This window comes from Cornus florida, unplaced genomic scaffold, assembly GCF_030987335.1.
Source record: "Cornus florida cultivar Cherokee Brave unplaced genomic scaffold, ASM3098733v1 CherokeeBrave_3.0.0_Hap2_Chr06, whole genome shotgun sequence".
Classification (NCBI taxonomy): Eukaryota; Viridiplantae; Streptophyta; class Magnoliopsida; order Cornales; family Cornaceae; genus Cornus; species Cornus florida.
In genome coordinates this window covers 1,903,995-1,976,083 of record NW_026775576.1, presented here as the reverse complement: position 1 = coordinate 1,976,083, position 72,089 = coordinate 1,903,995, and the positions used below count along the sequence as shown (strand labels likewise).

Here is a 72,089-nt window from a genome sequence, read left to right as displayed (position 1 = left end):
TTTGTAGTTTATTGATAAGGACTAGCAATATTCAAGTTTGGGGGTGTGATGAGCACTGAAAAGTGCGCATTTAAACCCCTTAAGCTTGAGTATTCTAGGACCTTTATCTATCTTATTTTCCCATTTTAGACTAATTTCATGTTATTGCCCTTTTCAGGCGCTTATCCCCAAAATAAGTCAATTTAGCCAAATAAGAGCATCAAAGAAGCAATCTCAAGCTAAATGGTAAAAAGGAGCAAAGTGGTGGAAATCAGCAAGTTTCGATCAATCAGACATATTTTTGATCGATCTCACAGTGATCAATCCAGCCTCTACAAGATGGATCAAAACCCTTTTCCTTATCCTCAAGAATTTTCATCTTTAATCGATCCAATTTTCCTTCAAATCGATCGAACTTCTTTGATTTTATCCCCACCTACCACTTTTATCTTTTTCCAAAAATATCTCAGAGTTGTCTTATTCCAAAAAGGCGCCGCCAAGGTTTGATCGATCTGGCCATACTTCGATTGATCTGGCTATAGTTCGATCGTTCTCATCAGAATTCAATCGTTCTCATCAGAATTTGATCGATCAAACCTCCTCAAGTTCGAAATAAAATAGAGTCCAGCTCATTAAAAGATGGCTCGTGGTGCAATCATTGAATGGGCCCAAGTGCACGAGACCTGACCATTGGGTGTGACACTTGAGCTACCTATATAAGGATTTTGAGCCATTTTTACATCACATATCATATACAATCTTAGACATCATACAACAAGAGAAGAGAGGAGAGAGCCTAGAGATTAGAGAGACAGACACCATTTGAGAGTTCTTCCATTCATCTAGATTTTCCATCAAGGAGAAGAAGATAATTCCTACCATGGAGATAGCCCTTGAGGGTTGGATAACTACATCAAAGAGTGGCTAAACATACTCTTGGGGCCAGAGTTTGCCAGAAGCATGCCTTCTAGACCTTGATGTTTTGTATTTTGAGGGGATTTATGTTTTAATCTTGTCTTGACATTTGATTTATATATGAATCTTGTTTCTATAATTATTTGTGTTGTTTAATACTTCCAATTGATCATTTCATTCTATTCATATGTCTATGTATGCTAGAATAGATGTTCATGTGTTTATATCTTGGTTTTGTGATATTGAAGCATGTCTATATGTGTTGATGCTATGAATCTAGATTGTCAAGGCATAGTACTTTAATGGAATACTCTTGTGACTTGTTTAATGGTTCATACTCATTTCTTGATGGATTGTGCCTCTTCCTTAGCTTAATTAGTTTAATTTTCATGTCCTTAGCTCAGTTGTAGTGTAGTTGCCTTATTTTCCTAGATGGGAGGACAATCTATGCTTGTTGTTTGATGTTCTATACTTATGAATGCAAGTAGTATAATTCTCTATCTTGTTAAAGCGTTTTAATTGTGAGCTTAAAGGAAGAAACAATGGCTTAGTTTGATATATTGTGCTTTCATTAGGTTATCTAGACAATATATGCTTAATTAGTCATCCATGCTTGTTGATTCAATCAATCACACCTCTTAGTATTGCAACACATATTTCCCCTCATTCATTACACATTGAGTGTTTAGAAAGGAGATGTTTAGTGGTGACCTCTAAATCCCAAGACCTCTCACTCTTGTTCTCTATCCTTTATTTACTTTAATTGCTTTGTATTGAATTTATTTACATTGTAGTTTAATTAACCAATCAAAACACCTTTTGATCACTCAACCAACTAATCCGACCTTGTTTATATTTCAATCATGCATCCGATCCCTTGGGATAATCCCTACTCACCCTAGCTATATTAATAGTTAGAGGTAGTAGTGCCACTTTATAAATTCAAACTTGGCCACACTTTTTATGCAATTTGGGTCCATTTATTGCTTTCTAGTTCATAGTTGTATAGTTATTTATTTCAATCCTTTACTTTGTAGTTTATTGCTAGGGACTAGCAATATTTAAGTTTGGGGGTGTGATGAGCGCTGAAAAGTGCGCATTTAAACCCCTTAAGCTTGAGTATTCTAGGACCTTTATCTATCTTATTTTTCTATTTTAGACTAATTTTATGTTATTGCCCTTTTTAGGTGCTTATCCCCAAAATAAGTTAATTCATCCAAATTAGAGCATAAAAAGAAGCAATCTCAAGCTAAATGGAAAAAAAGAGCAAAGTGGAAGCAAAGTGGTGGAAATCAGCAAGCTTCAATCAATCAGACATATTTTTGATCGATCTCACAGTGATCGATCCAACCTCAGCAAGATGGATCAAACCCCTTGTCCTTATCCTCAAGAATTTCCATCTTCGATCGATCCAACTTTCCTTCAGATCGATCGAACTTCTTTGATCTTATCCCCACCTACCACTTTTGTCTTTTTCCCTAAATATCCAAAAAATATCTCAGAGTTGTCTTATTCCAAAAAGGCACCGCCAAGGTTTGATCGATTTGGCCATACTTCGATTGATCTGGCTATAGTTTGATCGATCTCATCAGAATTCGATCGATCGAACCTCCTCAAGTTTGAAATAAAATAGAGTCCAACTCATTAAAAGATGGCTCATGGTGCAATCATTAAAAGGGCCCTAGTACACGAGACCTGACCATTGGCTGTGACACTTGAGCTACCTATATAAGGATTTTGAGCCATTTTTACATCATATATCATATACAATCTTAGACATCATACAACAAGAGAAAAGAGGAGAGAGCCTAGCTATTAGAGAACCATTTGAGAGTTCTTCCATTCATCTAGGGTTTCTATCAAGGAGAAGAAGATAATTCCTACCATGGAGATGGCCCTTGAAGGTTGGATGACTACATCAATGAGTGGCTAAACATACTCTTGAGGCTAGAGTTAGCCCTAAACATGCCTTCTAGACCTTGATGTTTTTGTATCTTGTCTTGACATTTGATTTATATATGAATCTTGTTTCTACAATGATTTGTGTTATTTAATACTTCCAATTGATCATTTCATTCTATTCATATGTCTATGTATGCTAGAATAGATGTTCATGTGTTTATCTCTTAGTTTTGTGATATTGATACATGTCTGTATGTGTTGATTCTATGAATCTAGAGATTGTCAAGGCATAATACTTTAATGGAATACTCTTGTGGCTTGTTTGATGGTTCTGTCGTGACCCGAGTTTTATTCAACCCGGCGTGTCAGTGATGTCCCGAAAGTCGACCGAGAAACGGATCCTAAATGCGGAAACGAATGATAAACTAAAGTCTCTAGAGATAGAAGTCATCCCTAAGGCACTAATGTGACCTTCCATGAAGTCACGGAAGTTAAAGTGAGCAAAAGAGGAAATGAGAGTCAAAACGGGCTAAATCCGTCAATTAAGGGTAAAATGGTCAATTCACAATTAAATGGAGAAAATTGAGTCTAAACAAGTCAAACAAGGTTAATAAAACCTAATCTAATCATTTTACAACATTCCAAGAGGTTGTAAGAACTTTGGCCAAGAATTCCCCAAAAATGCCCTTTCCCGATTTAAGCAAAAACTGACCCTATCTCACTAAAACATGAATATCTCCCATTTTTATTGGAATCTAAGAATGGTATTGGTACCATTGTAAATTTAACTCAAAATCCTTGAGTTCAGGCTCAAGAATCACCCCATTTGGGTTAGAAATGAAGGAGATATGACCCTTTGAAGTTGGAACTTTAGTGCTGAAACCTAATCTGGAAGGCAGGTGTATGAGGGGAGTTTCGGTCGACCGAACTGGAGTTTCAGTTAACCAAACTATACATAAACTTGCTAAAAACATGTATTTTTGAGAGGAGGGAGTTTCAGTAGACCGAAATTGAGTTTCGGTCGACCGAAATGACTTTGAACAGTGAAAAAGGCTACTAGATTGGATGATTTACTGTACAAAAGAATTCCCAAAAGCCATCGGTCGACCGATTTGGTGTTTCGGTCGACCGAAACACCTCAAAAAGCTGCTAAAGGACCTTCTATATGCCAAATAAGTGAAGGTTCAACCCATTTTTCAATTTCCCTCATGGATTGGTTCAAAAATGAGAGTTTAAAACTGATTTTCAAGGATTTTGAGTGTGTGAACATGTCAACAACTTTAATATGCATAATTGAATGTAAAACAATGGCTTATGGTCTCATACACATCATTTACAAGAATCTCACATGCTAAACCTCCAAAGTTTGTTAAAATACATTCTTAAAGCAAAAGATGGTACCAAATGACTATAAGTACTAAATTATACATGTTTGGCCCTTGGCCTTGTTACACACACATCAAAAGAGTATCAAAAGGTGCACTTAAGTACACGTTACATTGTTTGAACAATGAATACATATTTTGTCATAATAAGCAAAGACGAAACAAGATATGCTAACAAGTGCATATTTTAATATAACAAATATATTCCAAATAGTCTAGCAAGTCTAAGATTGTTATGCATCCCACAATATTGCTTCTTTACTTGAAAAACACCCGGTAACTTCGGGGTGAGTAAACAAGTTTACTCGTAGGGAATAAGCATGCATAAGTTTAACTTATTACAAAGTTTGCAATTTAATATAATTCAATCCATGCTATTAAAGTTACATTAAAACTTTCAACATAGCATAATGAGATACAAATTCACCAAGTTAACAACTTGGAATTTAAATTTGAAATGAAACCAAAAAGTGGGTACTTGGTTATTGCCCGGAATAAAATTATACTCTTAGGATCACTTTAGGGCTATTAACCCATGGGTACCTTCCCCTAGTGCGCACTATAGTGTAAGGAGCTCTCTATCTCCCGTACTAGAACCAAGTCCTAGCCAAGTCATGTTCTTGATAATATCCCAAGTTTCCAAAATCAACACATTGAGCAACAAGTCATGACATATGATAAAACATAATAGGTTCCATGAATTAAATGACTAAATCATTAGAATAATGAGATAGAAATTAATTAAACTAATTAAGCAATTTCTCTAGATTTCAAGAGTTGTCCAAATGATTCCAATTAAATATATGACAAAGAGTAACTCATGGACATGCCATATATCAAGTCAAAAATGGAATTTAAGCATGGTACAATTAAGTAGAATTTAAATCAATTTAAATTAAATTAATTTTCTAGATTTAAAAGCTCTTTTAAATCATACCAATTTAATATACAATAAAGATCAAGTCATGGTCATGCCATATATCAAGTCTAAAGTGAATTATATACAAGTTACCATTAGTCATTTATTTCTTAAATTAACATAGGACATGCATACAACTTGTATATCACTATACGAACAATTAAATCACTTGGAAAAATAAATTATAACACTCCCTGCCTCACAAGAGGATTGTCCCTCTTGAATCCAAGGGAAGAAAATGAATTTCAAGTTTTCCTTCTAGGGTTATGAAGAGGAGAGTGAGGCAAGGCTTTTGTATTCCAAGCTTAATGGTCTAAGGTGAGTGGAGGGGTATCAAAAATGAAGTCAAAGCTCTAAGTCAAGCTTTGCTCCAATGGTGGCTAAGTTAGGGTTCTTGAGAGGAAAGAGATAAATGAATTAAAAGTGAAAATCCTAAGTTAAAATGGTGGGATTCTCCACTCACTAGGTGCTCTTGCACTACCTCTCACACACACACTAATACAAGACCAATTGTGAAGCCTACACTTGTCGTGAATCTAAGTAAGCTTCCAAGATTAAATATCAAACCTACACTTGTCAACCATCCATGCCAACAAGTTCTCCTATCTAGGCCAACAAATGGGTAAATCTCCACCCTCCATGTGTCATGAGATTAAGCCTCCAAATGGTTCCTCCACAATGTCAACAAATGGCAACTTAGGTGACACTTGTCACATTTTTTGAAAATTGTAAAAAGGTCCTTTTTTAAAATATCTTCCAAATTAAATTACAAAAATGGTCCCTAAGAGGAAAAATAATTACTTTATTTAATTACGCAAAAACCCCTCAAGTTTAGAATAATTACCAAAAGTTATGCATTAATGCCCTTTACAAGAAAAGTAAACATTTAACATGCTTTTCTACAAAAGTGAAAATGTAGATATCATGGAAATTAAATATTATGGATGTATGCAAATCCGAGTGCAAAAAGTGAGGTTATGCAAAGAAAAATGAAAAATGACTAAAGGACGAAATAGGGAAAAAGATGAAAAAAGAAATTTCTGAAAAATGAAAAGAAGGAAAATGACCGAGTCATTACAGGTTCATACTCATTTCTTGATGGATTGTGCCTCTTCCTTAGCTTAGTTGTAATGTAGTTGCCTTATTTTCCTAGATGGGAGGACAATCCATGCTTGTTATTTGATGTTCCATACTTATGAATGCAAGTAGTATAATTCCCTAGCTTGTTAAAGTGTTTTGATTGTGAGCTTAAAGGAAGGAATAATGGCTTAGTTTGATATATTGTGCTATTCATTAGGTTGTCTAGACAATATATGCTTAATTAGTCATCCATGCTTGTTGATTCAATCAATCACACCTCTTAGTATTGCAACACATATTTCCCCTCATTCATTACACATTGAGGGTTTAGAAAGGTGATGTTTAGTGGTGACCTCTAAATCTCAAGACCTCTCACTCTTGTTCTCTACCCTTTATTTACTTTAATTGTTTTGTATTGAATTTGTTTACATTGTAGTTTAATTAACCAATCAAAACACCTTTTGATCACTCAACCAACTAATCCGACCTTGTTTATATTTCAATCATGCATCCGATCCCTTGGGACGATCCCTACTCACCCTAGCTATATTAGTAGTTAGAGGTAGTAGTGGCACTTTATAAATTCAAACTTGGCCACACTTTTTATGCAATTTGGGTGCATCGCAACGGAGGCACACCAATATGGTTAATGCATCTATGGGTGGTTCATATCTTGATAAGCATGAAAATGATGGTTGGTGTCTTTATGAAAATATGAGTGAGAATTCAATGCATCGATCCTTGTCTTCCAAAAATGGTAAAAATCTAAGTGGAAGGAAGAATGTTGGTTTATATCAAATCGATAATTCCAATGACATGGCTGCCGAAGTCAAGTCTTTATCTCAAAGGTTTGATCAAACAAAATTCAATGAATCAAGTGTCTTCCTCCCCTAATCATGTTCATCATCCATCTAATGAATCATGCATGACTTGTTCTAGTGTCCTACATTCTACTTCCAATTGTCCCCATGGACATTTGCAAAGTGAGCACCATGAACAAGTCAATGCTACATTTGTTAACCAAGGGAATAATCCCTATGGCACACATTACAATCCCGGGTGGAGGAACCATCCAAACTTCTCTTGGAAAAGCCAATGGGAAGGTTCAAATCTTCCCCAAAGTGGTTTTCAAGGAAAGTATGTTCCACCCCCAATGCAAAGCCAAGGTTCCCAAGGTTATAGATCATCTTTTCAATCACATGGAAACCAATTCTCAAACTCTTATTTTCTTAATCAATCATCTTACTCTCAAGGAATTTCTAGGAGTCCCGCTTTTGAAGAAAAAGTGTTGACCGCTTTGGGTACTTTAGAGGCAAACACTCAATTGTTTCATTCCCATTCCCAATCCATTGCTAAGCTAGAAACCCAAGTTGGGCAAATAGCTAGTACTTTGAATGCTAGAGAACAAGGGAAGATGCCTTTAAATACCCCACCAAAGCAACAATTTGTTGTGGAGACCAATTCCTCATCGGAAAGTCCCACAATTGAACATGTCAATGTGGTAACAACCTTGAGAAGTGGAAAAATTGTTGACAATGAAGTTGGTGTCCAAAATAAAGTGGGTGAACTGGTGCAACCAAAAGTTGACACTCGTCCCATTTCACATTTTATTCCTCATTCATTGCATGTACATGATCATCTTGTTAAGAAAATTGTAAAACATGATTTAAAAAATGATATGAAAAATTCTTATATTGAAAGTGATTCAAAGAAAGATTTTGAAAAAGCTTTTGAGCCTAAAGCTCCATTTCCAGATGCCTTAAAAGGATCCAATTCTCTTGAAAAGCAAAAGACTAAAGTGAATGAAATAATTAAAGTGTTTAAAGAAGTGAAGATTAATCTTCCTCTCTTGGATGCAATTAAACAAATTCTGGCTTATGCAAACTTCTTGAAAGATCTTTGCACCCAAAAGAGGAAGGACAAAAGCCAATCACCAAAGAAAGTAGTCTTGACCGAGCAATTAAGATTCATTTTGCAACATAGCACTCTCCCAAAATTTAAGGACCCCGGTTCACTTACTACTTCTTGCATCATTGGTGATTATGTCATTAATCAGGCTCTTCTAGATTGAGGAGCAAGTGTTAACCTTCTTCCATATTCGGCGTATGTTCAATTGGGCTTAAGAGACTTGAAACCAACGTCGGTAGTTTTGCAACTTGCCGACCGATCCATCAAAAAGCCCTAAGGTATTATTGAGGATGTCTTGATTAAAATTGATAAGTTCTTTTTCCCGATTGATTTCGTTGTCATTGACACGAAACCGATCCCAAATCGCAAGAATCAATTCCCATTATCCTTGGCCGTCCACTCTTGGCAACCGCTAATGCCAACATCAATTATAGGATCGGGATAATGAAAATTTCATTTGGGCATATGAAGGTGAAGTTGAACATATTTAATCCAACCCCGAGTTCAATGGATAAGCATGAAGAAGTGTGTGTTATGGAAAAGTGTCTTGACAATGAATTTGAAAAAGTTGAGTCTTTGCTTGAAAATGAAATTTCCAAAAGTTTACCTTCCAAAATGATTTCAAAGAATGTTATTTTGAAAACAAGTATTGAAAGGGCATGGAAGCCTAAGAGTTGCATTGACAAAGGACAATCATTCTCTTTTTATTTAAATCCAACAAGTTCTTTAGAGAACCATTTGTTAGGTGGGATTCAAAATGTCATTCACCCCGTCAAGGAAGGGATGCACAACAAGATTTTTTATCTAGGCTAAAAGAGCCCAACGTCTTGCTAGAGACGTTAAAGACTAGTGCATTTCGTAGGGTTTGCCAACCCTATTCCTCCTCTATTTCTGTTTTATATGTTTCTGCGTCGTCTAGATATGAATTGCATTGAAAAATCCGGCTTAAGAGCCATTTTCTACATTTTGAGTACTGCCAGGGACATTTCGATTGATCAAACTCAAGTTCGATTGATCGAAGTCCCACTTTGATTGATCGAATCACCTGTTATAAGGACTATTCAGTTTCCATTTTGATCGATCAAGGGCAAGTTCAATCGATCGAAATCCATTTTGGATCAATCGAAGTTAAGGGTTCGATTGATCGAAGTTCTTCAATCGATCGAAAATGTGTCATTTGAAATTTTCGGAAATCCCTTTGGCCTTTCCAATCCCAAATTTTATTTTTTTATTAATTCTTTTTCTTTTTCTTTTTTCTTTTTCTCCCCTTTCCTTCCCTATTTTTCTTTTTCTTTTTCTTTCCTTCCTATTCATCTTCCTCCTCACCCAAACCCTATCCCTCTTCTCTCTACTCTCTCTCCCCAATTCTCTTTCCCATCTCCATCCACCTCTCAATCACCACCTCACCACCTCACCTCCCTTTTTCTCTTCAACCGGTGAGACCCAAGGAACCCAAAGCCGCCGCTGCCGCTTCCTCCATTAAAGCCGGTGATATTTTTGGCCCAAGGCCAAATCCCGGCATTTCTCTCTCCATTCCTCTCTACTTTTCCATCTTATTCATCACCTCCGGCCGATTTAGGCCAAGGAGGACTCGAATCCATTTCCGATGAGCATCTACATTCTCCGACGAGTCTCCGGTGAGACTCTGGTCATCTTCTCCGATGCCAGCGAGGTTGAAAAACCTCCATTTTCGCTCCAAGTTTCTTCCCCTACTCCTCTCTACCCTCTAAGTTGTCGGGTGAGTTCAAAATTTTTAGATTTGCATTTTTACATCCTTAATTTTATTTCCATTTTTGTTTCTTGCTTTATTTTTATTTTTGCATTTTAATTTTCATTTTGTATATATTCTTGTGTATATATATATAAATTGAAAGCAAAATAAAAATTGAAAAAAAAAAAAAAACAACGAAATCAAATAAAATGAAATAAAAAATGATAAAATATAATAAAAATTTTGTTGACAATGGTTTCTAAAAATTTTGGGAACATTTGACTTGATGGACATTGAATGTTGATAAGAACAATTGAAAATGGATTGTGGAGATAGTAGTTGTTAATTATAGTTGATAGAAGGAGGATGGGCAAATTTCAGTGGTTTTGTGAATTGTTGTGGGCGGTGTCCCTCTTAATTGTAGAAATTGCTTGAATGGGACTGAGTTAATTGTTGAAGTTTATTTAATTGTTGAATTGTTATGTTTGAAAATATTTTGGGATGTCCATTTTTAAGAGGAAACCATGCCGGATTTTTGAAAAATTTCTACACTTTGATTTAAAAATCTAAAACGGCGTGTTGTTTGATTTAGGGACCTTGATGGAATTTAAAAAGAATTTTACAGTTAATTTTGGATTGAAAAGAGAGAAATTTTAAATTGTTTTACAAGTTGAGCTATTGATGTTGCTTTTGAAAGTAGATGGCATTAAAAATTTTGATTTGTTGTGAGCATAGTTCCACCTTGTCTCATTTGTTTGTTTCGAATGTGAAATGCATGGATGTGTTCTAAGTTGCCTAAAATTGATTGCAAGCATGACTTGACTTGACTTGAATTGTGCTTTTGAAATTGAAGATGCTAAGTCTTGTCTTTAATGCATAAAAAATGTTTCAAATGGACCTCTTTGAAAAGTTTTGATTGGATTAAGTGCATTATTTTGGTAAAATGAGCTTTCATTGTTACATTGCTTTGTGATCACACTTGATGGGTTCCAAATTATTTGAAAAAGAAAATTTTTTTGAAAAATGTGAAATTGAGTTGCATGATTCCTTCTATTGTTGTTCATTTATTGCATGATTCTTGTCATGAAATTTTTCTATAATGCAATTGAATGTCTTAACCCCAAAGTTTTCAAAAAAAAAAATCCATTTTTCCCCCAAAAGTGTAGATAGATTCCAAAGTTGACCAAAATGCTCTTCTTTAAATTGAAGCTTGTTCCATTTGATTCCTTTGCATCCATTTGAAAATGTTAAGTGCCTTTGAACTTGTTTGTGATATAATTCTTGATTCTTGCCATGATAGGGCACAGTTTGATGTCTTTTGACATTCTTTATCATGTTATTGATCTTCTTGTGCTTAATGACTTTGAGACCTACCAAATGTGATTCCTAACTAAGTTTGGGGGTGTGATATGGATTCTTGGAATTTCAAATGCATGATTTGAATGTTGTCTCTATTCTTTGGCCTTAGTTGAGATTTTGAACTAGAATGTGAACCAAGTTTGGATTGTGTTTACTTGATATTGTTGTTTATCTGATTACATGCCATTGTCTTGATATCTCATACACTTGTGATCTATTTTTGATGGCCGAAGTTCTTTCCGGTCCAGATTTTGACTTACAGATGGTAAGTTTCTTATATTCTTAGTATTTAACCATTCTTGACTTCATTTAAGCATTAGAAGAGGTCACGAGCCATGAGTGATCTTAGGCCTTTGATTTTGTTGCATTGCTATGCAGGATATTTCTTTGTCTAGAGTTGTTCTTCTTTGTGCATCATTTAGATATATGCCATCTAGTTGCATACCATGTCCAGGATTCTTTCTTGAACTGCTTGTCATAACATGCCTTAGATTGCTGTGTTTTGTAACCATGCATTTCACTTAGTCTTTATTGTATGACATGCCTATTTCTTGAGTCCTAGGTTAACATTTTCCATGCCTATATGCTACATGCTATCCTGCTGCTTTATTTTGATCTTCATTGTTGCACCTGTACACATTCTTGCTAGGAATTGATACGATGTCGTCCTAAAGTCTACTTTTTATACCAATGCAGCACCTGCTTGAGTTTTAGGTTTGTGAATGCACGTTGCATCATTTATGCACATCACAGTCTATGCTTGTCCTGTTGATCATATTTCCGCTCTCTCTATTTCATATGTAACTTTTCTGCCCTCTATGCCATCATTACATATCTGATTTGCTTTGCTTAGCTGAGGCATATTTTAATCTGATTCTAAAGCCTTTTTATTCATTTTTTGCACAAGCATGATCCTATTTGTCTATTTGCCCTTTCTATCTATTTTAGGCATACTTTGTGTTTCCTTCTCAGTTGCTCACCATATTTTTGTCCTGTGCACTGATTTATACTTGTGTTTTTGCAGATGCAGCATAGAAGAAAGACTCTTGCTAGGAAGAGAGTTCCTAGAGTGCCACAGCCTGTATCTTCAGTTGCAGAGTCTTCCTTTTCATCTTCTTCTTCTTTATCTGCCATGGATGCCGAGCATGCCATTATTAGAAAGGTCTCCGCTGAGTCTTACGCCAGTAAGACATGGAAGACTGAGTACAGATTTAATACAGCACTATTCGATACACTGGACCAGACTAGGTGGTCATATGAGGAGCTCGTGAGGTGGGGCATTGCTGCTATTATGACTCCAATAGACACAATTGTCTACCCCCGGTTGGTTGCTCTCTTCTACCAGCACCTTCGGAAGGATGAAGATGACAAACTTCTTCTGCACACTACTATTGACGGTCAGGAGATCGATATTTCTCTTCCGGCAATAGCTGCTGCCAGTCGATGCCCCCACACTTTTCCACAGGCTGATGATACTCAGGAGACTCTGTACCCTGCACATCCACCATTTCCTACTGAGCTGACCATGGTAGCCACATTATCTCCACAGGTGGCATATAAGGGGCACACATTTGCAGACCGGGTCAAGATTGATCCCCGGTACTGGTTCTTCGATTCTGTGCTTCACCTCAATGCTTTCCCTACCGATCATAGCACTCAGAGGAGAGAGGGGATCTTTTAGGCTTTATACTGTGTAGATCAAGGTTACTGGTTCTCCATACCTGCACTCATCTAGGAGCTTATCCACAAGTTCTGGAAGAACTTGCATTTTTCGCCTACCACTAGAGCACAGACCTAGCTATTACCTTTTGGCCATTTGATCACACAGCTACTCTTAGACCAGGGGTATCAGTTTGACCCCGAGGAGATTGCATAGCCTGACGCTGATAGGGCAAAGAGAGTTTATGATCTGACCCGGTGGAACAAGACCTTCAACCCCTGCCGCAAGAATAGAGAAAATAGAGACTTCAAAAGACTTCTGGCACAGCAACAGAGAGCAGCCGCAGCAGGTGATGCTCTAGAGGATGATACAACTGATAGATCTCCTCCCAGACAGAGACATCATATTACTACTTCTGATTCTACCTCCCAGCTAGATGTACTTAGTGCATCTCAGCAGACTGGCCCTTCACATGCTCCTCCTACTGAGCCAACAGCCCATATCAGCACTGATTCTAGCTACAGGTCAGAGGTAGCTCAGTTACATACAGATTTCATATCTTTCAGAGATGATATGACTGGACGACACGTGGATGTCACGAGGAGGCATGATGACCTGGTGAGGAGACACGACGATCTGGTGGGTAGACATGATGACTTAGTTCGGAGATCCGATACGCTCCAAGATAAGGTAGCTGAGGTGAGACATGAGCTTGGTGTTTTGAGGACCGACCTTACCACTTCATTCACACACCACAGCACTGAGATATCTGTTATGCTGCAGCATATTGCCAACATGCTTACTCTTGATCCTACCATCTGATCTCATTCTCTCTTTCTCTCATACTCACTGTCTACATTGCTATGACAGTGATATTTCTGCACTATTTGGATATTTGCAATGGTTTCTAGATATTTGGATATTTGTTTTTGGATATTTTGGGAGATTTTCTAGATATTTGATCTTACACTTATTTTCTATATATGGATTTTTGGATCTTTGATATTAGTTTTGGCCATCCTATACTATATCTTGTTATATGCCATGATTTTTGCCCAGTTCTCAGTATCACTTCTCATTTATATCATTGATGCATATGCTTTGACCATTGTTAATGTGACCCATTTTCAAATAGGTTTCCAGAATCAAAGTTTGGGGGTACACCTTCCAAAGCTAAGCTTCCGTTGTCGGGTCCTTTTTGCTTCACCCATTTGGTATTCTCTTTCTATTATCTGTTGCTTCTTTGAACATTAAAGACAATGCACAGATTAAGTTTGGGGGTATATTAACGTATCTTACATGTCGCACTTGATTTCTATGCATATGGTATGATTTAAGACAGGTTTTTGGGCTATGATTTTGATCTTTTGAGGGCCATGATACTTAGAATTTAAAAATTACTTGACTTGAGAGTCCAATACTCCTTGTATGCTTTGTGGATGCCATTTAGGAGTAAATTTTTTGAATAATTGATATCTTGCTTGCATTTATAGTCCACATTATCCTGATTTTGTGATTGTTTTAAGATTCACTCTAAGATTCTACACTAACACAGGCGCACACTAGCATTCATTTGTGGGATACATGATTTGTTGATTATTGAATTGGTTATATCCCAATCGAGCTAGTAGTGCATTGAAAGCTTTCATTTTGACAAAAGTGGATAACAATCCCTTTTCATTGAGTAGTCGGGATTCTAACCTCATCAAGCACTGAATTTCTCGCGCCGGAGGGTGGAGGGTCCAAACTCTATGTTAATAATTGACCTAAAAAAAAAAAAAGAAGAAGAAGAAGTTACAAAAGCAATAAAAAAAAAGTGAGGACTTCTCAAAAAAGGTAAGAAGTGGGAAATGATTAGATGGAGGTTATTTTGATTTGTAGCCTAGTTGATTTGAGCTTCTAAGTCCTTAGGGGTGTTTTAACACCTAATGCCTTGAAGCCGTCCGGTTTGGGAGTCATTGACTTAACGCTCGACCGCATGGATTGCCAGAAAGCTTAATAGATCAACACATTGCACCATGCTTCCATCTTTGATCCTCTAAAATAGTAAAAATAAAAAATAATAAAAAATAAAATAAAATAAAATAAAATTGAGTGAAAAGAATAAGCGCACCTAGTTGAATAAGCTTTAATAAAAGGTCCACTCTTTGTTTTGATGATTGGGACTAGATTTGTGTGCTAATTTGAGGGTAAGGATGTGATCATTTTTTTAGTTGGCTTAGATAGTAACATATTTGATGCCAGTTCACTTAAAAGGATTCTAGTGCTGATTTGATTTGCATGATCATTATCTTGATGTGTGGAGGACCATATTGCTTGTTTGATGTTGAGATTTTAGGAGATTGCTTGGAAAGGGCTGAAAAATTGCATACTTGAGGTAATTTTCTCCCAATACTTGTTTTGTATATTGGTGCATCTCTTGTGAGAAAGGGCTCAATGTTTGTGGGTATCATTTCTGGAAACCCTCATGAGACTTCACTCGTCCACTAGGGGTAACCTAGGGGTTCAAAGGGCTTGTTGTATGCGCTAAATGCAATCGTGTTCCCTACGAAAGTGGCGCTATCCATTTATTGCTTTCTAGTTTATAGTTACTTAGTTATTTATTTCTTTCTTTTCCTTATAGTTCATTACTAGGGACTAGCAATATCTAAGTTTGGGGGTGTGATGAGTGCTCAAATGTGACGCATTTTAGCACCTAAACTAGGGTATTTTAGTCAAAATACTTATTTGTGTTATTGCCTATTTCAGGTGAATAATGTTCAAACAGGTTAACAACAGCCATTTAGCATAGTTTTGCAGCTAAGGAGCAAAGTTGGAAAGAAGCCAAGAAAAATGCACCAGGGGAACTTCGATCGATCAAAGGGAAGTCCTGATCGATCGAAGTGGTCTTCAATCGATCGAAACAAGGCAGTGCCAGCTCAGCAAAGTAGATAAGGCCAGAAGATATTTTTGATGCCATGTCAGCTTCGATCAATCGAAGCTAAGTGTTTGATCGATCGAAAATCTTCGATCGATCAAAAATGCTGCTGGCAGTGAGCTATCTAATTCCCGAGCGCGCCGATTTCTACCTACCGTGCATAGCTGCGAATTTCCTCCAATAAGAGGCTATTATTCTGACTTGGTCCTTACTCAAAGGGTGTGTAATTAATTTATTGAACATCATTGTAATAGATAGAAAAAATAATAATTACAAAAATATAGAATAGAGAATTTGTCTCTAGAACTAGGGTTTTGGAAAAGAAAGTAAAGATGAAGATGATGATGCCAACCTCCAAGCTAGCCCTTGAGGGTTCCATGTCCAATACAATGAGTGGCTAAATCCTTCTCTTGGGGCTAGAGATAGCCCCTAGGCTTGCTTCTCAAACCTAGCTTTTGTGTATTTTTGGGGATTTTAATTGTAATAGATGTTTTGACCTTAAATAAATACAGATCTTATGTTTTTTACTTGATTTGTATGGATTAATGCTTTCAATTGATCATTTAGCTCAAGTCATATGTCTATGTATACTAGAATTGATGTTCATATTTTTATTTCTAAATTTAAGGAATTTGATGCATGTCTATGTGTATTGATGATGTTAGTCTAGCGATGGTCAAGGCATGGTGCTTAATGGAACACTTTTGTGATTTATTTGATGGTTCACACTTGTTTCTTGATGGATTGCATCACATCTCTAGTTTAATTAGTTTAATTTCATGTCTCTAGCCTAGTTGTAGTGTAATTGCTTTAATTTCTTAGGTAGCTGAACAATCCATTCTTGTTTCTTGATGTTCTATGCTTGTGAATGCAAAAAGTGCATATCTTTAGATATTTGTGTATACATTAATTGTGATTTAATTGAATGGATATTGGTCTCATTTGATAGGTTGTGCTATTTATTAAAATTGGCTAGACAATCTATACTTATTTGCCACCCATGCTTAGTTTCAATTAACGTCACACACACACAAGTTACAATTTAAATTTCCCCATTAATGTACAATTGCTAGTGTTTGATGAAGTGAAGCTTAGTGGTGACTCTATGCCCCAAGACCTCTCTCCTATATCTTTTCCCTACTTTCTAGATTGCTCTTTTTACTTGCATTAATCTCTAATTTCATTTTAGTTTAATTAAATAATCACCAATCAATCTTTAATCATTCGACCTACTAATCCGACATTAGTTTCCATCACAAATACGCATCCAATCCCTTGGGACGATCCCTACTCACTCTTGTTATGCTAGTAGTAGTGGTGGTAGTGGTTTTTATAAATTTAAACTTGACCTAAAAGGCTTTTCTTGAATCGCACATTCACTACATTATTTTGGCATATACAAGCGGCCATCGTCAGTTTCAACATGAGAAAGCTAAGCGCCAAGTATCTGGAGGTGCTGATTTGTGTAGTTATTTTGTTCCATAATGCTTTGAACATCACGGGTGGTGGATGGAGTATTGTCGGCAGCTACTACCTTAGTCTTAAAAGGAGAAGCAATAAGTGTGATAGTTCCTACTACTTTCATCTTAAATTCAATTGCTTCATGGGGGGTGTGTGACGGCCCTAGTTTTTCAAGCCAGTGCGTCCTATGATGAACCGTAGTTTGATCTGATAACGGATCCAAAATGCAGAAGCGAAAACAGAAAACAAGACTCTAAAAAGTCAAAGTGACCTTCCATGAGGTCGTGGGACTCAATGAGAACTGATGCGGAAGCAAAAGACCAAAAATATGACAAATTAGCCCCCAGGGGCAAAATAATCGTTTCTAAAAACTGTGGACTCGGGTGCCACCGAGCACACCACTGGAAGGACAATGAAAAACTAATCAAAGATGGACTTAAGAATCACTTGATTCGGAGTCCAGATGAAGAAGATATGAAACTCTAAAGTTTCATAAAATCAAACTTTGGGGTTTGAAATCAATGCGGCAAGGGTACTTTATAAGGGGTAAAATGGTCTTTTCTGATATAATTTGATGCAACCGTGCATACCATTATATAGACCAGCAAAAATTAATAAACTTAGACTCAAAAATCACTTAATTTGGAGTCCGGATGATGAAGATATGAAGCCTCAAAGTTTCAAAAAAATCAACTTATTTTCCGGGTAAGAAATCTGGGCAGGAATAGTGTTTTTACAGCAAGCAACATTTGATTTTTTTCTCGGAACTGAGGCTAAAAACGGACCCTTAAACGAGTTTTTCTGGAAAAACACGAAAAAGAAACCCCCCTTAAAATCACGTTTTCTATCTGGTATCGCAAAATTGATAAGCGCCGAATATTACATATTCAAGCGCCCTTATTTGCATTAGTTAAGTCCATTAGTTGTTTATTTTATTTAGATTGCCTTCATTTGCATGTCATATTTATTTTCAGGTTCATTGGCCAAAAAGGAGCAAGAATGAGTTTTTGTTGAAGCCTTAAATGTCATGGTGCTCATTAAGGAAGTTCTGGCAGCAGTGGGAAGTGAGTTTGATCGCCATTTTTGACCTAGCAAACTCGAGAACTGGACTTTCATCAAAACATATAACATGAAGAGCTATGAATCAGCTTTCCAAAGACATAAAGTTTGATTCATTTGGAGTTCAGAGCAAAGAGTTATGCTATTTTCACCAAAGGTGCGCAGAACAGCCTGGCAGCAATGGATTTCGACCTTGCTCCTCATTTTTGACCCTCCAACCTTCAGAACTGGACTTTCATTATAACATAGTTTATGTAGAACTTTGAATTAGCTTTCCAAATCTTCAAACGGTTCGTCATTTGGAGTTCGGAGCGGGAAGTTATGGTCATTTTTCCAAAGTGGCTCAAGCTGGAAAGTAGCTTCGAGCGCTCGAAGAGCCACCTTCGAGCGCTCGAAAATTGGGCAGAATGCCCTCCGGAAGTCCTCATTTTCAGCCCACTTGTGCCTTGTCACCCTCATCTCTTATTTCCTCTTTTTGGAGTTGGTAGAAGATGTGTGGAGGGCCTTGTTTTGAGGGGTTTTGGTTGGTTTTCTTGCCTACAAAAGCTAAAGGAGCATTTCATTATCAAAAATCTTGGAAGGGCAGAATTTCTAGAGAGAGGGAGGAGAGCAAGAGAAGGTTTTCTTGAAGCCACAAGAAGGGAGCTCGAAAATGGAGGGAAAAGGCATGGTTTTTCCTTCATCTAAAGCTTCTATGGGTAACTAACTCACCCTCTAGGGAGGTGATGAAGTCCCTCCCTTGTAAGCATGATCTAGTTTAGCTTTATTTTGGGGATTACAATGTATATGCTATGGTCTTTTCATAACCAAGAGCACTTCATTTGTTGTAATGAATGTTAATATTGCTATGAATGATTTATTTGAGTTGTTTATCTTGTTTTAGATGACCTCTTACATTAATCATGTTGCTTGAGTTTTCATGGTGAGAATGGAAACTAGGTTATGGAATGGTTTAATGACATGTTGATAGGTGACTTTGATAGATCATTGCTTAGGGAAGCCCTTTGATGGTGTATGCTTAATCCCTACCTTCATGTGCTTCATCATTGTGTCAAGGGCTTGATAGTCTTTCATTTAAGTATATGTGTTTAAGCTACACTCTAGTTTAGGTAGTCTAAACATATTCACCTTTGATGGATTATTCTTGTTTGTGATTCAATGTACTTCTTGTTAATTATATGGCAACCATGAGTTGCTATATAATTCTTGGCCATTATATATTGTTTTTCCCCAATTTAGCTCTAATCTAGCATGTGTATAGGGATGGAGACGGATTCACTCCCCTAGTTGTCTTTAATCGAATTTCATCTCATTTAAATTCTTGCAAGTTTTTAGTTCATGCATCTTAATTTCATAACTTAAGTGACAACCAACAAATCCTCTATGAACACTCCATATCACTCTAAAATGGTTCTAGATACTTAGGTTGCCGTAGATTAGCGCAGTCCCAGTGGTTCGACTTACCCGACCAATAGCCCTATTTTACAATGATTCGTGCTATTGCGAAGGTTGATTAAATTTAGGTCATATTATCAACCGATCAAATTTTGGCGCCGTTGCCAGGGACTGCAAACGGTTTAGCAACCGAAGTTCTAGGGTTAATTTTGGTTTGATTGTTAATATTGTGATTTGTGAATATTTCTTGTGTGGTTTTGACCATCTTTGTGCTTCAAGTGTTCTTGTGAGATTCTAGGGACTCAAGGCTTGCCATGGAAAAGCTGAAAAATTTGTAAGTTTAGAGGACGTCAGGTAAGTTTTTGAAGCCCTAGTTTCGAATTTGTGAATATTTTGCATGTGTTTAATCTAGAGATTTTTAGCTTGTGAAGCCCTTGTTGAGGCTATTTCTGTTTTACTGTTTTACAAAGCATCGGTCCTTGTCGTGGCCATTTATTATATGTCTTGTTGATAATTGAGGAGAAAGGGATCATTGCATGTGGATGTTTTGGTGAAGGGTTGTTGTGTATTTTTTTTTTTTTTTTTTTTTTGTGTTATATATATTTTGTGTGAAGTTACCTTAATGTATCTAAATAAGTGGCTGAATTAGTCCTAGATGGAAGGTAATTATCTTCCAACTCAATTGTATACACCACATGAGTTTTGTGCACATTGCTCTAGTCATACACATCATACAAGAGATTGTCCTCCACCGGGACAATTTTCAACTTTTTATCTAGAGCAACCAAATGCAAATTTCTTTGAACCGGGTAATGATCCATACTTTAATGGTTATGACTCGGGTTGGGGAGATCATCAAAACTTCTTATGGCATGACATAGGAAATTCAGCCCCACAATCTCATGGGCAACATTTTCAAGCAAATTTTCAACCCAATGATCATGATTTCCAGCCCTCTTCTCTTTTCCCACCATCTCAATTGGATGAGTTTATTGCTGCCAACAAACAAATGTTGGAGTCTATCAACAATCAAATGATGGATTCCAACAAGCAAATGTTGGACGACATTGTTAGCATGCAATTCAGCACTCATTCTCATTCCCAATCTAGCGTTGATCTTGATGACCAAATAGCCCAAATTCAACAAATGGTTAATGCTCTAAATCATGAAAAGGAAGAAGAATTTCTAATTGAACTTGCGGCCAATCCAAAAGAAAATTCTATGAATGATGAGATTACTCTTAGTTACTTTCATCATGAGAATGATCAAATGGATACTACATGTGGAAATGATGAAATGGTGGTTGAAGATCAAACTGTTGCCACGCAAAAAATTGAAGAATTCATGGTTCAAAATGAGGAAATTAATGATGAAGAGATTGTCTCCCTTGAAAATCCAAATCAACCCCTAAATAATCTTTTGCTTGATGCACCTCCTTCAATGGAGGATCCTCTAAAAGCTTGCTTGGCTCATTTCAATTGTGAGGATTTTGATGTTGACAATTCTATTTCGGAGGTAAATTCTTTACTTGATATTCCTCCACCTATTCACTCTCTTCTTTGGGCAACATCAAATGTATCCCTCTCTTGGGAGCTTGCACCTCTTCTCATTCCTTCACTTGAGTTATCTCAAGCTGTTGAGCCCAAACAGCCGGATAAGTGTGAGGAGGATGTTGAAAGTGTGAAGGATAATTTGTCAAGCATTCCCGTGCTCAATATGACCCTTCACAAGTATTTGCTTGATGTGCCCTTACTTGATCCACCTTTCCATTATCCAAATCAGCCCCTAAATAATCCAAAGTTCTTCATTGAGGGAGAAGAGTGGGTTAAGGTCTTTCCTTTACCTCTTTTCAACTTTTGTCTTCAAGCTTTTTCTCCTATGCTTTTAAAAGAACTTTCTTATTTAGGGAAGTATAACTCTCTAGAGAGACTTGGTGTAGGATAAACCCTACTTTGAGATTCGTCTAGCTATCGACATTAAATTTAGCACTCATGGGAAGCAATTCTTTCAATTTTCAAGCTTCCCTCTTCTAAGTTGCCTTAACCAAGAATTTTTCAAAAATTAGCTAAGTTTAGCCAAAATGTGAACTCTTCCGGAATTGTCTCGAGTTGCATTCCAAAAGCCACATTCGGTTTTCTTAGTCGTTTTAAGGTTTCGGTACCATTTTCGGAATTTTTCAAGGTCATTTCGGCAATTTTCTCGACAAATCCAAACATCACGGGAAATTTGGGCCTAAAAAAATAGCGCTTCTTGCAAATACTTTCCTAATCCAGTTCCGAAAGTTTTACGAGGTGACCCGAGTCCATAAGAACTTAAGTCCTCCATTGGCACTCTTTGACTTTGTTGTCATTTCCGTGTGGCAAAGACTGCAATTCCCGTGCTCAAAGGTCTTAGAGGTACTTTGCACTTCAGTTCAAGTTCTTGATGGTGTCACCAAGCTCTCTGCCAAATTTTCGAGCACTCGAAGACCACCTTCGAGCACTCGAAGCCTGCATTTCACAGTCCAAAGTGCTCACTGCCAGAATTTCGAGCTCTCGAAGAGCCACCTTCGAGCGCTCGAAGCTTCCCCTCGCAGCCACGCCACCCTCGAGCGCTCGAGGCAACCTGCACCCCTCACTGCCCGAATCTCGAGCGCTCGAAGCGCCTCCTTCGAGCGCTCGATGCCTCCTGATGCCCCACTGCCCAATTCTCGAGCGCTCGAAGCGCCACCTTCGAGCGCTCGAAGCGCCCTCTCTCAACCACATTGCCAGAAGCTCGAGCGCTCGACGCCACCTTCGAGCGCTCGAGCAGCTTCAGTTTTTTTTAAAACCCACCCTTTCCCTCTCCCAACTGCCTAACCTCTCCACTACCCCACCACCTCTCCCACTCCCTCCATGAACTTCCTCCATAACTCCCCACCACCTCTCCACTTCCCCCATTCCAGCACCCCCATTCATGTCTTCCACCCCTTTAAATACCCCTCTTCACCACCCTCCTCCCTCAATCCATCCATCATCTTGCTCCCAAGCTTCCTCTCACTGTAAGTATCCTCTTCTTTTTCTTTTTCAGTTCATTTCTATTGTGTCATTTTGGGGAATGTGGGGATGATAATTTTGGAGGAGTGTTGGGTTTGTTGATGTTGCTCTAGGATAGAGAGCATAGGTTGTTAAAATTTTTTTGGGTTTTTCATCCATTGCCATCTCTTACACCTTCTTCTTCTTGTAGTGCACGCCAGGTGTTCGCTGAAATTCCCCATCCACGTCCGCCTCTCCAAATGTCTCGTGCCGGCCCTTCTCGTCATTCTAGACCATCTGTGGATGCCCCAATTGCTGCTCGTGAGCAGCCCCAGCCCCCTTGGCTCGACAGAAAGCTCAATTATGAGCTTCTCTTTCCGCTCACGGATGTCTTTGCCGCTCTTCCCACCACCTCTTGGGCAGTGTCCGACCTAGCCAACCGGCGCATTCAGCACATTTGCCGGCCCTTCGCTAGGACCACCTATCCTCGAGTGGTGCAACTCTTCTACCAGAATCTCACTTGTCCTGAAGAGTCGCCCATCATCTCTCTCGCCACATCTATTGATGGTGTTCCTTTTTCGTTCACTTTGGCCGACATTGTTGACATTTCCGGTTGTCCTCTGGAATGTCCCGATGACCTCTTAGACCCCACAGGCCGGCCATTGTATGAGCAAGTCGATGATTTAACTGTCGAGCAAGTGGTGGCTGCCATTTGCAATATTGATGACCCTCATCGACCCCGGAGCTTTACACTCAAATCCACTCTTCCGGAGCGCGTGTGGTTCCTTGACTCGGTTCTCAAGCACAATGTTTGCCCCTTGGTGCACAGCACCGAGCGTCGAGGCTTAATGTTGCAAGCTTTGTATGCCATGGACCAAGGCCAATGGTTCTCTATCCCGGAGCTCATTTGGGACACATTTATGCGGTTTTGGGACGAATGTATCAATGCGCGGCATCAGCGCGTTCAAAATCGGCCATTGCCATTGCCTTTCTTCATCATCCGGCTCTTGAAGCGTAAAGGTTTCATTGTTCCCCCTCATGAACCTAAAGGCAAAAAGATTCAGACTTTTTCTCTCCGCCGGTGGACCAATGTTCTTAGCCATTCTCGGCCACTTCAGCTTGCTGACCTTCCAGTCCCCCGCTCTCCATCTCCTCCTCTTTCCGGGGATGATCCCATGGCTGAGGCTGCTGGCATGGAGGTGCCCCCTGTTGACCCTCCACCTGACTATGCTTTTCTACAAGCCAGCATTGCCGGCATCCACACCCGCCTGGACCATTTTGAGGCCACCCTTGCTGACTACAATCGGACCATGCGTGAGGACTACCACCGTGCAGAAGAAGACCGCCGTATTGCTACTGAAGAGCGTCGCATAGCTCAAGAAGAAAGGCGTGAAACCAACTCTCTCCTCAATGCTATCCTTGCCCGTCTTCCCCCTAGCTCGTAGTTTATTTGCTGTCGTGATCCGCCTTTTGTTCACCTGTTTATGTTTTTTTTTTTTTTTGAACTTGGCAATTTGTTTTTGTCTTAGTAGATATGGTTCGGCATGCCACCTTTTTAGTTCTTTTTGTTCTTATGTCCACCTGCTTTTTAATGCACATTTTCTTTTCCTGTTTCATTTTTTTTTTTTTTTTTTTTTTTGTCATGAATTTTCCCATCTGTCTTTCTAACTGTTTTCTTGCAGGTTGCACAATTCAAGTTTGGGGGCTTGTTTTTGTTAGACGTCACATGGGAGCTTTTTGTCACCCCGTCATGCAATCTCCTCATTTTCGTGGTATTGTTGTTCTTGTTTTTGTCTTTCACTTTTTGTTGACGTCACTTGTCTTCACACATTGAGGACAATGTGTCATTCACGTTTGGGGGTGCAATATTGCATTTTTGGCATTTCATTTTTGCCTGCATAGTGTATTTTGATCCATGTAAAGCAATAAAGTCAACTTTTGTAAAACAATGATATGACAATTTGAAACTTGTCGGAGATGATGCTCATGTTTAATACCTTGTGTATAAAAGCAATTGTTAAGTCTGGAAAATAAAGAAAAAATTTTGAATTTGAAATGATCATGCGGATGCAATTCAATCTGTATAAATGCTTCAATTAGATTCTCGTTGGATCTTATACTCTTGTATGCTTCACAATGCACAGATGCACACCGGAAACTTGACTGTGAGGCATGTAACTGGATTGACCTTGTTCTTGACCTAGTTAATCTGAATTGATGAACCTAATGGATGGATACCTTTGGCATGTTAAAAAAAAAAAAAAAAAAAAAAAAAAAAAAAAAAAAAAAAGAAAGAAAGAAAGAAAGAAAAAGGAAAATAGAAAGATAATGACTAGCTTAAGTTCGTAGCCTTGCTGACTCGAGTTATTAAGCCCTAGGAGTGTTCTCTCACTTAGCACCCTAAAACCGTCCGGTTTGGGAGTTGCTGGCCTAACGCTTGCTACATGGGTTGGTTAGAAAGCTTAAGGGACTTAGGCATTGCACGGTCATTCACAAAAATAAGAATAAATAACTGTGGTTCGTTGGAGTTCGTAGCCTTGCCAATTCGAGTTATTAAGCCCTAGGAGTGTCTTTTCACTTAGCACCCTAAAGCCGTCCGGTTTGGGAGTTACTGGCCTAACGCTTGCTACATGGGTTGGTTAGAAAGCTTAAGGGACTTCAACATTGCACAACCATATTATGTATCGTTTTTTTTGTTTTAATAAATTGTCAACAAGCAACAAAAGTTGTTTTGTGAATAAATTCGTGCCTTAGGGACTTCAAAAGTAAGGGAATTCAATGATTTGAAGACTTGTGTCTTGGAATTGGAAAAGAAAAGGTTAAAGCCACATGTTAGGAAATCCGGTTCACTTTCACTGAAGTTAGAGTTGATTTCCATTCAAGAGATGACAATTGAATTATTTATATTGACCACGATGTTGATGCATGTATTTGAAAATGTGTTTAGCAAATTTTTGCATCAATGCTTCGTATATGCAAGGTAGTCTACCTAATGATAGCATCTCTGACCTTTTGTCTGTTTCAAGTTGTAATTGAGCTATGCATGTTTCCTTTTCACCATGGTTGATGTCTATGGGAAGCATTTCATTGGTTGTCATTTCATTAAGTTTTTTTTTTTTTTTTTCTCATTCTAGTTTTGCTAAGGGACTAGCAAAATGTAAGTTTGGGGGTGTGATAAGCGCCGAATATTACATATTCAAGCGCCCTTATTTGCATTAGTTAAGTCCATTAGTTGTTTATTTTATTTAGATTGCCTTCATTTGCATGTCATATTTATTTTCAGGTTCATTGGCCAAAAAGGAGCAAGAATGAGTTTTTGTTGAAGCCTTAAATGTCATGGTGCTCATTAAGGAAGTTCTGGCAGCAGTGGGAAGTGAGTTTGATCGCCATTTTTGACCTAGCAAACTCGAGAACTGGACTTTCATCAAAACATATAACATGAAGAGCTATGAATCAGCTTTCCAAAGACATAAAGTTTGCTTCATTTGGAGTTCAGAGCAAAGAGTTATGCTATTTTCACCAAAGGTGCGCAGAACAGCCTGGCAGCAATGGATTTCGACCTTGCTCCTCATTTTTGACCCTCCAACCTTCAGAACTGGACTTTCATTATAACATGGTTTATGTAGAGCTTTGAATTAGCTTTCCAAATCTTCAAACGGTTCGTCATTTGGAGTTCGGACCGGGAAGTTATGGTCATTTTTCCAAAGTGGCTCAAGCTGGAAAGTAGCTTCGAGCGCTCGAAGAGCCACCTTCGAGCGCTCGAAAATTGGGCAGAATGCCCTCCGGAAGTCCTCATTTTCAGCCCACTTGTGCCTTGTCACCCTCATCTCTTATTTCCTCTTTTTGGAGTTGGTAGAAGATGTGTGGAGGGCCTTGTTTTGAGGGGTTTTGGTTGGTTTTCTTGCCTACAAAAGCTAAAGGAGCATTTCATTATCAAAAATCTTGGAAGGGCAGAATTTCTAGAGAGAGGGAGGAGAGCAAGAGAAGGTTTTCTTGAAGCCACAAGAAGGGAGCTCGAAAATGGAGGGAAAAGGCATGGTTTTTCCTTCATCTAAAGCTTCTATGGGTAACTAACTCACCCTCTAGGGAGGTGATGAAGTCCCTCCCTTGTAAGCATGATCTAGTTTAGCTTTATTTTGGGGATTACAATGTATATGCTATGGTCTTTTCATAACCAAGAGCACTTCATTTGTTGTAATGAATGTTAATATTGCTATGAATGATTTATTTGAGTTGTTTATCTTGTTTTAGATGACCTCTTACATTAATCATGTTGCTTGAGTTTTCATGGTGAGAATGGAAACTAGGTTATGGAATGGTTTAATGACATGTTGATAGGTGACTTTGATAGATCATTGCTTAGGGAAGCCCTTTGATGGTGTATGCTTAATCCCTACCTTCATGTGCTTCATCATTGTGTCAAGGGCTTGATAGTCTTTCATTTAAGTATATGTGTTTAAGCTACACTCTAGTTTAGGTAGTCTAAACATATTCACCTTTGATGGATTATTCTTGTTTGTGATTCAATGTACTTCTTGTTAATTATATGGCAACCATGAGTTGCTATATAATTCTTGGCCATTATATATTGTTTTTCCCCAATTTAGCTCTAATCTAGCATGTGTATAGGGATGGAGACGGATTCACTCCCCTAGTTGTCTTTAATCGAATTTCATCTCATTTAAATTCTTGCAAGTTTTTAGTTCATGCATCTTAATTTCATAACTTAAGTGACAACCAACAAATCCTCTATGAACACTCCATATCACTCTAAAATGGTTCTAGATACTTAGGTTGCCGTAGATTAGCGCAGTCCCAGTGGTTCGACTTACCTGACCAATAGCCCTATTTTACAATGATTCGTGCTATTGCGAAGGTTGATTAAATTTAGGTCATATTATCAACCGATCAAAAATGAATAGAGAAAAACACGCTGTAAGATCCTTAAAATGCTCCTGGATCAGCCTAGGTCAAGAGGGACCTAAAAAGCTGCTACATGACATTGCTTCAGGATCAGTCCACAACTAAGAGCAAAAACGGGCTATCAAATGAATTTTTCTGGAAAAACACAAAAAAGAAACCCCTCCCGAAATCAAGTTTTCTATGTGTTTCGGGAAAGAATTCAAAAAAAACTCAACGTAGAATGCCCAAAATGCCCCTCCATGAAATCTGGTCATGAGAGTCATAAAGCTGCTAAATGTAAAACTGGAAGCTGAACTTTGCAATGGATTTCCAGTATCAAAATGATATTTTCTGGAAAAACATGAAGAATAAACCCCCCCTAAAATCACATTTTCTAAGTGACCATGTCAAAACAAGAAAATAAAAATGATGTGAAAAGTCTAGAAAGCCCCTAGATCAGATTATGCAACAAAGTTTCAAAATGAGTCCATAGGAGGCTCATTTCAACAAAGAAGAAGGTTTGCCCAGAAACAACCATGCATGCAAACGTAACTTACCTATTAGGATGTGCTACAATGGTCCATGACTTAAAAATACCACCGATGCAAAATCCGACCCCCCAACGGGCAAAAAGGCAAAAATGAACAAGAAAAGGGAAATTTGAAAACCAAAATTAACAAATGATTTCAAATTACCTTTTAGCCCTTGGCCACACTTCAAACATGATTTATAAGACCCTATGAAAGAATAAAAATGGAATTCCCACACCCAATGCAAGCATAGTGAAGCAATGACTCAGCATTTTTTCAATATTTTCATAATATTTCATGAAGTTAAAAGTTACATATGATACAAATTAGATGTCATTGGCCTATGGCCTCATCTCATACATGTCAAATACATTGTAAAGAGTGTACTTATGTACACATTACAAAAATAGAATCAAATTTACACATTTTGACACATTTTGACATATAAAGCTATAAATGGCATTTCAAGTCAACATTTACAAGAAATGAGAACTTCAAGTCTACAAATCATCCAAGCATGATTTGAATCCTGAATCCTGATCCCAGTACCTGAAAAATGTCCCCATTACGTGGGTGAGTAACATAAAGCTACTCGTAGGAGATGACTATACATCGACCTACCATTTTACAATTCTATCACCTTAAGGTGAAACATGTCAAATGGGCTCTAGCCACCTAACGTCTATGTCAAGTAAGACTCATGGATCATCCTAAGCTACTCATGCAATTTAAAGTGAACAACGGCACACAAGGATACATGCTCAAGTATACTAAACATTGTGAAAACATGCTACACAACATACAAGCATACATTTCCAAGTATACTAAACCATATTAAGACAAGTCATGCAATGTCTAAGCATATGTACACAAGTATACATTTTATATGGAAATCTCGTAAATCAAGTATACGAACACAAGTATACTAAGCTAAAAGAGATACGCCTAAAACAAGTATACACGGCACAAGCATACTAAATGAAATTTAAACTCACGGAGTAAGTATACAAGTTCAAGTATACTAAATAGGATTCAAATATCCAAAGCAAACATCAATTAGTAATCCATGATTAACAACTTGAAATTGAATGCGAAATCAAATAGTGCAAAGACTAGGACATGCGGTCGTTAGACCAAGCAAGTGGTTCCGGGCAATTATGACCCACAAGGCACTACCTAGTGCGCACATGCATAAGTTATTCCGGGCAATTACGACCCACAAGGTACTACCTAGTGCGCACTTATGACTTAGAAGACTCTTGTCTCCGTACTAGAGCCAAACCCTAGCCATCACGTGAAATATGTTCTTACAAGCTTCCCAAAATCAATAAGTTCAAAACTTATACTAAAATCAATAAGTTAGACCAAACTTATATCAAAATCAATAATGCATAAAACCATCTTCCATGCACAAATAAGGTTGAATCCACACAAACTATATCTAATGATTCAAGTCTAAATAGCATATGACATGTCAAGTCTCCAATATGCAATTATACACAAAGTAAGAATATTTTATAACAATTGAGTCACATTACTATCCTAAGCCACAAGTACTAAATAAGCTTCAATTTAGTAACAAGCTTTCAAGGTAAACAATTGTAATATTCTAACAAGTTATATACCTATACAAGATATATTTAAACAAGCTTTACAAGTCAATGATATTCTATATCATGCTAAGTCCAATTACCATTTTAAGAGGCCCCAAGTACTAATTCTACATCCAATTAGTAATATGCTCACAAGGTAATTAATTTCACTACATTAAAAGGGATTTTCAACCTAACATGAAAAGTCTCTAGATTTCATATTAATCCCAAATAAACTTAAATTAATATATATTAAGGAACATAGCATAGTCTTCACATATATTATACCCAAAATCAATTTAAGTGACTACAACACTTAAAAATAAAATTAATTAAGATAATTAATTAATTTTCTCTAGATTCTCAAACATATCTAAATGTCCTCAATTTAATATATGTTAAAGAACTCACCAAGGCCTACTTTAATATCATATTACAAGTTGATTTCATGCTTGATACAACTAGGTGAATTAAACTTTCACAAAAGATAAATATTAAATAAAATTTGCAATTCTTATTCAAATAACCCCAATTTAATATATATCAACCACCATACCAAGGCCTAAATTTCTAGCATGCCACAATTTAATTCTAAGTTGCCTAGCATCATGAGAATTAAATCTTAAACAAAGAAAATAATTAAATTAAATTCTATAACTTGAACAAGGCATGCTCACAAGTTGTATATGCTCGTATAACAATCAATACAACATTAATATAACCCTAAAACATCCCTTACCTCAATTTGAGATGAAAATCTCAAAAGCCCACCGAAAAAAAAGTGCTCCGAATCCGACGATACCAAAGGGTTTTGTCGGGGACAACACGATCTACATGAACCCACAAGAAGCCCCATCAAAATCACAACTTGACTTCAAACCCGAACTCAAAATTTGGCCAAAAACGGGTTCTAATATGGGGCAAAGATGCGCGTGGTCAAGACAAACACAAAACGCGAAGGCACTTCGACTTTTTAACAAAGGGAAGAAGGTTCAAATGAAAGAAGAAGGGTGGCAGCCCCCTTGGGCTGCCATAGCAGGTTTTGGTTGTGCATGGAGAGGGGAGAAGATGACTTTTTAATTTTAAGTCTCCCTATTTATAGAAAATCTCAAAAAGTGCCCCGAACGGGTCCCGCCGGGTCCGGAAAAGTAAAATTTGAGCAGACATGCTCAAACGGCAAAACTCTATGAACAAAAAAGATTCAAAATGAGAAAATATGAATAATGGAAGAAACGGCGTCAAAAACTGAGTCCCGAGCAGAGATATATGCCCCGAACAAGTTCGGCAGCAACCGGGGCCAGAAACCCTAAAACTGAAGAAAAACGACCAGAAGGAAATTCCAAGAATTTACAAGTCAACAAAAAGTGAAAATGAATCCTGTGCGAGGATCCCGGCTCCAGATGAAGTATTTTACAATAATTTTCATTAATTACAAAATGGCCCCTCCAAAAAGGGTTAATTGCACTAATGCCCCAGAATGAAAATATCTTCCAAAAATATTTTCTTAAAAACCCCTGAAATAAAATATCTCCAAAAGATATTTACGAAAAACACCCCAAGAAAAGAAAAAGATTCTGAAAAACTGTGCATCCACGCCCCTATGGACACCGGGAGCAACCAGAGTACTTTCTTGCAAAAGTAAAGATACGAATTTCGTAGAAACCACTTAGAATGAAGATACGTAAAGTCAAAAACCAACTCCGAACACAAAGAGTGAGGTTATGCCAACAAGGTGACAAACGAGGAAAAGACAAAATAGGGAAAAAGACGAAATAAGGAAAAAGACGAAAGTGAATAATGTCGAAAAACAACAAATGTGGAAATGGCTCGATCCTCAAAGGAAGTTATCAATCCAAAGAAATGAGTCTCAGAAACCATTTTTGAGCACTCGAGACGACACTAAGCGACGAGAAACTGAACTCAGAAAAGAAATTTCAACGAAAAAAATTCATCCGTAAAATTCTGAGGAAAAAGGAAAGAAAGGAAATGACCGGGTCATTACAGGGTGGATGGCTTCAATAGCTTCACCCCGGGATGTTTACATGTGGTTGTGGATTTGGTTGTGATGTTTAAGGATTTGATTGTTGAGAAAGGAAAATCAATATCGTTGTCAAGACAGAATTTTTCAAACCATGTAAAGAAAGGGGATGAAAACTTGTGGTGTAGATAAAAAGTATACCACTCTTCTCTAATCTCAATGGTTTTTTGAGCAGAAAAAGTTCTGAAATACCATGTCTCCTAGAGTCATTGATGTTAGAATAGAAGTCTTTGCGAAGGAAATCTTTATCCATCTCATAAATCTTTTCAATTACGTAGAGTTGATGGATCTGGCGGTCTGGATCTTCAAACTGAGAATGGTTTGGGGATGAAGGAGTGTCTTGAGGATCTTGGTTTTGAGGAATGGTTTTGGGAGGTAAAGAATTACGTCGAAGAAGAGGGGTGTCTTCTTCTTCAGTCTATTCGTTTTCATCATCCTGGTAAACAGGCTTAGCAACTTCTTTATTTTTAACTCCAATGAGGTTTGGATGTCTTGTAGGTGTTCCAGAAAATGATTTTCTGGAAGGGACTTTTGAATAGTTTGTTTGAGGGAAAGAAGTGTGAGAAAAAGACGACCGAGAAGGCTTTATTTCACGGATGGAAAGTCTGTTGAGCTTGTTACAATTAAATTTAACTTTTATCATTCCATCGGAGAATTGAGATATTTGTTCCAACCTTTTGTTCTCAATCTTTGAAGGAGGAACAGCATGCTCGAGAGTCCATTGTTCTAGGAAGGTGACTTTGTTCCAAGTGATGGTTATTCGAACATAAATGTGTGAATTTTCATCACTAGCATGGAGAAGAAGGGTTTCACCTTTGGGGGACTCACGAAAAGCTTGGGGGCTGACCTAAGTAGTGTAGACTTTGTAATGAACTCTAAAAACAACATTGAAAGGTATAGCCCCATCCATCATTTCATAACCACTACTTGAGACATTGAGGGTTAAAGTATAGAGGATAGTTGGTTGTCAAGGGCTACTGAGTAATTTGGAAAATAATTAAAGTATTGTAGGCCATCGAAAAGGCTAGTTTGGCATACCCCTAACAAAGAGGTTTCAAAATTGAGATACCTAGAGTCTCGAAAAGTAAGCATGGTAGCAGTGTTAAGTCCTCTTGAGGTAAGAGGTTTGACTGCAATTTAGACAAGCCCTATATGAAGGAATTTGTACTTCTTCTGGTGTTCGACTATGGCTCTTTCTTGTATTAATTGGATGACTTCAAAAGGGTTTTTGAGAGAAATGGTTTGTTCAACAGTTTTGATAGAGTATCCTATTTTGAGGTTTGAAGTAGAGGATTTGTAAATATCTCTAATAGGAATCTTGGGTATATTCCAAGTATCCCACTGATCATTTTGACCACTATCAATATGTTATTCTTCTTGGTTTACTATCATTCTTCCTCCTAGAGGGGCTGATGATGTCGAAGACATGCTTCTGTTGAAAAAACTCATTTAAAGAAATCTAATTGTCCGTCCGTCCGACCAACCCTAAGCAGCACACCTAGCCTAAACGGGATCCAGGTCCAGAAGCAAAAAATCAGAAAACCCTAAACTTGTTCATTCATCATCACCTGACTCTAATACTATAAACACCCAAGATAAATAATTGATAATAAACTATCATAGAAACAGAATTTTAAAAACAAAAAGATAATCAATGAAATATAGAATATAAATAACAAAATACAGAATATAAATCACAAAACTTTGAAGAACTTTGGTTTTGAAACTTACAACTTTGCACTTTGATTACAACTTTGGTCTGAGCTGAGCTCCTTGGGGAAAACTAGAAATTAAAAATTACAATTTGAACTGATGGTTTGAAAGTGAAACTAATAACTACAACTTTATTCTAGTCTGCCTTGAATAGCTTGAGAAGCTGTTATTTATAGAGCCTTGGGGGAGCCTTCAAGAGCCTTGGATTCCTTTACGATAAGGAAGTGCTGAAAGCTGCTGACATCCATGCGCTCTCTGCCGACATCCATGTGCTCTAAGAAGAATTGTAGCTTACCACGCTTAGATAAAATGGCTTTGGATTCCTTTAATGAAATGATATTTGAAACTCTTGTCTGCTATGAGCGCCAAAAGGTGCCAAAAGACTGATAATGGAGAACTATGTATTAATTTTTTAACTGTGCATTTTTGCCTCTCTTTTTTTTTTGTCGCTATGCTGTGGCATTGAATGATTGATGTCTGAAACTTTTTTGGAAGGGTAATGAAGACCCTTTGAAAACTTTGTCACTGAAGCTGTTAGGTAAAAATACCAAAACAGACATCTTCGTTGGCTTGGGCCTCTTCATCGGCTTGGGCCTAATCTAGTTGGGAACCATGAAATGAAGAAGAACCATCACTCCAGTTGGAGCCCATTTTTGAGAAGGCTATTGGATTTACTTAGGATAAGGCTTCCATGAGGAAAGCTTCATACTCATCTTTTGATCTTGCTGAAGAAAACCCTGCTTGGGTCTGGCTTTTAGATAGGAGAAAGGCTGAGGATTCTCCCAAACCCGAACATGACATTGCGGGATATTTGGAAAACCATTCTGAAATGGCTTCTGCAGTAACATCTTTGATCGAGAATTAGTCCCACCATTTAACTTTGAAAATTCTTCCTAGAAGAGGAAGATTTGAAAGAGAATTGAAAATTTGGAAATGCCACAGAATGATCCATGACAATGCAAAATTTGCAAAAATTAAGAATAATTTTGGAAATTCCGAAAGCTCAGAAGGAGCTTGGAATTTTTCATTGAAGATTGAAAGTCCCTTGGACACAGAATCAGGGATAATTTCTTTACAGGGACCAAAAACATGCCACCAGTCAATAAACGATCTGGGGACATTCAAGTTGAAATTCTTTTGGAAAATGATAAGCTAAGAATGGCTGTAACCCTGGTTTTGGAAATAAAAGCTATTATACCAGGCATCCTGGTAGTCCCAGTAATTGAAAGTTTGAGGATTGTGAGGTTGAGAAAATTGCCTTGGAGCATTAATGTTTCTACCCCAAGCTATTGGAGTAAGAACTTTCTGAATTGTACAAGTGGTGTGAGATATGAAAGACTCATCACCAAGTTTTGAATGAGTTCGAATTTTGATAGAATCTGTGTCCACTAAAATAAACTCATAAAAATTTTGTGTTTTTCTAAAATCTGAAGTAGGATAATGAAATCCTTTGACAAAATGATTTTGTGAAAGCAAAATTGGGTTTTTGTTAAAAAGCTCTTTTTCAACCACACAAATGGTTGATGGATTTGGTTTTTGAAAATAACGAGATTTTTTGGGAGTGGGATTACTTACCACCACTTGTTGCTTGAGGTTTCTTAAGGAAATTTGTTTGTCTGAAGCTGCAATTTCAGTATAAGATTTTTGCAAAGGAAGGAAAACTGGATGTTGGGATTATAAGTAGGTTTGGATGGGGTCATATTGGATTGGGCTCATGTCTATGACATGTTGGGGAATTTTTGTTAGAAGTGAAAATTGGTTTGTATCCATTGGAGAGTGACAACCGGAAATTGCTGCTTCATCAAGTTGGACTTTATCGTACCAGCATAATTTAAGAGGGGTTTGGAAAGAGGATGATTGTGCATAAGCATCTTTCATTTTGTGGGGTTTTATGCTTACAACTGAGGCTTCTCTACCTGTTTTGGGAGGCATGGAGACCGCCCCTAAACTCCTGCTTTTCCCTGTAAAAATTCTTTTGTGAGAAAGTCAAGAAGAAAATTGTTTTCACCTTTTATATATTCAATGTCAAAATAAAAAACAGAGAGAATAGCTTGCCATTAGGCAAAAATTTGTTTTGAAGCTATGTTATGAACATCTTTTTTTAAAACAGTTTTTGCAGATTAGCAATCAACAAGAACTAAAAAATTTTGATTTAGTAAATCACTTTGAAATTTGGAAATGCATAAATCGATAGACAAAATTTCCTTTTTGACTGTGGAGTAATTGGGTTGTGCTTGGTTCCATGTACCAAAGGCGAATTGGACTAGTTGTTCTTTGCCCCCTGTCATTTGCTTAAGGATACCTCCATATCCTAATTCAAAAGCATCAGTTTGCACAATTTTGAAGGCTTCAGGATCAGCAATAGATAGACAAGGGAGATTCTTTGCTTTGCTTTTGAGAATTCTGACAGTTTTTGTATGCTCATCAGACCATGGTGGAGGGGACTTTTTTAGTCTTTGGCGTAATGGGGCATAAAAAAGGGAAAGATCTTTGAAAAACTCAGAGAGGTAATTTAAACACCCTAAAAATCTTTGAAGCTGGGTTTTGTCTTTAATTTCATCAGGGAATTTGTCAGCAAACTGGATGGATCTGTTGATTGGGATGACAGTTCCCCAGTGGATCTAAAAACCTAGGAACCTGATCCTGGTCTGGAATAAGGTTAGCTTTGATAAAGAAAGAACTAATCCATTATGCTTGATGGTTTGAGCAAATATATTGAGATGTTTCCAATGTGCATCTATGGAAGAAGAAAAGATTAGTATGTCATCGATATAAATAATTGAAAATTTTGTAAGATGAATAAAAATATTGTTCATGATTTTTTTAAATTCGGAAGGGGCCATTTTTCAACCTGAAAGGCATCACATTTCATTCATAATGGCCAAAAGGAACCGTGAAGGCTGTTTTATATCTATCCTTTTCAGTAATTTGGATTTGCCAGAATCCTGACTTGAGATTAAATTTTAAGAAAACTGTTGCATGAATGAGTCGTTGGATTAGGTCCTTTTTATTGCGCAAGGGGTATCTGATCCATTGAAGGCCTTCATTGAGGGGCTTGTAATTGATGACTAATCTGGGAACACCTCTTTCTATTTCAGCATTCTTCTGGGCATAGAAAGCAGCACCGCTCCATGGGGAACGGCTTTTTCTGATGAGAGATTTGCTCAATAATTCTTGGATTTCCTTCATGCAGTAATCAAGAAGTTCTTGATTCATTAGGCTAGGACGGGCTTTGGTAGGGATATCCTTTTCATTGAAAGATTTTTCATAAGGTAATTCAACAATGTGTTGCCATTTGTGCCAGAACGTGTTTAGGAGATCGGAGCAAACCTGACCTTCAAGTCTCATTCTAAACCTTTGAATAGAGTCTTGGAGACTTTTATGACTGAGCCATTCGTTAAACTGTTTGAAAATTAGTTCTTTTTTGAGAAAATCTAAATGCTTCATTTTGCTCTCAATCCTGTTGACAACAAGGATTTGAGTAACATAAGAATCCTTGATGGTATTGAGATCCTTGGTGTAGATAGGATGGGCAAAAGGAAAGCAAACTTCTTGTCCTACCAGAGTTGTTGAAATTCCCTGGCCATCAACTTTGAATGGGTAAAGAAGATAAAGAAATGGAGTCCCTAAAATAACAGGGGTATTGAGGTCTTTGACAAAAATGAAAGGTGTCCTAATACAAAGACCCTAATTGCAAACAGGGTTTTTGTATTAATTATATATACAAACAGGGTTAAAAGCCAATTTATATACACCTCCTTCCATCCCTAATTATGAATTAAATATATATAAGCATATAAAATACCGTAATAATACTTTATGGCTCTCAAAACACCAAGAACGCATCCTCTAATGGTTGCTTTAAACCCTAACAGCTTAAAAATCAATTATGGGAATTTATTATGGGAATTTATCGGACCCCACAGGACCTTTTCAGGACCCAAAATACCTCCTCGCGCGCCCCCACGTGCCTCCACAAGCACCCAAACCCTCTGCACGCTCTTCCACGTGCCTCCACAAGCTGGTACATGTCACACGCGCCCTCACTATCACACACGTGCCTGCACGCGCTCTACCACTGGTTGCTTCATTTTTCTGCAAAGCACTTAACCTCACAGGATCATTTTCCATTCATCTTACCTCAGCCTATGGTCTAGATATGCATGTGCTGTGACGGCCCAAGGTTTTTCAACCCTGTGCGTCAGTGGTAAACCGAAAGATGACCCGATAACGGATCCGAATTGCGGAAGCAAAAGATGAAACAACATCCCTAGGGACACAACATGTCTCTAGGACACTAAAGAGACCCTCAATGAGATCACGAAACCCAAAGAAAACAAATGCGGAAACAAGATTTCAAAAATGGACAAAGAGGAACCCAAGGGTAAAATGGTCATTTCCATCCTAAAAGTGAGTACTACCAAGCACACCATTGGAAATACAATGAAAAACAAATGAATTTAGACTCAAGAATCACTTGATTCGGAGTCCGGACGGCAAAGATATCAAGTCTTGAAGTCGAAGAAAGAAAAACCCTATCCCGGTTCAAGCCAAAAACTGACACCCCTCCACTAAAATTTGAATATCTTTAGCTACCAAAGGAATCCGAAACTCTAATTGGTACCATTGGAAAGCTTATTTCGATTCAGTCAGTTTAGAGTCAAGAATGGACCAATTCAGAGTTAAAACGAGGAAGATATGACAATTTGAAGTCGGAGGTGCAGTGCTGAACCAAGACACACAAACACATACCTATGAACAGTACTTCGAGCGCTCGAACTAGGACTTTGAGCACTCGAACAGTACATGTCCGAGGCCAAAACTTTCTGCCCAAACTTCGAGCGCTCGAACTCCTGTAGCTGCACCTGAAATACAACCTTGAAATGCAATTTTGAGGACTTTTTGGGCCTTTTTTGGAAAAAAAAGTTGTGAAGTAACCCCTCTTAAAATTATGTTTTCTGGTCAATCATGTCAAGACCAACATTTATTTTTCAAGTAAAATATCAAAAATGCCCTTGAGGTCTCATTTAGCAAAAACATGCAAATGAATGCTACTCTAAGTGTTCATTTCATCAAGAATGGTGTTGTGTGCCAAAGTGAGCATGCACACATATGTAAAATGAGTAAATACACGTGTTCCAATAGCCCATGGTCACATAACATGTCATATACAAAAATACAACCTGTCAAACCTCGAATTCTCATCATTTCATAAGACAACTATGGGATTAAACTAGCATACATGTGATATAAATGTACATGGCACTTGGCCTCATGTTATGCATACAAAATAGACATCTTCAAGTGTCCTTAGATATACATTACACATCAAGGAAGCCATCTTAGCTTCTACAATACCATACATCCATAGTGTACAAAATTTAACATCCAAAAAGGAAGGCATGCTAAACAAGTGCATGTCAATATACAAAAATGCTTCAAATAACTCAAAATCTTCTAAGGATGATGAGCATCCAAGAACATGGTCTCTTTACCTGAAAAACAACCCAAACCACTAGGGTAAGTAATCAAGTTACTCATAGGAGAAGCATATACATATACCCTAAAGTTTCAATATCATTGCAAGATCAATATAGACGAATACAAGGGAGCATTCCACTTAACGTCTATGTTCAAGGTGTTCTAAGGGATCATCTTAAACTTAATGCAATGATTCTATTACAACACAATATCAAAAGGATGTACTTAACAATATTAAACCGCATATAACAAAATTTACAAGTTACAAATAACATTAACTGTCAACTTGGAAATGAATGCGAAATCAAAAAAAATAATGGAATCCTTGGACACCTAAGCTCGGAATTCTGCCAAGACCTCAACGGTTATTCCTGGCATTAACCCGCAGGGAAGACCACCCTAAGTGCGCACTATCTCAATTAGGGAGAACTCTTACCTCCCGCACTAGAGCAAAACTCTAGCCACGTTACTAGTAACCATGTCCCAAGAGAATCCAAAATATATATCAAGTTCAAAACTTATATATATATAACAAGGCAAATAAACCACCTTCCATGCACAAGTACTTTGAAACCATACACACCATGTCTTAGGGTTCCAAGTCTAGAATGGCATGCCGAATGACAAGTTCTTAACATGATATAATGCGCATAACAATATCATTAACTTATCAATTTAAGCATACCTCAACAATAAGCCATATATACTAAATGTTTGCATTTTAGCAAATAGCTTCTAAAATAATCATGATTATCAATAATAATCTAATAGAATGTTGGATTACCATCACAATAGCATAGTAACTCAAATCATTAAGAATTCTATACAACTTCAACAATCCTTCTCAAGATATATACACAACATATATGCTTGATCAATGAAATCCTAAGTCAATCATAAAGATTTCCTATAGTATGCAATACTACAATTCTAAAAGCATGTATACAATATATATTAAACCCCAAAGGATTTCAAAACACTTAGAAAATAAACATACTACCACCCCTACCTCAATAGAGAATTGTATCTCTATAATCCAAGCTACCAACCACAAAATGGAAAACAAGTTTAGGGTTCTTGAAGAGGAGAATGAGAGGAAACTTTTCTCTCCTAAGGGTTTTAGTCTAAGGTGCATGGAAGTGAGCCAAATTGAAGGGGTAAGCTATGAACTAAGCTTTCCTCCAATGGTGGATTTGTTAGGGTTCATGTGAGATAGTGAAATGAAGAAAGTAAAGTGAAAAATGGTGAGTGGAAGGGCTAAAGATCCTCCCCTCACTATGTGCTCTTGCACTACCTCACACACACACACACAATGCAAGACTAGATCATGGCCTTACACTTGTCACTAATCCAATGCCTCTTCCAAGACTTAATCCTAAGCTTACACTTGTCAACAATCCAATGGTTACATGTGCACCAATCTAAGGCCAACACATGGATGAATCTCCACCCACCAAATGTCAAGAGGTCATGGTGCCAAGTCTCTTCACCTAAATGCTAACAAATGGCTCCATGAGAGTGTGACACTTATCACACTTTCCAAAAATTACAAAATGGTCCTTTTTCAAAATATCCTCAAAAATAAATTACAAAAAGGTCCCTCAAATGAAAAATAATAATTTTGCATAATTACACTAAAATCCCAAAAGTTATGAATAATTACACTAAAGTAAGCATTCATGCCCTTTATGAAAAATAAAAGCAACTAGCATGCTTTTCAACAAAAGTGAAAATACCAATGTCATGGAAATCAAGTATCATGAATGCATGCAAAACCGGAATCAAATCCGAACACCCGAAGTGAGGTTAAGTAAGGAAAAACGATAAACGAGTAAAAGACGAAATAAGAAAGAAAAAAAAATGAAAAAAGAAAATCACCGAAAATGGAAAAGGAGGAAAAAGACCGGGTCATTACATGTGCACCTACTCTTCATAGTTTATGCCGTATCGTATCAAAATAAAGTGGACCAGACTCCTTTTGTGGTCCAGATGCATGCTGTACCATAATAGGTTGTGCCATGTTACACTGGATCATCTGTCCCTTATGATCATAATCCAATGGCCAAAATTCTGCGTACACATCATTTACCCTACGCCATGCCGCACTAGATTATAGTGCCCTGGTTGATGCGCCGATATACAATGTGTATATATACAGTTTAAAATAAAAACTAAATGCCCAGAATAATAAAATATATTCTAATAATTCCAAAAAAATATAAAACAATTCAAAAAAATCCTAGAAAATTTCCAAAAATTCTATAAACTATAATTAACCATATTGGGTCACAGATCAAGCATATCAGTTGATTTTAAATAAACACAACCCATACATCTAGCAGTTTAAAATTCAAAGTAAAAATAAATAAAATATAATAATTCATTCTTTTAATTAATCCAATCTAACCATGATTTAATTAATAAATTTAATATAAAATTCTGATACTCAAAGATGAAATACTTATGAGTCCTAAGAGAAAAATTAGAGAAAACTCGTTTAAAAGTTTCGAAGCGAAATCGACGTCTCGAGCTTTGATTGTCTCTTCCACTTCTGGTGTCCACTTCTCGAATTCGATCTCCTCTTTGTCAGCCTCTTCTTCTTCTTTCCCTCTGCCTCTCTTATTTTTCTAACGTGAAAACATTTTCACGATAAAACCTTATGTGTATATGTATACACCTTAATAACCTAATCTTATTCCTAGTATGACTATCAAATTAAATAATAAAAATAATACCCTTTAAATAATATATATATATATAAACATCTACTATTATATTATATTATATATATAGATACCTTCTATAATTAATCATTAGTTAATTAAATCATATATATACCTATATATATTAATAAATACCTTCCATAATTAATCATTAGTTAACTAAAATATATATATATATATATATATATATATATATATATATATATATATATCATTCTATAACACTTATTAATTAATTATAATTATATATATATATTTATTATTATAAAAAAATGATCATTTAAATAATCAAATAATCATGGGCCTAAATAACCCAACAAGGCTTCATCTAAGCCCAAGACCACATCCTTTGGTCCAACTTCCTTTAAGCCCAAATCCAATTAATTTAAATAAAACAAATAATTAAATAAATACTTAAATTAAATAACTAATTACATTAAGTACATAAACAAAATAAGAAATTACAACTAAGTCACACCATACCAATAAAATTAACACGCCAATAATTCAATTCATAATCAAACACACACACAACAATCATCATATCAATAATTCACAAAATATAAATAAAATAAAACAATAAATCTAAGCACTCACTAAAACAAGTCATTTAAAAATAAAATAAAAGCAATTAATTCTAATTAAATCAAACAAATCATTTTAATTAAAAATAAAAATAATTAATCCCTATAAATAATTCCTTAAAAAATTAGGGGTATTACACCCATTCAATACATTTTGTTTAGTTTTTAGTTACCATCTTTTTAGATTTGCTTCTAAAATTTTATTTTAATTCGGTAGATAATCCTGATTCTTACTTTTTCGTCATTCTTTAAAACTTGTTCTTTTGAATTAATTATTTTTTATTATTACTTATTTTAGCACCACCATTTTCTTAGTATATTTCTCACCTTTCATTTCTCCCAAAGTTGCCTTAGGCCATCTGCAGAAGTGTAATGACCCTGTCATTTTACGTCCTCCTTTTTTTTTTTCGGAAATTATCTTTTTTCGTCTTTTCTTTATTTCGTCCTCTTCTAGTTTTTCACTTTTACTTGCATAACCTCATTTTTTGTGCTCGGATTTTATTCTGGTTTTGCATACGTCCATGATATTTAAATTTCATGACATCTACATTTTCACTTTTGAAGAAATACATATTAAATACTTACTTTCGTTGTAAAAGTTATGAAAACAAGACTTTTTGTAATTATCTATAACTTGAGGGGTTTTGGGATAATTAAGTAAAGTAATTATTTTTCAGCTTAGGAACCATTTTGTAAATTAATTTGGAAGATATTTTCAAAAAAAACCTTTTTGCAATTTCCGGAGAATGTGACAAGTGTCGCATTCCTATGGTGCCACTTGTTGATTTTGTGGTGAAACCACTTGGAGGCTTAATCTCATGACAAATGGAGGCTGGAGATTCACCCACTTGTTGTCCTAGGATTGGTGCACTTATTGGCATGGATGGTTGACAAGTGTAGGGTTAATATTTAATCTTAAAAGCTTACTAGGATTCATGACAAGTGTAGGACTCACCTTTAGTCTTGCATTAGTGTGTGTGTGTGAGATAGTGCAAGAGCACCTAGTGAGTGAAGAAGCCCACCAAATTAGCTTAGGGTTTACACATTTTAATTCATTCATCACTTTCCTCTCAAGAACCCTACAGAAGCCACCATTGGAGAAAAGCTTGACTAGTAGCTTTGACTTCATTTTTTGTGCCCTTTCACTCACCTTAGAACTTTGAACTTGGAATACTTTAGGTTCCTCCCACTCCCCTCTACAAAACCCTTGTTTGGTTTTTCATTTTTAAGCTTGGTTGCCTTGGATTCAAGAAGAACAATCCTCTTGTGAGGTAGGGGGTGTTATCATTTATCTTCCAAGTGATTTTATTTGTTCCTATAGTGATATCTAAGTTATATGTTTGTCTTGTATTAAAATGAGAAATAAATTATTAATTGTAACTTGAATGTAATTCACTTTAGACTTGATAAATAACATGACCATGGCTTGATTCATAACATATGTTAATTTGAGGTCATTTAGAGTCATTTTAAAAATCTAGAGGGATTAATGAATTGATTTAATTAATTTTTATTTATATGCTCCTATAACTTAAATCAAGTTTTGAAGTGATTTATATACTAACCATGACATGTACTACAACATATATTAAATTGAGCATGTTTAGATGAGAAGTGAAATCTAGGGAATTTAGTTGTTTTATTTAATTGTTCAAATTATGATTTTAAACTTACATCATACTTGTGAGGCTATGTTCTTGTTGTTGAATGATATTGTTGTAATTACTGGCAAATTGCATAATGATTATTCAATATTCTTCATGCCATTTTAGTTGAGAACTTAGGGCATGTATTGTGTTTCCAAAATTGATTTGTGCATGTTGATGGCTTTACATTGTATATATATATATGTTATGTTGATACATATATGTAATGTGCACAAAATGTTGATTTTGGAAACTTGGGGATGTCGTTGTTATGACTATGGCTAGGGCATAGTTCTAGTACGGGGGAAAGTCCCTCTACAAGTCTAGTGCGCACATAGGGAGGTTATCCATGGGCTAGTAACCCTAAACTAATCACATTGTCGGTTTGATCCGGTGTGACGTCCAAGTATCCACTTTGGTTTGATTTCGCATTTAAATTCCATGTTGTTAACCTTGTGAAATTACATCTCTTTGTGTTATGTTGAAAGTTCTATTGTCACTTGATAGCATGAATTAAATGGTATTTGATTGTAACTTGGTACAAAGATAAACCCATACATTCCCTACGAGTAAACTTGTTTACTCACCCCTAAGTTAATGGGTGTTTTACAGGTAAAGAAGCCTTGGGACGCACAGCATTCTTAGACTTATTAGAGTTCTTGAAGTATTTTTGATGACATAGAATATGCATATGTTAGCATATCTTGTCGTACTTTGCTTACTTTGATAAAACTTGTACTTATTGTCTAAGTTACGTAATGTGCACTTAAGTGCACCTTTTGAAACTCTTAGAATATGTATGTAATCAGGCCAATGGCCAAGGACACATATATGCTATGTATGCTACTTTATCTTTATCGTTTGTATGTGGAACTTAAGGGATTTCATCCATTGAAGGGTCATATTTCGCATATGACGTCCTATGAGGCCGTAGGCCATTATAGCACATCTATTTCATCATAATACATTTGCGTGCATGCTCACTTGGGCAAAATTCACACCATTTCATGAAATGAACTTCCTTTGGACACTTTTTGACATTTTAAATTGCAAATCTGATGTGAGGGCATTTTAGGGATTTTATCTTGACAAATTAATTTCGTTCTTCACATGCTCACTTAGAAAATGTGATTTTAGGAAGGGATTCTTTTTCGTGTTTTTCCAGAAAATGCCATCTTGGTATCGGAAATAGCATCCGAAGTTCAGCTCTCAGTTTTTAAATTTAGCAGCTTTTTGGACCCTCTGGACCAATTTCTTGGGAGGGCATTTTGGGCATTTCACATTACGTATTTTTTTATTTTTTTCGCGAGTCATGTAGAAAACTCGATTTTGAGAGGGGTTTTTTCTTTGAGTTTTTCCAGAAAATGTCAGCTTAACTCTCAAATTTCTATTTTTCCCGGAAAAACCCCTACTGCCAGGATTTCTTGCTACCCATTCTGCCGCCTTCACATTTAAACGGTTACGAGGGGTTTCGTAACTGGTTAGATGAGTGTGGGCAGTGTATTTCTCGTGAATTTTGGCCTCCTAACCGGTTAGGAAGGTCTCCTAACTGGTTAGATGTTCATGGGTTGCCTCTTTTGGACCATTTTGCCCCTTTTTTCTTCCGTTAGCCATATCTTCTTCATCCGGACTCCGAATCAAGTGGTTCTTAAGTCTAAATTCATTAATTTTTCATTGTATTTCCAATGGTGTGCTCGGTGGCACCCACTTTTAAGCTAGAAATGATGATTTTGCCCATAGGTTCATTCTTGTTCGTTTTTGAAACGTTGCTTCCGCATTTGATTCTTTTAGGTTCCGTGACCTCGTTGAGGGTCATAGTGGTGTTTTAGAGCCATGTAGTATCTCTAGAGACCATTGTTTTGTCTTTTGCTTCCGTATTTTGGATCCATTATCGGTTCATCTTTTGGTTCATCACTGACGCACTGGGTTAAAAAACTTGGGCCGTCACAAGTGGTATCAGAGCCCCTAGGTTCGAAAACCTTAGGACAACGGGTTTTGGGTGCATAACATGCTTTTATTAGTGTACTTTGATTTATTAGCATACCTTTGATAACATGTTTTTGGTATTATAACATGATTACATGTTTCTTGGTGACATACTTGTTATTATGATATGTCTCTATATTTGTATGCTTATATGTTTAAGAAGCATCCTTGTTTGACATATTGCTTAAGTGCTTAACTGTTTAAACAGCCTTCCTTGATTGCTTTATCATGACCGTATGTTACATACCTCATCTTGCTTTGTATCTCTTACTTTCATAATACAAGTTGCATTTAGTCATAATAACTTGTGTTATTGTTGACCTCTTTTATTGCATATGCTTAGCATCATGGTTGTCACACGTGGGGAGTCTTCGCGTCAGGGTGTTAAGCAATAGGTGGATGACACCGAGTTTACGAGGGGTCCAGGGAGGCCTAGGATTCCAGTTCGTGGCACAGGTCCAAATCCACCATGATCTCCGACTTACGAGGAGCAGATTGCACAGGGAGTGGCTCTAGGGATACAGAGTCCAGTACCGGCACTAGCACCGGCACCAGTTGCTAATGAGGTATTGGACTACTTCATGAAGTTACGGAGGGTTAAGATTGACCAGTTTGCAGGGAGTATGGATCCGCTTGCCTTAGAGGCATGGTTTGATCTCATGGTCAGCAAGCTCGATAGCATGGCAGTACCTACAGACCGATTGAGGATCTCCTTGACAGCCTCTATGTTCATGGGAGATGCCGATATCTGGTGGAGGTTTATAACCAATATTCATGATGTGGAGGTGATGACTTGGGAGGAGTTCAGGTCTCTATCAGGGTAGGATAAGTGTCATTGAGTATGAGACACGCTTCACTTCTCTTTCCCGCTATGCACCGGATATGGTAGCCACCGATGAGCTCAGGGCGAAAAAGTTTCAGGATGGGTTACATCTTGATATTAGGCCACGGATTTCAGTGTTGGATCTAAGGACTTATGGGGAGGTAGTACAGAAGGCTATACTAGTTGAGGCAGAGGACCGAGATCAGCTTAGGATCAAGGGTTCATATAAGCAGCCACGTGGAGAGGCTTCATCAGTATTCGTTGGGGGTCAGTGGAAGAAAGCTAAGGCCGGGGACAGTTCACGCACTCAAGGACAGTTACAGCAGGCTCGGTCTGCATCTGCAGGTCCAGCATCTTTGAGGTCAGCCCGGGGAGTCATTTGTCACCACTGTCAGCAGCCGGGGCACATTAAGCCTCGTTGCCCACAGTTGCAGTCTCAAGGCAGTCGTTCTCAGACTAGTAAGTCTTTAGCTTCGACGCGGGGACTTCAGGGGGTTTGCAATTACTGCAAGCAGCCTGGACATTTCAAGAGGGAGTATCCACGCCTACAGAACAGGGCACAGAGTGGCGCGGGCCCACAGGCCACACCGGCGCAGTCGACAGTTGCACAGTCAGGTTTCAGGGTGCCTCAAGCACCACAGCCAGTTGCACCAGTCAGTTCGTATCCGGGTAGGAACCCTACACCTACTACTTCCGGACATCAGTCAGCTCAGCAGGGCAGTTCACAGCAGTCGGGGGCTTAGGGACGAGTTTACGCACTGCCACAGGCCAATATCTCTGCAGGGACTTCTACAGTTCGAGGTATCTTTCCAGTTTTCAGTTCTTGGGCTAGAGTTCTTGTTGACACAGGTGCATCATATTCATTCATATCTGCATCATTTGCACATTCTTTGGGTCTGGAGGTCACGCAACGGGATGGTTTCCTTTGTGTTGACACACCAGTTGGTGGTCTAGTGTTTTTAGACCGTGTTTGTCAGGGTTGTGCTATTGAGATAGCTGGACGGACATTGGAGTTTGATTTCGTTGTTCTCGAGATGACGGGCTTTGACGTCATTCTCGGGATGGATTGGTTGTCCTTCTTTCGTGCCACTATCGATTGCTTCTGTAGGCGAGTGTCTGTTTGCACTCCCGCGGGGGATTGTTTTCACTTCGTGGGAGATCGGAACGATTCCCACCCAACGATGATTTTCAGTATCAGTGATTAGAGTTGCCACAGGTCCTACTTGGCTAGCCTGTTAGTTGACGAGGGTAGCAGTCTAGGCCGCGTTTTTCCAACAGTTGTAGACGACTTTCTAGATGTATTCCCGAAGGAGTTGACAGAACTCCCTCCTTTTCGGGAGGTTATCTTTGTCATCGATGTCATTCCCGGTACTGCACCTATATCTATGGCACCATACAGTATGGCACCGGCAAAGCTTGATAAGCTGAAGGCTCAATTGGAGGATTTGAAAGCTAAGGGTTTTATACGTCCTAGTGCTTCACCCTGGGGAGCACCGGTTCTTTTTGCGAAGAAGAAGGATAGGTCTTTGAGACTTTGCATCGATTATCGCAAACTAAACCATGTCACAATCAAGAACAGGTATCCTTTGCCTAGGATTGATGACTTGTTTGATCAGTTGAAGGGAGCGACATGCTTTTCAAAGATTGATCTGAGATCGGGTTACTATCAGTTGAGGGTTAAGGATGAGGATGTATCCAAGACCGCTTTCCGCATACGGTATGGCCATTATGAGTTTCTAGTGATGCCATTTGGTTTGACAAATACTCCAGCAGCTTTTATGGACTTGATGAACCGTGTATTTAGTGACCATCTTGATTAGTTCATTGTAGTCTTTGTTGATGACATTCTTGTATACTCAGCTTCGGTGGAGGAGCATGAGTATCATTTGAGGACAGTGTTGCAGATCCTTAGGGATAATCGGTTAAACGCCAAATTCAAGAAATGCGAATTTTGGCTACCAGAAGTAAAGTTCCTTGGACATGTTGTGTCAAGGGGCAGTGTTGCAGTGTATCCAACGAAGATTGAGTCAGTGATGGATTGGGAGAGTCCAAAGACAGTGTTTGAGATTCGGAGTTTTCTTGGCCTAGCCGGCTATTACCGGAGATTTGTTCGGGATTTCTCTCGTTTAGCAGCACCTATGACTCGACTTACCCGCAAGGGGGTCAAGTTCGTATGGAACGAGGCATGTGAGTTTGCTTTTCAGGAGTTGAAGGTCAGGTTGACATCGGCTCCAGTTTTGATCATTCCTGAACATGGTTTAGGTTATGTGATCTTTTGTGATGTTTCACGAGAAGGTTTGGGTTATGTCTTGATGCAAACAGAGCGGGTGGTTGCTTATGGGTCTCGACAGTTGAAGACTCACGAGTTGAACTATCCAACACATGACTTGGAGTTAGCAGCAGTTATCTTTGCCCTGAAGGGGTGGAGACACTATTTGTACGGGGAGAAGTTTGAAGTTTTCTCCGACCACAAGAGTCTCAAGTATCTCTTCTCTCAGAAGGATTTGAACTTGAGACAGCGCAGATGGGTTGAGTTCATGGAGGATTACGATTTTGAATTACAGTATCACCCGGGTAAGGCCAATGTGGTGGCCGATGCATTGAGTAGGAAGTCATGGGGAACTCTTACTAGCATTTCCATTCACAGATGGAAGATGCTAGAAGAGCTTGCAGATCTTGGTTTACAGTGTTATGAGGATGTTTCACCAGCTATTTTGTTTAGCCTTGTGGCTCAACTGGCACTTGTTAGCAGAGTTATTGAGGCACAGTTGGAGGATGGGGAGATGAAGGACATCCATGTTCGGATTTCAGGCGGCGAGAATGTAGAGGGTTGGACCTTACATTCAAACGGTAGTCTCAGGTACAAGGGGATGATGTTTGTTCCATTGTCTTGTCATGAGGACGTTCTTCGGGATTTCCACCACTCTAGGCTCGCAATTCATCCTGGTGGTACAAAGATGTATCACAATCTGCGACGACAGTTTTGGTGGCAGGGCATGAAACGGGATATTTCACAATTCGTAGCCCGATGCCTTACTTGTCAATAAGTAAAGGCAGAGCATCAGCGACCGGCAGGATTGTTGCAACCATTACCAGTAGCTGAGTGGAAATGGGAGCATATCACTATGGATTTCGTGACGAGACTTCCGAGGTCTCAAGCAGGGAATGATGCCGTTTGGGTCATAGTTGACAGGTTGACTAAGACGGCTCACTTCTTACCCATGGTAATGACAGATAGTGCAGAGAGACTGAGTGGACTGTATGTGAGACAGATTGTCAAGCTTCACGGGGTTCCTGTATCCATTGTTTCGGATAGGGATCCGCGGTTCACCTCTCACTTTTGGCAGAGTTTTCAAGAGGCTCTTGACACGGGGCTTCATTTTAGCACGGCATTCCATCCTCAAACTGATGGACAGTCAGAACGCACCATTCAGGTATTGGAGGATATGTTACGGGCTTGTATCTTGGATTTCGGTAGTAGTTGGGAGGACTACTTGTTTTTAGTTGAGTTTGCCTACAACAACAGTTACCAGGCCAGTATTGGCATGGCACCTTTTGAGGCATTGTATGGCAATCTTGCAGATCTCCAATTTGTTGGACCGAGGTCGGTGATACTGTTGCCTTGGGTCCCGACATTGTTATTGAGACTACAGAGAAGATCAAGTTGATTCGGCAGCGGTTGGCTACCGTACAGAGTAGACAGAAGAGTTACGCTGAGAGGAGGAGGCGATCATTGTCTTTTGAGGCAGGGGACCATGTCTTTCTTAAGATTTCTCCGCGTAAGGGGCTCTGGAGATTTCGACAGACTGGTAAGTTGTCTCCTAGGTTCATCGGACCATTTGAGATTTTAGAGCGCGTCGGCGAAGTTGCTTATCGGTTGGCATTGCCACCAGACCTAGATAGGGTTCACGACGTATTTCATGTCTCTATGTTGAGAAAGTACGAGCCGGACCCATCGCATGTTCTGCGGTGGACTGATGTGGTTATTGATGAGGACGTGACCTACGAGGAAGGTCCGGTCCAGATTCTTGATTCACGGGAGCAGGTCTTGCAGACCAAGACCATCCCATTGGTCAAGGTCTTGTGGAGACACCATGGCATTGAGGAGGCTACCTGGGAGCTCGAACAGGAGATTCGCTCTCGGTATCCCCATTTGTTCTCTCTTTCAGGTACGGTTCGATTTCGGGGACAAAATCCCTTTAAGGAGGGTAGGTTGTAATGACCCTGTCATTTTACGTCCTTTTTTTTCCGTAAATTATCTTTTTTCGTCTTTTCCTTATTTCGTCCTCTTCTCGTTTTTCACTTTTACTTGCATAACCTCATTTTTTATGCTCGGATTTGATTCTAGTTTTGCATACGTCCATGATATTTAAATTCCATGACATCTACATTTTTACTTTTAAAGAAATGCATATTAAATGCTTACTTTCTTTGTAAAAGCCATGAAAACAAGACTTTTTGTAATTATCTATAACTTGAAGGGTTTTTGGGTAATTAAGTAAAGTATTTATTTTTCGTCCTAGGGACCATTTTGCAAATGAATTTGAAAGTTATTTTCAAAAAGGACCTTTTTGAAATTTTCAAAAAATGTGACAAGTGTCACATTCCTATGGTGCCACTTGTTGATTTTGTGGTGAAACCACTTGGAGGCTTAATCTCATGACACATGGAGGGTGGAGATTCACCCACTTGTTGTCCTAGGATTGGTGCACTTGTTGGCATGGATGGTTGACAAGTGTAGGGTTAATATTTAATCTTGGAAGCTTACTTGGATTCATGACAAGTGTAGGACTCACATTTAGTCTTGCATTAGTGTGTGTGTGTGAGATAGTGCAAGAGCACCTAGTGAGTGAAGAAGCCCACCAAATTAGCTTAGGGTTTACACATTTTAATTCATTCATCACTTTCCTCTCAAGAACCCTACAGAAGCCACCATTAGAGAAAAGCTTGACTAGTAGCTTTAACTTCATTTTTGGTGCCCTTTCACTCACCTTAGAACTTTGAACTTGGAATACTTTAGGTTCCTCCCACTCCCCTCTACAAAACCCTTGTTTGGTTTTTCATTTTTAAGCTTGGTTGCCTTGAGTTTTAAGAAGAACAATCCTCTTGTGAGGTAGGGGGTGTTATCATTTATCTTCCAAGTGATTTTATTTGTTCCTATAGTGATATCTAAGTTATATGTTTGTCTTATATTAAAATGAGAAATAAATTATTAATTGTAACTTGAATGTAATTCACTTTAGACTTGATAAATAACATGACCATGGCTTGATTCATAACATATGTTAATTTGAGGTCATTTAGAGTCGTTTTAAAAATCTAGAGGGATTAATGAATTGATTTAATTAATTTTTATTTATATGCTCCTATGACTTAAATCAAGTTTTGAAGTGATTTATATACTAACCATGACATGTACTACAACATATATTAAATTGAGCATGGTTAGATGAGAAGTGAAATCTAGGGAATTTAGTTGTTTTATTTAATTGTTCAAATTATGATTTGAAACTTACATCATACTTGTGAGGCAATGTTCTTGTTGTTGAATGATATTGTTGTAATTAGTGGCAAATTGCATAATGATTATTCAATATTCTTCATACCATTTTAGTTGAGAACTTAGGGCATGTATTGTGTTTCCAAAATTGATTTGTGCATGTTGATGGCTTTACATTGTATATACATATGTTATGTTGATACATATATGTAATGTGCATAAAATGTTGATTTTGGAAACTTGGGGATGTCGTTGTTATGACTATGGCTAGGGCATGGTTCTAGTATGGGGGAAAGTCCCTTTAGAAGTCTAGTGCGCACATAGGGAGGCTACCCATGGGCTAGTAACCCTAAAGTAATCACATTGTCGGTTTGATCCGGCGTGACGTCCAAGTATCCACTTTGTTTTGATTTCGCATTTAAATTCCATGTTGTTAACCTTGTGAAATTACATCTCATTGTGTTATGTTGAAAGTTCTATTGTCACTTGATAGCATGAATTAAATGGTATTTAATTGTAACTTGGTACAAAGATAAACCCATACATTCCCTACGAGTAAACTTGTTTACTCACCCCTAAGTTAATGGGTGTTTTGCAGGTAAAGAAGCCTTAGTGTGGGACGCACAGCATTCTTAGACTTATTAGAGTTCTTGAAGTATTTTTGATGACATAGAATATGCATATGTTAGCATATCTTGTCGTACTTTGCTTACTTTGATAAAACTTGTACTTATTGTCTAAGTTACGTAATGTGCACTTAAGTGCACCTTTTGACACTCTTAGAATATGTATGTAATGAGGCCAATGGCCAAGGACACATATATGCTATGTATGCTACTTTATCTTTATAGTTTGTATGTGGAACTTAAGGGATTTCATCCATTGAAGGGTCATATTTCGCATATGACGTCCCATGAGGCCGTAGGCCATTGTAGCACGTCTATTTCATCATCATACATTTGCGTGCATGCTCACTTGGGCAAAATTCACACCATTTCATGAAATGAACTTCCTTTGGACACTTTTTGACATTTTAAATTGCAAATCTGATGTGAGGGCATTTTAGGGATTTTACCTTGACAAATTTATTCCGTTCTTCACATGGTCACTTAGAAAATGTGATTTTAGGGGGGGATTCTTTTTCGTGTTTTTCCAAAAAATGCCATCTTGGTATCGGAAATCGCATCCGAAGTTCAACTCTCAGTTTTTAAATTTAGCAGCTTTTTGGACCCTCTGGACCAGTTTCTTGGGAGGGCATTTTGGGCATTTCACATTGTGTATTTTTCGATTTTTTTCATGAGTCACGTAGAAAACTCGATTTTGAGGGGGGTTTCTTCTTTGAGTTTTTCCAGAAAATGTCAGCTTGACTCTCAAATTTCCATTTTTCCTGGAAAAACCCCTGCTGCCAGGGTTTGTTGCTACCCATTTTGCCGCCTTCACATCTAAACGGTTACGAAGGATTTCGTAACCGGTTAGATGAGTGTGGGCAGTGTCTTTCTCATGAATTTTGGCCTCCTAACTGGTTAGGAAGGTCTCATAACCGGTTAGATGTTCATGGGTTGTCTCTTTTGGACCGTTTTGCCCCTTCTTCTTCCGTTAGTCATATCTTCTTCATCCGGACTCCGAATCAAGTGATTCTTGAGTCTAAATTCATTAATTTTTCGTTGTCTTTCCAATGGTGTGCTCGGTGGCACCCACTATTAAGCTGAAAATGACGATTTTGCCCCTAGGTTCATTCTTGTTCGTTTTTGAAACGTTGCTTCCGCATTTGATTTCTTTGGGTTCCGTGACCTCGTTGAGGGTCATAGTGGTGTCTTAGAGCCATGTAGTATCTCTAGAGACCGTTGTTTTGTCTTTTACTTCCGCATTTTGGATCCGTTATTGGGTCATCTTTCGGTTCATCACTGACGCACCGGGTTAAAAAACTTGGGCCGTCACAAGAAGCCTCTTCGAAATTTTATGCTCTAAATTAGTTACATTAACTTTTTCAAGAGCTACATAGGCAGCTTCCGCTCTCCAGATTTGGGGCTATAACAACCTCTCCGGATTTTTACTCTCTAAAAATTTTTTTTTTTTTACCAACCGCTATATTTTAACAACTATATTTACAATCATCGATTTTAGCGGCACAAATCTACACTCACGAGTTCCAAATTCGCAACAAAGAGGCAAATGCGTCATTGAGGAAAGATTTGAATGAACATTTGTGGAACCGCTCTGGTGATGAAGACGTTTAAATTTTGTTTTTATTTTTTATTTTTTTATGCTTTGAAGATGTCATGAACTTTTATTTAATAGAATATTTATTATGAAATTGTAATTTTTCGGATTAGAAATGAATTGAGGTATTTATAGAGTTGAAAGTTTTTTCATTTTATTTTTTACTTTTTTTTCAAAAAATATAGCTGTTAAGGCACTGTTTGTGTCAGTTAAACAATGTCATAACGGCTACATTGGTAGGTTTAAATTGGTTTTGGGGGGGGAGGGGGGGAATAAAGTCCTTAGGCACTGTTTGGGGTCAGCCAAACAGTGCCTAAGGACCATATTATTTATTTACTATTTGAAAAAAAAAAAAAAAAAAGAGAGAGAGAGAGATCAAAAAATGTGAAAAACAAGTTTTGGGGGTTTAGGGTCCAGCCAAATAGGCCCTTAAGCACTGATAGTAGCTCCCTTACTTTGGAGCATCGTTTTGAGGCTGGGTTTTCAAAAAACAAAAAATTTACACGGTAGCCAACGAGCAGGCCCGCGAGCGCTTTCATTTAAGCGAGCCCACTGTGGGGGCATTTGGCCATTTGCTGGCTGGATTGGGCAACCAGTGAGCCCGATGCGAATGGCCTTAAGCCACCATTCTTATACAATTTGTTACATTGGGCCAAAGACTAGACCGAGACGGTTTACTAAGTCCAATATAAATAGTCAATGTTAGTTAGGGAGGTTTTCTCCGAGGATTTATTGTACAAAAATATAAGTAGCCCAATGTTGGTTATGACAAAAAAATAAATGTTGGTTAGGGAGGCTTTTTCAGGGAATTATTTTATAATATTTACATGCGATGCACTCCATTCTTTACAAACGATGATGATAGGAGAACGAGAACAAGGCAAGAATGATGATGATGTTCATAAGGATTGACGTATTTTACGACTCGTCCTTGCAGTGAAATCACATACTTACTCTCTTATTTGTTTCTCTTTTTCTCTTGACCTAGCAAATAATCTAACTACGTTTACTTACAAATTAGTACCTATCAAGTTTGGGTTTGGCTAGTTAAAAACTTGGATTGGGCTTGTTTATTTAGTAAATGAACCGAGCTTGAGCTTAATTTTTAAGTTCATTTTGTAAACGAGATGAACTTGAGCAACCTTGAGTTCGGCTCGTTATGTTCGTAAACAAGCTCGTTAAGTAAAGACCCATTTGTACTACTACTCTACATGTAAAATGTTTAGCCCATTTTCTACCATTCTGTATTTAAAAAGTTTATAACCCAAACAAGTTTGGCCCAATTCATACCATTTCATTAATAAGGCCCAAATACTTATAATTAATTACCCCATCATTCAAATAAGATTGAATCTCAGCCATTAATAATTAACACATCTCACCCCTTGAATTTCTAAAGTTAAGAATATAACGCTAACCTCATTAACTATCTATTTTTTTAAAAAATAGAGCGCCACATCAGCATAATTTAATAAAATGTGACACTACTTGCATTTCAGTGTTTGATTATCCACTTTATTATTTTAATTTGTTTTAATGAGATTTAAATATCAAAGTAAGAGAGCGAAAGAATGAGGCACAAAAGGTAACAAAAGTAGGTGATAGACAATGTGATGGTTCTATGAGGTGGAGAATGTGATGAAAATTGGTACGTGTACCCCTTACTGCATGCTGATATTGTCTACTTGAGCTTGGGAATGAAATCTTGGAAAGTTTGATTTAGATTTGTTCTTTATTTCTAAATTTTATTTATTTATTTATTTTGGTCAAAGATGGAGTTCAGACGGATTCCTTTATGGCCGGCAATGGAAATCGAAATTCATGGTCGACCACAGTAATTTCTAAAATATGTGATCCGAGTCCAAGTTTGCCGAATCTCTATTGAGCCGAGCCTGAGCTTGGTTAGGCCAAGTCCGGTTAAGCCCGAACAAGCCAAAGCTCGGCTCGGTTCATTTGCAACCCTAATCAATATTAGCCTAAGTAAGAGTAGTAAGCCGAAGGGAAAGCACTAGCAACAGGCTGACAGCTAATCTAATCCAATCAACACGGTGAAGCAATTCACTTCAATACATCAGAAATTTAGATGGATTTCACATTACACATCATTGTCTAATTGGTTAGTGACACCATGACAACAAATAAAGTAACTTTCTAGTCTTTCACATGCCTAAAAAATGACACTTGATTAGCTCTACATATATGAAGCACAACATAGTTGAAATGGGATCTCTCATAATTCATTGCACTATTATTGGTCTTCAAACAGACAAAACTTCGGACATTATCCTTGTTTATTGTAAGAAATCTATCCTCAATCTCATGAGGAACCTAGAAAAACAAAAATGGAAAAAACTCCCTAACCACCTCCATAAAATCCATCAAGATTAAAACAAACTCACTTATTATCTTATCTACAACACCAAAAGCTGCTGTCCACCTTACTCGTTTCCGGTGGTTATGTAACCATAAAGCAGCAATTATCAACGCCTTAAGAAGAAATCTTTACACCGCCATTTCTCCCATAATTTATGCTACGGAACATATCTAAATTCCTCATTCCCATATTTCTCACTGTTTTGCCTGTAAAGAGAAAGTGCAATAATATGGCAATCAGTCAATCTAGATACTTGTCAAAAGAATAAAACGTACTATGGATAATCTCGGGTAAAATAGAAACATCTCATACATAAGGACGTAGCTAAGCATATTCCCTAATCATACATTCCACCACCTTATCAGTTCAACATTTTTGTGATGAAATTAATGAGCAAGATAGGAATATGATTCAAAAAACTTGAGTAATGAGCAACACATTCCAACCAACGTCACAACAAATTAATCAGCGGATCAAACCTCACAAGGATGTCAACAATACAAGTTCTGCCAATAAGCATATTTAAACACCCTAAACAGCCCAAGACTATTGCCAGACGGATGCTGTCTTTCAATGCTTTTTAGACATTATACCATGTTATATGTAAAAGACTGCTTAATCTGTGTCATAATTCTCCGCACCTTCTCAGGCACAAGATTTAAGCTTTAAATATTGGTTACTGGCAAAACAAACTGCAATGGATGCTTTATTGTGTTGTAATACTATTACAATTGCTCATTACTTGAAACGAGCCAACTTTTGAAGCAAATTCTATTTATTTTTCTCCTGAATATACCTTTTTCCAGTAAATGTGGCGGAAGGAATCTATTAGCCCCCAAGTTTTCATCCCAATGGTATTTCGGTAATTTTGATGAACTAGCTTTAGAACTCAGCTGTGTTATATGAACTTGGGTACGTGTGTCGGGTATGGGTATGTATATATCCATGTGTCGAATGTGTCAAATTTCTAAACAGGACACATGGACACTACTAAATATTTTTTTTATTTAATATTTTTTATTTTATTTTCTAGAGTAAAATAATGTCTTTATATAATAGTGTTTAATATAGGCATTTTCTTGTAAAGCATAAAATGGAAGCAAAGAGAAGAAAAATGAAACAAGAACACATATATTACGTGGTTCAACCACTAAGACCATCCACAATACAAAGTGCCCAAAGAGCCACATCACTTTTATAATACTCTTTCAACACATATACAATACAATGGTTGAGGCTCCTTTATATAGGAGAAGAAATTATGACAATGGTAAGAATTAGTAAATAGGAAACAAGGATGATTTTTTTCCATTGATTCCTCTAGTAACACCAAATCTTCAATAATAGGAAACAACATCAATTACTGAAAAATTTTCCTTCACTGATTCCTCCATTAAATCTTCGATAATTTCATTTAGGAAAAAAAAAAAAAAAAACGTAGTATAGGCATTTCAATCATTTTGAAATAATAATATATAATTAAAATTGAATTATTAGACATGTTTTTTAGGTACACATCTAACCAATAGTGTCGGACAAATAACTCATACCCATGTCCGAACAATGCGTGCCCGACATGGGTACTTCACTAATATTGGAGAATCCATGTAACGCATTATAGAATTATCGATTTGGTTATGAGGTGCTTAAATGCCAGAAAACTACACCAAATTGCTGCCCACTTATATGAGACAAACAAAATTGTTGGAACTAGAATCTCAAGTTCCGTGAAAACTAGGCAGAATTATGCCTCGGGTTGTTTGGGCTTTGGTGGGAAGTGATTTATTATTTTTGTTTTTTCCCAAGTGGGGGCAGAAGAGTGATAATAAGAGTACCATGAAACAAAATAAAAGAAACAACCTAATAAATAACTAAAACATAAAAAACAATGATTGCTTCTGTTGCACTGCACTACCACAATTGTTAAAAATAATCAAGACACACGAAAACACCAAGGTCTTTTGGAGCCTAGGCGCAAGGCAAGGCACGGGTGGAGCCTAGGTGCAAAGCAAGGAGCAGGGTTGGGGGAATATTACAAGAAAACCAATTATATTAACAAAAGTTTACAACCACAAAACATTTATGTATAAACACCCAGTTTAATTTCAGCCAGTTTATAGCAGAACATACTATGCCTACAAAATATAATTTAGCAGAACCATTATAAGAGAGTAGATCAGGAAAGAAAAACAAAGGGACAAAAAAAAAAAAAAAGAGGAACAATTAGGAGAACAGATTAGGTCCGATAAAACAGAGAAAATGAAGAATTAGGATTTGTTAGAGAGGAGATTTTGTTTGGGAGGAAGAAGATGAGAAACACAGAAAACAGAGCAAGTCCCAAGAAAAAGAAGGCCGGGGGGGGGGGGGGGGAGTTGTGGCAGAGGAGGTAGGGTTTCAGGTGGAGAAGAAGAAGAGAGCAAAGAGAGAGAGAGACATGAGAGCTTACTTGGTTTGTCGGAGTTGACCAATTGTTGAAGCTGAAGCCCCTATTGAAGCCGAAAACGAGAAAACAAGAGAAGAAAAGAAGAAAAGGAAAAGAAAAAAAAAACCATTTTTCTTTTAACTCATATTCAACTAGCACCTCTTACACCTAGAGAGTAGGCATGCCTGCTTCAAATCGACTCACCTGGGATATAGCCACGCACAAGACCTGTGCCTTGCTATGCCCAGTGCCTTTTTCGCACCTAAGTGCGCTTTTAACAACTGTGTGTTGTACTATGGTGATGGGTATAATTTGCTACCTACTAGTCTTACAGTTAAGAGACGAGCTTTATTCAATCTTTTTCCATTTAGTTCTTTAACATACAAACAACAAATGAATGTCATCCATATATCTGATCAGCCATTTTAGACAAAAGAAAAGTCTTACGATAATATCTTATTATGAAAAAGGGAAATCATGTGGGGATGTCAGTAAGCTGCTTTCGGACATACCTCCATCAATGATATGGACAATTATAGTCAGTTCAAAAAGAGATAAGTGAGCAAGTACCTGGGAATACAAGAAGGTTCCAAGGATAGCGATGGCAGCTCCAAGAGCATTGATGGGCTGAACAGGAGTACGGAAGATAATGATGGAGGAGACTATGACAGATATACGTTTCATGGTGTTTCCGATGCTAAACGTTAAGGGAGAGATCTCGTCCAGAGACATGTATGACACCTGATTGTAGAGGTGATAGAACACACTCTGTGCTGCTACCCACCTATTTTGTATATGAGCCACCAAAAGAAAAATCGTCAAGACAAGATATAAAGAAAATAAATACTAAATATTTTACATGGAATGAAAAATACACAAACTTTTTCAAAGGTTGGGAAGGACGTTCATGAGGAGTAACCAAAAAGTTTACTCTTAGTTAAAAAGTTGACAACATTGTTACAAATTGCCCTAAAATGTAGTAGGACATTAAATTCAACTGTTTAGAAGCATAATCTTGCAAAATATTATCTAAGGACCATTATTTGTCATTTTATAATCACAAACATTCATTTTCAATATTAATTGAAATCTATACTCTGATGAATTTGATATATTTAATGTTTTCTTGTCAGATTTTTAAACCACTGTTCAGATAATACTCTTTTACTGTCGTAGTTAGCAGTCATTTTTTATCAAAAAAAATTAATTCCAAAGGGATTTTAAAAGACAAGTGGTAAAATGGAAGTGATCATCTAACTGGGTCAATTTAAGCAGCTGTATACTCTATCCTGAGCATGACCTACAAAGATGCCAATACTCTGATAATGTGCGTCCAATTAAAGAGATTCAAGATTTATCCATAAACAAGTTAAACAGCCAATCTTCAATCTAATGAAATTAGCGCAAGTTGCAGCTATAAATGGCCTAATAATTTGCTATAGGATATAAAATTTAACATATTTATTTCCATCATTATCCTTGATATATCAGCCAAAGTAGGACATACAAATGTCTCTTCATCCTGCAAAATCATTTACCATTAATTATTTTTTTAACTTGTGCAAAAAAAAAACAGCTTTACCAGGCATATAGACAAATAAGAATACAGCCAACGATTACAAATAAATCAGAGTTGGTAGTTGTCATGTGATTACCAAATGAAATTTGGTCCAATTTGAGAGATGGCTTTTTTCCATCCAACTGCCCACATTTGTGGTCCCTCCACGGCAATTGCAAAAGGCGTGAGAATTAACAGAGACAACATAGAGAGACATGCATAGTAGTTCATGCCACTTACAGCCTTCCCTTTCATGCCTCTCTTCGAAAATATGTTCCGAAATACAAAAGCCAAGTTCGATATCATGGCTCCCATAAAACCTGAAATGGACAGCCACCAAACACTTTCAGGCACATGGAAATAAGTCCTCGAAGCAAGAATCAAGATAATTACTTTCAAACCTCAAACAGTTTACTCTAATGTCAGAAATATCACATACTGTCAGATCCACAAGTCACATTAGGCAACAAAAAAGCCCATCACTGCTTTGAAGAAATTAAGAGAGAAAAAACTTGGGCACAACACTCGACCACTGGAATTGAAAACAAAATGGATTTCGTCATGAATAACGTGAACTGAACTTTAACCCTCCCTCAGATAAAATTTCAGAACTTTAACCCTCCCTCTGGTTCAAGATAAATTTCAGAAAAACGCTGTTTAATATTTCGGAACAACGAATAGGTCACCTCAACTTAGCCCAAGCCAATAGCTACAATGAGCTCAAAATTTTGAGCAAATTTTTTGTTTTTCTTATTTCAATACAAAATCCTGATTGGTCCTGCAGTTTGAAGCAACCAAACAATGATTTGTCAAGTTAATTATGTAAAAAAGTAAAAGAGATGATTATATGATAAATTAAATATCAAATAATTCAAATATAAAGAAAACAAAAAACCAATTAATTCCGTCATTAACTGGGGAAAAAGACAAATAATTCCTGATTCTATCAAAGAATAACTTCATAAAAATTACCAGTCATGTTGAAGTTAAGCTCGGTAAGGGCAGCAAGGCCGCAACCACCAATGATGGGAACAAGGGACAAGTAAACCGGCACAGGAAAAGTCTCACCCAACAGGAACCTCGAAACCAACACACTGAAAGCAGGCTCAGCACTCTTTATGATATGAGTAAATGACACAGCCACTTTCGACATACTTACTGTAGCAGCCACATGCCCGATTGTATGTGCCACAGCCACCTAACACAACCCAAAACAACAAAAAATACAAATTAAAAAAACAACATAACACAGCAAACCCAGATCACACAAAACCAAACCTAACTATATCAAACCCAGATCATAAAATTTAAAATATAAATAAATAAATAAATTGAAATTTCTTACGGGGAATAGGGTTTTCCAGAAGTCGAGATCAGTTTTGGGAGCTTCAGCGATTCTTGTGGCCCATGAAATCAACATTATGAGAGAGCCAGCAGCGAGCGAGAGAGTGGATGTAAGCCAAGGGAAAGGGAAAGCATTCAACACTTTTTTGTTGTAGATGTTAAAGATGACATTCAAAGCCCACCATGTCGCAAAGTAGACACTGATCTTGAGCTTCTGCGCTGCTTCAGATCGCGTCTCCGGTTGGATCGGCTGTGATCCATCGGCCTCGTAGGCCTTGCATGTTATCAGACAAGACTTCTTCTCATCTTCATTTCTGGACGATGGTCGTTTCAAGGACCCAAAACCTTCAATTGAAGAGACAAACAACGGTTTCGCGATGGAGACAGAGGAGCTCCGGAGACCTTTCACCGTAAGTGGTGGCAGAACAGAAAATCTCCCCGTCGGCACTGCCGACTTTCGCCCGAAAATATTAGAACCACTGATAGTCACCGTCGATTGCTTCACAGATGAGATCATGCTTTAAAATGGGTTTTCACAAAGGGATCGCAACAGAGAGGATTAAAACCTGAAAGATCTGTATAGCAAGCAACTGAGATATCAGAATAGTGAACCTTAAATCAACCGAGAAAAGAAAAAGCCAAACAAAACCAACTGAAAAAAAATTTAATAACTCGAACCTCTGGATTTTGAAGGGTCTATAGTCGATCACAGACAATGAATTCCAAAAAGGAAGCAAAAGATAGACTGTTGATATAGCTTTTGAACACAATGAACCAGATTAGCTTTGTGTATAGTCGACGAATCACTACAAAGAGATGAAAGAATTTGTAGAGAGAGAAAGTGGGTGTGATCGCTTTTGGCTCTCTGCTTTGAAATCTCAGTCGTAGCCAAACTATTCATGTGATTCGATGATCATCTTTTCGTATAAAGATCGCGACGACCTTTCCGTATATCGGAAATTGGGTTGGTGAAATAATAATATATAAAGTTGGTGTGTTTAGGGTTTAGATCCTCTGAGGTTACGCTTGATTTAGGACTTTCTAACACCCAATGATATTTGGCCACCTCAGCAAGAAAATTGGCATAATGCCCGGTCTAAATTCTTCACAATTGACTAGAGATCTGACAATTAGTTCTTATAATTCCTTTTTAATCATTATTATCAAAAGGCCTACCCTTCAAGATTAAAGAATGTTTCTTATAAGATTTAATATCAATTTTGATTTATTGTATACTTTTAAAAAAAAAAAAATCTCAACAGAATGGATTCGTTAACTATATAGTTATTTATTTAAAGAATGTTTCTTACAAGATTTAATATCAATTTTGATTTACTCTATAGTTTTTTAAAAAAAAAAAAAAATCTCTAACAGAATGGATTCGGTAACCATATAGTTATTTATTTATTTTTTTTTTTTTAGTTATGTTATGATGGGGAGTGGAAACCATTCCATATATATATATATATACACACCATATACGGAATAGGATCCTCTTCGGTAGCACAGTGTTGCACTATTAATTAAGAGGATGGACAGGATTATACTCACTTTTACTTATATCCTTAATGTTACGTTTGGTGTGCAAGAATGAAATGGGATGCAAGTAAGAATGAAATAAGAATGGGAATGGAATGAAATGGTCATTCTTATTCTATTATTTGGTTGTAAATATGAAATATGTAAGAATGAAATGGTAATAACCATTCTAGTGTTTGGTTGAACCAATTTAAAATTTAGAATAGAATAAATTTCTAATTGAATTTTCAAAAATATCCCTCTTAGTAATAAATAAATTAAATTAAATCAACGATACCGGTGGTGGTGGAAGGCGGCGGCAGTGGTAGTGGTGGTGGTGGTGGCGGCGATGGTGGAAGGCGGTGGTGGTGATGAAAGGTGGTGGTGGCGGCGGTGGTTTCCTTATTAAATGAAACAAGTAAAAACCTCTCCCCAAGCCGTGCTTGCATTTTTCATTGCACACGGCATTGGTGGTTGTGGAAGGCGGTGGTTGTGGTGCTGGTGGTGGTGAAAGGTGGCAGCAGTGGTGAAAGGCGATGGTGGTTGCGGCTAACAGTGGTGAAAGGCGACGACAGTAGTGGAAGTAGCAATGGTGAAAGGCGGCGGTGGTGGTTGCGGCAAACGGTGGCGGTAGCGACGGTGGCGGTGGCGGTGGTGGTGGTGGAAAGTGGTGGGCAATGGTGAAAGTTGGTGGTGGTGGAAGGCAGTGGTAGCGGTGGTGGTGGTGAAAGGCATAGATGATTGTGGTGGAAGGTAATAGTGGTTTTTAGACTTGGAATATGAGGGTGTTTGGGAAGTTGATTTTTTAAAATAAATTACTTAGGAATAGAATAGTCATTCCATAGGTTTAATTGTGGAATAGATTTTCATTCCAATGGAATGGTCATTCCCTCTTTAAGTTGCATACCAAACAAAGGAATGGCTAGAATGGGCATTCCATTCCATTCCTGCACACTAAACGTAACAAGAGCATCTCCAGCGGTATGTTAAAATACCCTTTGTGTAAAATATAAACTGTTACCTATGATGTGTAAATTTTTTTCATCTCCAGTAGTCTTTTAAGATATATTGCCAAATCACCCCTGTGTAAAAAAGTTGTGTATTTTACATAACCTTTTTACACTGCTAAATCAACATATTTCCTTTTTCATCCCTCTTTCTCATTCCATTAAAAAAATCATCCATATATTAAATAGGTTTGTAAAAGTTATATGAGTCCTGGCATGACACATGGTTAGTTATTATTGGGAGATATATTTTTACACAAAATGTATAAAACAACCGTTGGAGCTCAAATTAAATAGTTCAAATTTTTTGTGTAAATCTATCATGACACATCAGATTTACACAAAAAAAATATACACAAACGGTTGGAAATGCTCTAAGGAAATAGACAGTATTATACTCACTTTTACTCATTAACCTTACTAATCGAACTGCTACTGGGGAGAATAATTATTTTAGGAAATTAATATTCTTTTAATTAGCCATTAATTATGAAATGACTATATTAGATATATTTTTAAAGAAAAAATATATATATTTAACCATGAACTGCCTTCACCCCATCGCCACTGTCACCTCTACCCTGCAACCACCTCCCCCACCACACCACCACCACACCGCCACCGCCACTATTACACAACCACCACCACTTACACCACACCACCTCCACCCAGACAGATTTGATGGCTACTTTTAACTAAAAATTACCAAATCTACAAATTAATATCAAATTAACAACTATAATCTAAGTTAATTATTAGTGTATGTGGTGGTGGTGGTGGGTGGTAGTATGGTGGTCATGGAGGTGTCAGTGTTGTGATGTGGTTGGGGGAGGTGGTCGTGGTAGCGAGGGAGGAAGTGGGTGGTGGTGATAGACCGACAGTGGTGGAAAGGGGCATAGTTAAAGTTTAATCAGATAAAAAAAAAATTATTATTATTATTATTATTTTTTAAAAAAAGTATCAAATATAGTCATTTCATAATTAATGGCTAATTAAAAAAAAAAACAATTACCTAAATAACTATTGTTTCAATTAACCGTAAAATTAGATTCTAAGGCTATGAATAAAAATCAGTATACTACTCCCTACTCATTAGGGAGCAATTGAACACTACTGTAGTTTTATATACAATTTATATATATATATATATATATATATATATATATATATATACTGTTGAGAAATACGTATTCTCCTTCCCTCTCTTATGAATTTGTAACCCATTTGAAATTACAAATCCTGCCCATTCAACCTTTCTTCTCTCCCAAAATATTCAGATTTTGATTTATTTCCAAATAGAAGCAGGGCTCCATTTCTCCTTACGTGTGTTTCCAAAAATTTCATCTTATTTCTTCGTATAGTAAGTCATTTTTGTCCAAATTTAGGACAAAAATCCTCTCATGTCAAATATGAGACCTGTTCTTGTTGGTTCAATGGTGTAGCCCAGAATGGGCCACGTCAAAAAAAAAAAACATTGCAGAAAAAGTTACTCCCATTTGTTACAGTGTATATGTACTGTATATAGTGTATAATCCCCCTTTCTGTATATATATTATATAGTGTATATACATACGGAGTATTATATAGTGTATACATTTTATGAAATCCCCCTTTCTGCCCTTCTCATTTCCCTCCCAAATTGTTGTTTAGGTCGTGGAATTGGAAAAGAAGGAGTTGGAAGACAAATTGGAAGAAGGGCATTGAAGGAATTGGAACACAAATTGGAAGAAGGGCGTTGAAGGAATTAGAACGGTGCTAGAACACAATAGTTGTGGTTCATCGAAGTGTTCATCATTGATATGGTGTATATTTTCTGAAATCCCCCCTCTCTACCTTCCTCATTTCCCTCCCAAATTGTTATCTAAGTCGTGGAATTGGAAGACAAATGCAAAGACTCAGTCTTTTCCCTATTTTCTTTTTCGGCAATTTTCTTTTCTTTTCTTTTTTTTTTTCTTTTTTTTTTTTTTTTTTTTCCAATTTTCGTCTTTTTCCCTATTTTGTCTTTTTCCGATTTCCCTTTTTGTTACATAATCTCACTTTTTGTGCTCGAATTTGATTCCGGCTTTGCATGCATCCATGATATTTAATTTCTATGATATCTACATTTTTACTTTTGTATAAAAAGCATGCTAATTGTTTACTTTTCTTACAAATGGTATGGATGCATAACTTTTGGTAATTTTCTTAAACTTTTGGGGTTTTAGTGTAATTATGCAAAGTAATTATTTTTCGTCTTAAGGACCATTTTGCAATTTAATTTGGAAGATATTTTCAAAAAGGATCTTTTTGCAATTTTTGAAAAATGTGACAAGTGTCATATTCTTATGGTGCCACTTGTTGGCATTGGGATGAGGAGATTTGGATGCATAATCTCTTGACACATGGAGGGTGGAGATTCACCTATTTGTTGGCCTGGGATAGGAGCACTTGTTGGCATGGATGGTTGACAAGTGTAGGCTTGATATTAAATCTTGGAAGTTTGCTTAGATTCATGAGAAGTGTATAACTCACCTTTAGTCGTGCAAGTGTGTGTGAGAGAGGTAGTGCAAAAGCACCTAGTGAGTGGAGAATCCCACCACATTTAACTTATGCTACGTTTGGTGTGCAGGAATGAAATGGAATGCCTATTCCAACCATTCGTTTGTTTGGTGTGTAGGAATGGAATGGAATGACCATTCCAATTGAATGAAAATCCATTCCAAGGAATGAAAATCTATTCCATTACTAAACCTATGGAATGACCATTCCATTCCATAGTAAGATTAAATATTTTTCTAATATTCCCAATAAGCCCTTCATCGCATTCCAATAAGGCAAAAATACTTTGCATAGACCAAAAATCTTTCACATTCCATTTTTCACATTTCTAGAGCTTTTTTATTAGACGTGGTAAAGGTCTTTCACCTTCACCCTCTTCTGAATATACCCAGAACTGCCATTGATAAAAAGTTATAGGACCTTCAACCATATTTTATATATATATATATATATATATATATATATATATATATATATAATTAAAAAATATATATATTATATATTATTGAGATTGATATATTATAAGAAATATATATATATATATTTTATATATTATTGAGATTGATGTATCATTAAATAAATATATATATATATATTTTAGCCTTTACATCAGCTACTTAAGTTAAGTATTCAACCCGTTTTTGGATAAAATTGTATTGACAAAATATTAATTAGATTGATTTTATTAAAAAATAATGAAAAGGGTATTTTTGAGAAAAATCATTCCATTCCATATTTAATGATAGTCAACCAAACAATAGAATGGTAATAATCGTTCCATTCCATAACTATTCACCGTGTCACACCAAACATTAGAATGGTAATACTCATTCCATTCCATTCTCATTTTTATTCCATTCTAAGTTGCATTTCATTCCATTCCTGCACACCAAACGTAGCCTTAGGGTTTTCATTACATTTTATTCATTCATCTCTTTCATCTCAAGAACCCTCACCTAGCCACCATTGAAGACAAGCTTGGTTTAAGGCTTTGACTTCATTTTTAACCTCCTTCTACTCACCTTAGATCATTGAGCTTAGAATACAAAAGCCTTGCCTCATCTTCCTCTTCATAACCCTAGAAGGAAAACTTGAAATTCATTTGCTTTCTTTGGATTCAAGAGGAACAATCCTCTTAAGGTAGGGGGTGTTCTAAATTATACCTTTGATGTTTTATATGTTTTAACATCTTGACACAAATGGAATACATGTCTCTAATCTAAGATTTAAGTGAGTAGTTAATTATATCTTGCATGAAATTTAGCTAGGACATGATTTTTGGAAATGTCATAACTTGATTCATAACATATATTAACTTGAAGTCATTTAGGGTTGTTTTGAAATCTAGAGAAATTAGTTAATTAATTTAATTAATTTTTATTATTATGTTTTTATGATTTAAATCAAGTTTTGAAGTGATTTATGTAATAACCATGATAGGTACTACAACATATATTAAATTGAGCATGTTTGGATGAGAAATGAAATCTAGAGAAATTAGTTGTTTTATTTAATTAATTTCTATCCTTGTTGTGTTAGTGAATGAGTATGTATCCTACGTTGATTGTATGTTTAAATTATGATTTTGAACTTATGTCATACTTGTGAGACTATGTTCTTATTGTTGGATGATATTGTTATAAAGAGTAACAAAATTGTATAATGATTATTCAACATTCTTTATACTATTGTAGTTGAGAACTTAGGGCATGTATTGCGTTTCCAAAATTGGTTTGTGCATAGTAGATGGCTTTACATTATATATATATATATATATATATATATATATATATATATGTTATGCTAATACATATATGTTGTTGCACAAATTGTCGATTTTGAAAACTTGGGATGTCGTTGTTATGGCTAAGGCTAGGGCATGGTTTTAGTATGGGGGATTGTCCCTCTACAAGTTTAGTGCGCACATAGGGAGGTTACCCATGGGCTAGTAACCCTAAAGTAACTATGGTGTCGGTTTGATCCGGTGTGATGTCCAAGTATCCACTTTGGTTTGATTTCGCATTTAAATTCCAAACTTGATGACCTTGTGATATTGCATCTCATTGTGCTATGTTAAAAGTTCCAATGTCATTATAATAGCATGGACTAAATTCTATTAAATTGTAAACTTTGTAATAAGTTAAACTTATACATACTCATTCCCTACGAGTAAACTTGTTTACTCACCCCACAGTTACTGGGTGTTTTTTAGGTAAAGAAGCTTTATTGCTGGATGCACAACTGTAATACCCCTAATTTTTAAAGAATAGTCCTGCTATTTTTTTTAATTAATGGTTTAATTGCATTTTTAATTAATTTAATTGTTTACTTGTTTGTTTAATTGTGTGATTAATTGTTTATTTGACTGCTTATGTGACGTAATTGATAAAATGTTTTATTTAAATGTATTGTTTCACTAAATGGTATTTACGTGAATTAATTGTAATTGTATTTTTGTTTTCCTTAATTGGAGTAATTCGTTAGTAATTTAATTACGTGATTTGGCTTACATTACGGGTTGGTTAATGTTTAGTTTAGGTTTTAGTTTCTTTTAGGATTCACGTGGTGGCCGACTAAAATTTAATTAGGGTTTCTGTCGCCAGTTAGAAGTGGACTGGGGTTTTAAATAAGCCTATAAATATATCGTGATACGTCTGCATAGGGTTACAAACAAACCCTATTCACGTATTGAGAGACAGAGAGAAATAGAGGGAGGTTGTGAGAGAAACAGAGCAACTTTGGTGAGGGTTATGGCCGTGGCTTAAAGGTCAGACCTAAGAGGAGGGAAGGTTAAGCAGTAGGAGGTCGACGGTGAACGGACGTCGTCGGAAAACTTAGGAAGACGACGACAAGGTTTTGATTTCCAAAACTGCGCAGGCAAGTTCTATTTTTATCTCTTTCATTTAAACCTGTGTGTTGTGCATGCCTAGGGAAACTCCAGGAACTTTAAGTTATTAAAATCAACCATGTATGCATACTAAAACTTGAATTACAGTATGTTAATTGTATGTGTATATGTTTGAATTTTGTTTAAAGTATATTGCATGAGTTGTGATTTTAACTTGTTTAAATTATGCATAAGAGGTTTACATAATATTTAGGGTTGTGCTGGACTTAAAATAGTAGCCTTAAGACCTTAACGGAGGAAGACGTAGTCGCCGGAGCCATGGAAGACGAATTGTCATAGTTCGGTCAACCGGTTTGGTGCACACGTCGACCGGTTTGCATGAACCGGTGGACACCTTGGTGATTCGGTCGAAACCGGTTGACACCTTATGGAAAAATATCAACTGGTTATTAAACCAGTCGACATCTATGATGAATTAGTTGACATCTTTTAGATTCAGTGGACTTTTGCAAACCAGTTGACATCTAGGAGTTTTACATCAACCAGTTTAGGCGAACCAGTTAATACTTGGGATTTTACATTAACCAATTTAGGCGAACCAGTCAACACCTGGGATTTTACATCAACTGGTTCCTGTAATCGTCATATGGGTTGTCCAGTGTAGGATTTTGGCACATAGGTTGGTATCTAGGGATGGTTGGGCCTGGTTAAATAATTTTAATGCATTTCTTGGACCCGAAAATTAACTGGAATGCATAACATGCAATAATATGCTAGGTTTGGAATAAAATTATCATAATGGTTAATTTATGGGTATTGTTTTAAACGATTTTAAATCAATCAACAGAATTGATATAGTTTAATCATATTGTGGATGTTGGATAGTCCATTTGAGATGCCTGATAATTTGTATCAAATAAATTATATGCATGCTATTTAGATTTATTATTATGGCTAAATAATATGCAAAGATTGTACCCATGTTTTATATCATGGCTATATGAGATCAATGGATGTATTTATAATTGTATGCATGTTTGTTTGGTTTAATGTACCGGTATGGGACAGTGGCATTCTAGGGACAGATTAACTATAGAAGTTAAGTCCTACCTATTCCGAAATAAGTTGGATTAACTATAAAAGTTAAGTCCTACTTATATATATGTATATGCACCGGTATAGGACGGTGGCATATTAGGGACGGCTTAGTTCGAAAACACTAAGTCCTACCTATTCTGAAATAAGATGGATTAACTACAAAAGTTAAGTCCACTTATATGTCAGGTCAATAAACCTTTTGAATGACATACCTTAAACGGACTTTATATATATTATTATGGTACCATGATATGAACTTGAGTCTCAGGACCATGGTTAGAGTGCTTATATCGTCTAGGATGGATATCTGGACAGAGGTGTTGTTCCCTGGTAGGTCTAGGTACTCATGACCACATTATGTGCGATTTGCATGGTATCTCTAGTCAGGCTGAGACAGACCTATTGGACTAGTGAGCGTCCTATAGTGTGTACTTATACATATATGGACTACTCTAGATATTATTGAGCTATCTAGGATGTATCGGCGTATCAGGTTTCTGTATGGATCGTAGTAAAATAGGACTTGTATGTGGGCCTGACCCACTATCTTATTTTTCAGGTGCTCGTCAGTTCCAGGGTTAGAGCTTGGTTGTGCAGAGCAGATACAGACACTCATTCCTCTGACTACGTAGGACTACTTTCTATGTTTAGCTTTAGATTTTGTTTCAGTTGTTTCAGTTTCAGTTTGGGATATTAATAGGAGTCCATATGATGATTCCCGAGTTGTTTTATTCTGGATTATTGGATTTTAACATTATTAACTTTTGAGGATTTTATAATGAGAATTCTTTTTAGCTTTAATATTTATTTCATAATTTAGTTTTGTATTCCGTGTTCATTTTTAAATATTAATTGTTTGATATTCCCTCAAGTTCAGGCTTGGGCTAGATCAACCCATGTCTCGGATTCGAGGGGTATCACAGTTGGTATCAGAGCACTCCAGGTTCAAGTGTCTCTAGAATGATATCATATAAGACGCGTAGCATTTTCTCTTGATTAG

The 72,089-nt window shown here is 37.1% G+C and overlaps 1 protein-coding gene across 1 annotated transcript; it reads right to left on the bottom strand.

Annotated features, from left to right (window-relative positions):
• Nucleotides 1-56,594: 56,594 nt before the first annotated feature.
• LOC132311051 (glucose-6-phosphate/phosphate translocator 2, chloroplastic-like) lies at nucleotides 56,595-63,023 on the bottom strand. Its single transcript, XM_059808755.1, has 6 exons — nucleotides 62,759-63,023; nucleotides 62,082-62,655; nucleotides 61,709-61,934; nucleotides 60,834-61,056; nucleotides 59,749-59,962; nucleotides 56,595-56,962 (listed from the first exon to the last, which is right to left on the bottom strand). Exons 2-6 carry the CDS (start codon nucleotides 62,595-62,597, stop codon nucleotides 56,951-56,953), a joined length of 1,191 nt encoding a protein of 396 aa, XP_059664738.1. The 5' UTR covers nucleotides 62,598-62,655; nucleotides 62,759-63,023; the 3' UTR covers nucleotides 56,595-56,950.
• Between the last annotated feature and the right edge of the window lie 9,066 nt (nucleotides 63,024-72,089).

Coding starts and splice junctions, on each gene's coding strand:
- LOC132311051 (XM_059808755.1), bottom strand. CDS start 62,597: ATGATCTCATCTGTGAAGCAATCGACGGTGACTATCAGTGGTTCTAAT. Junction 61,935..62,081: donor TCTGGAAAACCCTATTCCCC/GTAAGAAATTTC, acceptor GGGTTGTGTTAG/GTGGCTGTGGCACATACAAT. Junction 59,963..60,833: donor ATTGGACCAAATTTCATTTG/GTAATCACATGA, acceptor TATACAAAATAG/GTGGGTAGCAGCACAGAGTG.